Source organism: Perca flavescens, chromosome 17 (genome assembly GCF_004354835.1).
Source record: "Perca flavescens isolate YP-PL-M2 chromosome 17, PFLA_1.0, whole genome shotgun sequence".
Lineage (NCBI taxonomy): Eukaryota > Metazoa > Chordata > Actinopteri > Perciformes > Percidae > Perca > Perca flavescens.
In genome coordinates this window covers 1,290,680-1,362,768 of record NC_041347.1, presented here as the reverse complement: position 1 = coordinate 1,362,768, position 72,089 = coordinate 1,290,680, and the positions used below count along the sequence as shown (strand labels likewise).

The window sequence follows — 72,089 nt, the reverse complement described above, 5'->3', positions numbered from 1 at the left end:
TAAAGGCAGAAATGCCCAAATAATTTAAAAAGAGTACCAGATCCTACAAATCAATCATCATGTGAAAACGACATTCATAGTGTTGTTTTGTACAGCTGGGCTACATCTGTTTCTGACTTATGGTAATGTCATAATTTGCACACAGAGATTCCCATGCCTTCTTTATGTTTCACATATCTTCTTTTTTAAGGCACTCACCCTGAATTAGCTCAAATAAACTTCAAATATTAAAGTGCCCATATTGTGCTCATTTTCCGGTTCAGTATTTAGAGGTTGTACCAGAATAGTTTTATGTGGTTTAATTAAAAAAAAAAAACATATTTTTGTTGTACTGCACATTGCTGCAGCTCCTCTTTTCACCCTGTGTGTTGAGCTCTCTGTTTTAGCTTCAGAGTGAGGCATCACACTTCTGTTCCATCTTTGTTGGGAGTCGCCCATGCGCAGTAAGTACTGCTAGCTTGTCACTTGCAGAGTATGAGGGCGTGCCATGCTAGCAGCTAGGCGAGCATTATAACGTGTGTTACAAAGTGACTCACGTTTGTCTCTGAAGTAAAGGCTGGACTACAATTGAGCTGTTTGGAGCAGTTTGTGAACAGTGTTTTCTGTTGGAGATGGTAAGTCCCTTTGGGGTGGACTTTGGGGGGTGGCTTTTTTTACATTGTAAACCTATAATGTACACAAAAAAGATATATAACACAATAAAGGAAAGGGGGAATGCCAAAAAGCATAATATGAGCACTTTAAATCATCCAAAAAGAGAACTTTGACATTAAATGCTGTGTCTCTCCACCTTGTTGCAATACCCCCAGGTGGCCAAACATAAGTTAATGCACGATTAACAGTTCTGCTGTTAACATAAAAAAGCAGGCACAACAGTTAAATGTTACTGCATCTCCATAGGCATGATGAAGGCAGCTAATCAACAAGGGAAGAGATTCAAGAGTATACATCGCATAAGGAAATAGATAATTTAGTCTGTGTTACTATGAGTTATGTAAGTTATTCATTTGGTTCTGTTTATAGTGGGGTTTTTTGTCTTTAAAACTCTTATTAGAGCTCTGAAGATCCATTTTACACCCACTGCAGCTGTGTTAAAAAGGCTGACATGGAACTGTGCCAGCCAATTTGATGGGTGTTATGTTCATTGTGCTGTGTTGACAGGGTTTCAGCTGATACATTAAGCCAGCATTTTAATTGGGTGAACTCTTAACTAAAATGGAAGGAGTATCTTTCTGTATGTCTGTAAAACGGTTGTTTTCTTGACAACCGTTCATGCGGTCGACTTCACACTTTGCGGGTGTAGAGCTCTTGTGATGTGCGGGACATATTTATTAATAGTGCGTTATGTACTGTGGAAAAATGTAAATTACCATTACAGTACATAATGTGTAGTGTACTGAAAAGGATCCCCTTCTAACTGTTACACCGCCGAGCGACATCCTGGGTATAGCTCGCTCTCCATCGCTCGCTACAGTACATTTAAGAAGAGATGAGTAAAGTGAGACGCAAACATTTCAATTAAAAGAGACTTAATTTAAGAGTAAAATAAGTTTAATGAACATGGTGCAAGATAGGTTTATATGTTAGAGTCTTTGGCGACTAGACTCCATCGCAATGTTAAATTATAAGGGGTATAGAGGCCGTGGATGTATAGGAATTACCCCACCAATGGAGTCTAGACACTGGTGGTGGTGCTGTGGAGTGGGGGCTTCTGATGGAGGAACCCTGGGCGCTTGGAAACGATGAGAACTGGAGGTGAATGGGGTGGAGGAGGGTTGCATCGATTTGCCTGAAATGACAACTGACAGCAGCAAAGAGTCGAACAGATTTAAAGTTTGAATGCAACAACAGGATAGTTCACAGAGATTGTGGCAAATCTGGATGGTTTAACTGAAAGAGTAAAGGCCCACATTCAGCTGATGAGGATGCAGCAGATTAGTGTGGGAGAGAGAGAAGTGTGAAGCATAGAAGTCTTCCTGAATGAACTTCATTTTGAGCATCAGGTATCATTTTGGAAGGAACGCTTTTGTTCCTGAGAATAGCATGGTCCCAAATAGCTAGCTGTTAACAAATGACGTAGCTAGCATTGCTAAAGGACGCAACTATGTCACTGCAGTTGTATTGCTCAAGACCCAATGAAGCACAGTATCAAGTGTGAAGTTCTTGAGAAAACTGCAAGCAGCAATACCACAGGCCAAGCCATTGGCCGGTTCTGAACAGGAACTGCATCAGTTCCTTTAAAACCACTAGTCCTTTCCAATTATACCTCAAACTGTACATACAGAGTTTAAGGATCAAAATGAATGCATCACTAGCTAAAATTGCACTGATCAGTCTAGTGACGGGCGGCCCATTACATAGTCGTATTTGTGATACTTCCGTTTTTGAACTACACTAACAGACAGAATTATATAGAGTTGACCCCATACATCCCCCTTTTACAGTAACTGTAGTGCTCTATGTATGCATATCATTTTAGGGGACAGTGATCCATAACATTAGACATAATCTACAAGTGCTTGACAGAATAAATGCAACACCTGTTCAATAGAATGCAACGTGCGGTACCCCTGGAATAAATACTATATTTGTGAAGCTCATAATTTTCAAGTTTGTGTCAGGGAGGTGCTGATTAAATATTTGAAGCTATAGTTTGTGATGTTTGTTGGATTGTTCTATACTGTACTGTACGTAATACCTGACAGAGGGATGGAGTTGTGTGCACGACAGAAAAGAGTCTATTGTCATGTACAATGCTTGAATAAACATTGAAGTTACCAGTAAAGATAATATCAGTGTGTGTCTCCCTAAAACGGAAGTTGAAATATATCCCCTCAAAAGTAGCTCTTTTTTCCGACTCAGTAGTTGTGTGTTTATTCAACTGAGGAAGGATTTCAGGTCTTCATGCAGCTGATAGCCAGATGTACAAAAGTGTAGCTTTTGAGGAGGAATTTTTGGCTGTCTGTAAATACCCAATAGATGATGATCAAAGTAAAGACTGACTGAATGTTCGACCTGAGCCATCCATACTAAGCGTGATGCTTCTATTTCAGTAGCTTTTCCTCTGCACTCCTAAGTACTATCCTGTCAAATATTCATGGTGCTAAAGACCAAATTAAAGGGATACTTCACCGATTTAGCATTAAGCTCAGTGGCGTAACGAGCCAACACCGGGCCCCTATGCAGGATTATCAAGGCGGGCCCCCCTACTAGCATGTGATGATAATGCAATGTCCACGAGTAGGCTACCATGAATAAGACAGGTTAGGATCATAGAGACACAGCATATAAGAGATGAGATGACTGATAAAATCAGGAGTAGCCTACACGCACCACAACAACAACAAAAAAACACTGGTGAAGGCACACCATAACACATGAAAAAACACACACGGGCAGCCCTTCCAGGATTTTGCGGCCTTTTTTTGAGATTGTTGTGGCCCAAAATGCTTGATTTAAAGTGAGCTTTTTTAGGTTTGCTGCAATGAAGTTGCAGAAGACAGTGAAAGTTGCAATTTTTGGATGACATTTTTTTTGTATAGTTATTTAAAAATAAAAAGGAAACTTGTTTTGGGGAGAATAATAATTATTACTATTAATTAATTACTCTGGCTGAGGTTTCCTAGGAACCTTACCTAAAAGGCTCAGGATGCTGCAAATGTTGGTATAATATGAAAATGGCTGGTGGATTTAAGACAAAAAATAGTAATTTATTGAATGAATCAAATATGAATATATATGTCACTGTCAGTTGATCTTTACATTTTAGTTAATTTCCTATCCTGGCCACACACACATTCATACGGCTTGATAAAGTACGTATTGGACTTTAACTTACAATAACGAGCGTAGCTGTCCTCAATTTAGGCCATTGTGTCGTCAGTTGCGGGGGAAATGAAGCAGCAGCCCCGCCCGCTGCAGAGAGCCGACAGGATTGAAACAGCAGCCGCTTCACTGACTATATAGTGAAAAAACATTACAGCGTACATTGATGTTAAATTGTATACAGGTTGGCAGGACGGTCTGAAATGTTTTGCACGGTCTTTCGCTGCACGTTTTGTTGGTAAATGTGAGATGTTCGAGTCACACACAGCTCGTCTTCATTACAGAAACAAGGAAATTAATTTGACCCGTTCTCACTCCCGCTTGGTCAGTGGCTGCATGTGGGACTGCTGGGATTGTTGCAAGTAATGATAATGTGATATGGGGCCCCCGGCTGTCAATCAATATCTTCCAGTGATGCGGGCCCCTGATTGGTCCGGGCCCGTAAGCACCGCTTACCCTGCTTTCCGATAGTTACGCGTCTGATTAAGCTTTGTATCAGCAGAAACGCGGTAGTATTTTTGAATGACTGTGCTTCCCTCCCTCATGTCCCCCTGAGACGAGAGATCTCTGTATTGTGGGTCTGGAAAAAAATCTTCCAATGATGTAAAACAACGATTTTTGCGTCATCGGAAGATTTTTTGCCCAGAGGCAATGGTCTACAGCCAGTAGTAGGAGCTACTTCTGCATTTTTGCAAACCGCCCATAGGGGGCTGGACTGTCGTCTTTCTCCGAAGATTGCCGAAGCAAAACGAGCGTCAGCCATCTTGAATCCTCACTACTGGCTTCTCAGCAGAAAAATTTTAGATAGATAGATAGATAGATAGATAGATAGATAGATAGATAGATAGATTTATTCATCCCGAAGGAAATTTTAGAACAATAATTATGTGCATTCGCACACATGTACCACCGGGATACAGTGGTACAGATCGGAGAATATGCAGGAAACTTTATTACAGACGGAATACTCAACACACTACGCAAGTTTTGCCTGCTAAAGAGATCAGCACCAATTTAATGTATAAATCATAGCGTAAATCATAACGTTTGACTTTGTATGACTCTTTAAGAAATACTTGTAATGCCGGCTGACATTTAATTTCTACAGCTCTTTTGCAAAATTTACAGTTACATAACGTTAGACAAGGTGGGCTTTTGATTTTGGGATAACGGGCCGTTGGACTACGGGCATTTCGGTCCAGTGGGAAGTTTTTTGTATGTATATTAGCAGAGATAGGTTGAGTCATCGCTGATATTATTAGACATTAACTCATGTTATGCTAGCTAGACGTTCTTTAACGTTGGCTGCAGAGTTCCAAGTTACACAACCTTATCGGTAACCGAATGGGACACTAATCTAACATTACATGTGTTGTGCAATTTTGCATCATCTAGCTACAGGTGCAGAGGGAAGCACGACCAGCGAGCTCCACAGCTGAAATTTGTTACAGCGCCCTTTTAGTGGACCAAATTGACGATGCACATTGCAGCCCGGTCTGTGGCTGCCCGTTAAAGCTTACAGGCTTAATACTGAACCGATTTCAAAGATTGCTGTTCCTATCAGTCACTTACACACAAAAAACATTGGAAAATAGGGTCCAGGTTGAAAAAAATCTTTGGGCTCCCGCTGAGAGCATTATGACAGACAAAGGCCTTAATAGAGCTATCAGTCCATTGTTAAAGGAGAGCCCTGTAACGAGTGAGATATTTTCCTTCTTTTTGGGCTATCAATGTAAAGCTGTCTCTTCTGCCTAAAATCAACATCCCGCTTTTACTGTTTGATTTCATTGATTAGTGCCCAGGTTTTGCTGCACCATCTTCTCACCATGGCTGGATTTTGTCTAATTATACTGTTTTTCTCTCTGACTTCTCCATGCTGTCCAATTGTCCTCATGGTGGATGATCAATCACAAAGTAGTTAGTGGCTTGTGTGCAGGGAGAGTCCCATTGGTTAATGATGAGGTATTTAATGTTGTGTCTTGACAGATCCAAGGGTGCATTCAAGTCAGGCAGTGATTAAAGATGGGATGTTCAGGGGCGCAACCTTTGGCTGCTACATTCCCAATGTTAGCAAACGCTAGCTGGTCTGTTAACATGAATATTTGCAAGCCTCCAAGCACAGATGTCACACTTTAAATCCTACCTGTTGCCTTTCACCATCCACTTATTTAACTGCTGTCCCTGTCCATCCCTTGACATGCTACCTCCTTTTCCCTCTTTCTTTTTCTATTTTTAGCCCCAGATAGCTTTTTTGCTTTATCCATCTTTTTCCACAACAACAGCTACATATAGAAAAAAAACAAAAAAGAATTGCTAATTTTTATTTCCATTTTTTACCATTGCTTTGGCGCCCCCATTGTGCACCCTATGTGCAGCATATAGGGCTACCCACTTTTTGCGCCACTCGGGATGGTCACCTATGTGCAAGAAATGAGAGAATACTTGCGTATCAAAAGTTTTGACCTGTAAAAAAAGGCCATGCCCCTGCTCATGTTTTTTCCCCATATCTCCTGTACACAGCAGTGAGTGAGCCGTGCAATGTTTTTTGGCGACTTTGACGCAAGATTTAGTGACTTTTCAGACCCTGTTAGCAACTTTATTTTTAAAAAGTGACTAGCGACAAATTTAGCAACTTCAGACTATCAAGGGAAAAGTAAGATGTATTGTAATTTATTCCCATACCTTTGGTATTTCATGACTTTTGGGGAATTACGGCATTTCCACTCAGATTGTTTCATGCCCAAATTGACAATGCGTATAAAACAGGTGATCGAAATGCACCTTTTTGACTAAATAAGAGCATAAGCAGTTATAATGATTCATCAGAGGGTTAAAAAGCTCCCTGTAGATAAATTATTTAGAGTTTAGTGGAGAAGAGGTTCACTCCTACAGTTAACTATCGTCATGAAACAAAATAGGTATGGATGGCATTTCTTTTTTTTTTAACCTGTCCATGTGGATGACATGCCTGTCATATAGTAGTGTCATTCGTTTTATGTACCTTGTCTCCACTGTCCCCTCTTACAAACTTTCCAAGCCAAAGCACACACTGTTTTAAGCGGCTTTTAAAAACCCATCTTCATAGGCAAGCCTTTTTATAGATCTTCATTTCTGTTTGTTTTAGCTTTGTCTGTCAATCATTGTGCTGTGTTTTTACTGTATTATATTTTTAAAATATGAAACGCATTACTTACCTCATATAAAAACTGCATTAAAGCTTCACACCAGCATGTCTGTACTTTTAGTTTCAGTGGGGTTATACTTGTAAAAAAACACAAAATTCACAAGTCAAAGAAAGATAATTTGAGATTTTGTAATTCCGCTTGTGCTTTTCAGTGTAGGATTATGTTTAAATATTTAATTTATTTTCATATGAGAGTCAAGTGGTAACCTATGTAAATCACCAGCTAACATTTGGAAAGCCCTGTGATGTTGGTCCTGCTAGACCTCTCAGTTTTTAGGCTACATCCGCCTTTACCTCTGGGACTGTAACCTCTGCTACTATGTTGTGTGTCATCCTCTTCTTTCTTCTGCTCTGTCTTTGCCTGCACCAACACTTTCATCTCAGCTGTCATCCATGGCTTGTGGTTTGACAATCTTTGTAAATATTATATATATCATCTGCATGATGAATATGGAGTCACTGGTGTCACTATGGCTTCAAAGGAGAGATTGCAATCTTCCAGTGGGTAAGTGAGGGAGAAAAGACCACTTGAGAGCAACAGAGTTGCTCATCAATAAAGCCCCTTGAGCAAGGCACTAAATCTCAACTACTTCCATGGAACAGCTCAGTCAGTCCAAAAAAGAGCAGCCCTTTTATCTGTGCGCCAGTCTAGAAACATAAAACGGACTTAATCCATAAAACAGACTTAATCCCAATACACAATTACTTGAAAGGAGAAAAGAACAATAACCCGGGGACTAAAAAATAGAAAGCAGAGAATTCTTGAAAATTTTACCATTTAAAAAAAACTAAACAATTACTTGATTCCGCAAAAATCACTTGGCATATATGGCTCTTATACGCTAATGGACAAGATTCCTACTGCCTTAGGAAAAAAAGAGTTTACATGTGGTATTTTCCTGAATCTTTGTTTAAGCGTTTGAAGCTGTTGATCATGTTACTTGCAAAATTGCATAAATTTGGATTCCATGACCATGTCTTGAAGTGGCTTAATATTTATATATTTTTTAGTGCATTTCCCGTTTATAATGTGTCTGTTTAGAACAGACCAATTGCTTGGCCTGTGGTATTACTGCTTGCAGCTTTCTCCAGAAACATTGTACGCCAGAAGGCCACCAAAGCACTTAATGTAACCCCACTGTATACTACTGACTTATTGTTTACTTCTATCTCAGAGGAAAACATTGTGCTCCTACATTTTTACCTTACAGAGAAATGTTACTGGTTACATTGCAGATTCAGATTTTATAGGAAAGTCTGAGATTTGATGGTCAATGCACAGAAAAAAATAAATATCCCAGAGTTCATTCTGATTGAGTATATATTCAGCAGATCCAAATATTGCTCTAGACCATGGACTGTATAAAAGAAGTGGACGTAACCACTGTGACGTAAACCATTGGTTTTAAAGCCTCAAGTTTGGCATTTTGGCCGTCGGCATCTTGTTTTTTTGACCATATTTGGACGAGAGGGAGGAGCTAGGGAGGAGTGAGGGGTGGATCTGACTGAGAACACAAGGACACCGTTGTGGTAGTGACTTGTCATTCACAAGGTAGCCGGGCCCAATGTAGCCAGGCCCAAGTAAAAAGAGTAAAATAAATGATAAAGCATACCTTGCTTTATCATTTATTTTATTTTTTATTTTTTTAAGTACAATGTTAAAGTTAAAAGCACATAAATAAAGCTACGAGGACAGCACTCCAATTTGATAGAATTTATTGCCACACAATACACATTGTACAATTGACAAAAGGATAAGTTCTACCAGCAGCAAAAACCACACTATCAGTATATTTCACATGCCAATGTCGCATTTTGAATTTTACCGGGCGGACGGGGTTTGTTGTAACGCTAGGTAGCTACTCAGCGAGGCTGAGAGATAGGTGTGGGTGAGGATTGCAGGGGGAATCTCCAGGACGGCGAGGATGTTTTATTGCTGTTGTCAGCAGCAGGAAAACATCTCCCAGCTGCCCGATCTCCCCCTTCACTTTTCTGTAATCTTAACTATTCGTTTTGGTGCTTAACCCACCTTTTGTCGGGTTAATTTAGCTAACTAACTGTAAAGACAGCTAAATGCGAAGGGGGGAGAAATTCGGCAGGGAGGAGATTTTCCGTACAAACACCGGTAGTGCTAACGAAGACGTAGCTAGCTACATTATGGATGGCTGATGTTGTGACTAAGATGCCTGGGTCTGATATTCTTTGTTTCCCGACGCTTCATTAAACTGCCGTAAGCACCCAGCACCGGCTGGGGCGGTAACTAGTGATTGCTACATGTCCTGGCTGTGTTGTCAGCTATCATCCCAAATTAAGTCTCTTTGTGCCGGGGGAGTGAGTCAGGCAGACTGGAGTGCGCTAGCTGGCTAAATTAGCATTAGATTAATCGTCTATCTATACAGCTAACGTTAACGTTATTAGTGAACTTATTCGTGGGTTAGCGCAGTGCTGCTTTTATCCATGGTCAAAACAATCATACTACTAATAACTTTATGAGCGTGTTGAACAATGTTGTAACCCTATAATGTTATAATCCACCAAGCATTAGCTAGCATTAATGTTAGCTACTTGTCAACCAGTACATTGTAGTAACACTAAGATGGATTAATATTGATATGTATCAATAAATAACATTTCTGCTGTATTACTGTGTTGCAAAGTAGCATGTAATTAATCACAAAATGATGCCTTTTGACAGAAAAACCAGTATTCTTTTCTGTGACATTGTATGATTTACAATTACTCTTGAATGTAGCATCTGGGTGCCCATGTTTTGATGGAAGTTACAAGTAACCAGCTAGATGGTGAAAGGTTATATGACGCCACTGACGGGCGATTAAAAATAAAATAACAGATTTCTCTGGGTTTGCCATTTGATGGAAACGTTTGGGATAGTGTAACTACACAACTTAAAAAAATATATAACATAGGTATGGTCATTTTTAGACATTTGAATGCAGAAAAGTTACATATTGTACCTTTAAAAGGTGCTTAACAGCAAAAAGGGAATGCACACAGGTCGACAAAAATTAACCTGGACTTCAAGGGTAAAATTCAGATAGATTAAGTCAAAAATGAGTGTCAGTCAAAAACTTATCATGAGTAATTTAAATAATATCTTGTATAAAACAATTCTAAAAAGAAAAGCTATGCCTATATATCCTTAAAAAAACACGAGGCACTTTGCTCTTTCTAGTTTAGAGAAATTTTATATATATATATATATAAACACGCGAGAAGGTCACATGTTGGTTGTTGCTGTATGGATTTGCGTTGACTGTGCTATTGTAGCCTAAGTCTAAATTCACAGATCTGGTTCTTTAGAGTTGGAGAATGTGTGAACAGTGCTGCTTTACTGTGAGGACAGGATCACTGTTGTGCTGCATGCACTCAGCCAGACTTAAAAGGTCCCATGCTCATTTTAGGTTCATGCGTGTATTTTGGGTTTCTACTAGAACATGGTGATATGCTCTAATGTTTAAAAAAACCTTATTTTTCTCATACTGTTTTTTTTTTTAAATATACCTGTATTCACCTAACTTAAAGGTGCTCTAAGCAATGGGGGATGTCACTTCTTGTTGACGTTCGAAGTATTGTCAAACAAGCTTGCCCCTCCCTCCTCCTCATCCCATCCCGTCCCCCTCCCTCCCATTAACCCCCAACCCCAACCTCCACCCCCAAATCCTTCTTATCGGTTATTGTCTGGAACACTATTTATGTTTCGTTGTGCAGGTTGGCCCAGTTTGTTTTTGTTGCCGTTTGTGGAGCCTGGTCTGTCTATAGCAGGGGTCACCAACACGGTACCCGCGGGCACCAGGTAGCCCCCAAGGACCACATGAGTAGCCCTCAGGCCTGTTCTAAAAATGAAAATTGAATATTAATATTATCTGTTTCCCACCTTGTTAATTCATTGTTGAAATTGAAATTATTGTGAGAAATCATTAACGTGATCAGTGTCTTCACATAGATGAGTATCATTAATCATTTAATAATCATATATAATTAAAGGCAAACTGAGCACATTTATTATTTCAGAAGAGTGTATAAAACTGGTAGCCCTTCATATGACTCAATACCCATGAAGTAGCTCTCAGTTTCAAAAAGGTTGGTGACCCGTGGTCTACAGAGACCACGTTTTTTTGTACAGCGTGTTCAATGGACAGGCATCTCACGGATAGTGAGGAGATGTTTGCTGTATGTGACAAAAAAAGTTGTAGCCTAAAAAACGCGTCGCATCGCTTAGAGCACCTTTAAAGCCCCATCCCGAAAAGGTTTTATAGCATTTTTTTAGCATTATCTGGTCTTCAGTGCATCAGTGCTCTTGAAATCTCTGCACCGTCATTGCAGACGGGGAATGGCTGTAATAGCACTGTAGTGGCGCTTTCTACAATATATAGTATAGCTGTGACATCACAACCATACAGAAGTCATGATGGCTCGTTTGATGGTAAGGTTTCAGATTAAATGTCTGTGGATTGAATATTTTGATACTTTCATATTATTTATATATGACCTCGACCTGCTTAATTATCAAAAAAGACATGTAAATCTCACTTTTTAAGATATTGGACCTTTAAGCTAGCTTGTGATGCTTGATAAACCATAATGTTTCGTTTTCTATCTCTAAATGTGTTAAATGTTTGTGAAAGCAAGGGTGTATAGGTTTGGTTTTAATTTAGGTAGGAATACTTTTTGTCAGATGGCCGATATGCATAGTTATGTTTGTGTGTATTTGCACCACTCCTTTCATATGCACACATGCTTACACACAAAAATGGCTTGACTCTGCAAAATGTACTTCATTTATGTATTTACTTATAGAAGTTTCCTAAAACAGGACATGTATAAATTATTCTGATTTAATCACACATTTTAAATGTGATATTAAAGGGATAAGTCACCAATTTAGCATTAAGCTTTGTATCAGCAGAAATACGGTAGTATTTTCGATTGACCGTGCTTCCCTCCCTCATGTCCCCCTGAGACGAGAGATCTCCGTATTGTGGGTCTGGAAAAAATCTTCCGATGACGTAAAACGAAGATTTTTGCTAAACAAGCTTCTCAGCAGAAAACTTTTACAACAATTATGTGCATTCAAACTACCGCACATGTGTACCACTGGGATACATTTGTACAGATCGGAGAATATGCAGGAAACTTTATTACAGACGGAACACTAGACACACTACCCAAGCTTCGCCTGCTACCGGACCAGCATCTCAGCCTGCGGTGTCGCCCGATGAAAATAGCCGGGGAAAGGGACAGCGGTGAAACGCCGAACAAGGGCTGGACGGGGCTGGACTATGAGCTAGCTAGGTGGAAAGCTAACGCTAGCCGGGCCACCTGTTCCATCAATCCTGCTTGCAAGTGTCCGCTCATTGGTCAACAAACTGGACTACATCCAACTTCAACGAAACTCAGAACGCAAGTTCAGAGACTGCTGTGTTTTTGTTGTGGAAACATGGCCGAATAACTGTACCGGACTATCTAGCTACCAGGCCTGCTGCTCTGTCGCCGGGTAAGACTAGTGGAGGTGGGCTGTGTTAACACGGAGTGGGGTGATTTGTATCCAACTAACTACTGGTATAGTTTGTGACTGTTAAATGCCGATCATCCTACATTACGCGCACAATTACGGCTGTGTTTATACACCAAACGCTAATGCTAGTATGTGTTAGCTGAACTTTACAGTGCTTATAATGTGTGTGCACTAAATGTAGCCTGTTTCGAATGTTGTTTTCCTCTCCCATGACTTAGCAACGGTTGAGAGGGGCTTTTCTGTAAACAAGGAGATAGAGGCTGATAACATGAAGGAGGACACAGTGGTTGCTCAGAGGATGATATGTGACTATGGGAGGGTTCTCAAAGTACCTCTGACAAAGGAGCTTTTGGCAGCTGCAGCTTCAGCGAGGTCTCCGTATCGGCTACACCTGGACCAGGAAAAGAGCAAGCAAGCGAGCAATGCACAAAGAGAAAAGAGAAAAGTTGCAAAAGACCACCTTGAGCAGCTCAAAAAGAAGAAGATGATACTGATTGAGGTAGCAAACAGCATAGAAAAAGACGCAGACAAACTGGCAGAGCAAGCTGAGGGTAAATCAGGCACACTCATGGCCCAGCTAATCACAAAGTCAAACATACTCAGAAAAAAGATACAAAGAAAAAATCACAGAACTCAAAGAGGTTTAGAAAGAGCTGGAAGATAAATCAGCAGAACTCAGGCATATGCCATAATGTCTCATCAGGCATTTTATGCGTTTTTATGTGTGATGAACAGTTTAGAGACAGGAACCGTCCCAGCACATTGTCATCATCGCTGTCGAAAAGCTCTTGTACAAGCGGCGCTACATTTTGTATCATACATATCGATAGGAAAGTTTTCTCTCTTCCATTTTAACTTAACACTGCTATTTAGGGGAGGTTCCTGGGTAGCTCACCTGGTAGAGCACACGCCCATATACAGAGGCTAGAAGTCTAAGCTGTCCTGTCAATAAAAAATGCCTACAAATGTCAAAAAAATTATCTTTAAAAAAAACAACACTGCTTATGGGGATAACAATGTGTGCATGTGTGATTTAGAGAAGCACTCCACAACAGTGTTGGGCAGTAATGCATTACTTAGTAATATATTACTGTAATTGTATTACTTTTTTTACAGTAACGAGTAGTGTAACAATTTCCAAAACAGTAATTATATTACAGTTACTAATCAAAGTAACGCTGCGTTACTGCATTCCCCGAATGTGATTTTTTTTTTGTCCAAGGTAGGCTTTCTTATATGCCTTATACAGGCATGCCTCTGTTTCAAGTGTTCATATGTTCAGTTGTGCACATGCACATTGTTATAAATTGGTAAGTACACTCTTTTGGGAAGGTTTTCTCAAGTGCCAAAATGTTTTGTTTATTATTATATAAAAAGGATTGTTTTCCGAGTATATTTACAAAAGCTCAGGAGTAGACATGAACTTGTGCACAAAAATTTGTCACATATACATAAGAACACACACACACACACTTATTCCCACACACCTCCGCAAAACACTCTTACACACTGCTGTCTACTCTCTGTCCATGATGAGTCCTCCACAAACTGTAATCCATCCATCTGAGTTTCTCTCTCTTTCTCTGTCTCTCTGTCACACACACATTCTAATATGTAAATGTATTTGCATTGTAAAAGCAGCTGGAATTCTCATTTATTTATTCATGTTATTTTATTTATTTTGTTCAAATGGAACTTTTTTATATTTACTTGTTTTTATAAGTATTTGTTCATTGGACCTAAATGTTCAGAAAATATTGTAATAATGAATATAATTTAGCAATGACATTTTTGTGTTATCCTTTCACATTACACACTGTCCGAGGTTCTTCCTAAAAGGGAGTTTTTCCTCACCACTGCTTGCTCTTGGGGGAATTACTAGAATTGTTGGGACTTTATAAATTATAGAGTGTGGTCTAGACCTACTCTATCTATAAAGTGTCTCGAGATAACTCTTGTTATGATTTGATACCACAAATAAAATTGAATTGAATTGAATTGAATTCATTTTGGTTTTACTAAGAAATTGTGTAGCAATGACATCAATAGCACAACCGATTCACCTGCTGCAAGCCCTGTTAGCACACCTCCCGCCAGGGTGACAACGCAAGAAGAAGCTGAAGAAATAATATCCTCTCTGGCTGAAGATGGTGGTGGTAACAGTTCGTCAGAGGCCGGTCACCATCCTAACCCCACTTGCTCCTCTCTCCCGTTAAATTGGAACAGCCAGCAGTGGAGAGACTGGAAGAGCCGATATACATGGCTGTTTGTTAAGGATGGAAGCTTGGGGGTGCGTCGCTTAGGCCTAATTGAACGGAGGTTCATTATGGTATTCTTCGGTAGCCTGAGTAACTTTAACCATTGTTCATGTGAAATCTCAAAGACAGCCTGATGCTTGGTTTATAGACTATTTGTGGCTGGCTGTTTGCTGTTTGACCTATCCATTCCTGTCGATAAAGTATAATAGGGTAAATCCTGTATAGTGCATGCACTTGTAGCTGTTATGTATCTTTGTAAGTCATTGTAAGTCGCAGTTCCACCCCCCCTCCACCCCCTCCCCCCTCACAGTGGGCTCCCCAAAAGGCCACGGTATAGTTTGAACACTGGATCTCATTACACTGGTATTGATCAATAGCAATAGCAACATTGGTATCGATATTAGTATCGATCCGCCCACCACTACTACCAAGTCTGTATGGATTGAGGACCCATGACAAGTGTGCACAGATCTGGAGAATCCACAAGCACTTAATTGCCAATTATACAGTGGGAAAACCCTGATCCTCCAGAGATTTAGTGGGAATGCATAATCAGTGAGGGCCTGTGAATTTGAATTTTACCTCAAGCCGTGCTCAATGGAGCACAGGAAGAGGTGGAGTGAGTCCTATCCAGAACTTCTAATCACACCATCAATGAAAAAGTACTTCCCCTTTTCAATATTATTTTTGTACCAACAGCACAGTAGGTTACATCATTGCTTTTCAAAAAATATACTTTAATACAGACATTTTTATTAACAAGAGTGCATTTACTGTAGACCTGTAAACCCATGTAAATCAAGACAAAAGTACCAACGACACAAAACAACATACAACAGAACAAGTCTTGACATGCCTTTCTAAGTACATCACAACATACAAGTGGAGTGGTTGATATTCAGGGTTGGGAGGTGAAAAATAGAACTTTAACCCATGTATGTTGGAAGTGTTCCCTCCCCTTATCAGCATGCAGTGCAGTCTGTAATCCTTGCACCAAAATGTAACACTGGCAGGTTTGTTTGATTTATATCCTGTCAGATATTCAAGGTGAAGTCCCTTCTACGAAAACCCCCCACACACCTACTGTATCTACGCCTATATGTATGTTTTTTTGTGTGTGTGTGTGTGTGTGAGTGTATGTGTGTCGGTAGTGGGGAGGCTTGGGATAGGTTAAATTAATTGGTATTGGCTGGCGAAGACATAGTGTGTAGATAGTATGAGTTGCTGAGGAGTTGTGATATTGATGCACGGAGGCTAGCTTAGGTAGGCAGTGCTGTGGTTGGAGATTTTCAATTGAGACGTGGCCTTGTCATCCAGAAATGAGCAACTTTCAGGACACAAAAACACAACAAAAACATGAAGCATCTTCTGTTTTGTCTGCTGGATTCTTCTCTTAGACTTCACAGTAACCTTGAAACTGTTTTATTTGTTAAACCAATGTATTACTGAAAGCTGGACCTTGATGTGAGGGACATGGTGCTTGGAGCATATACATCTTCTTGTTAGCTGTGTGTGTGACTCTGCTTGTTTTATTGGATGAAGCCCCTGGCTCACTGGGAGATTGGCAACCACATGACTGCTAGCCTCTGCTCATGTCCATGCATTCATATGTACCTTCAAAAATCAAAACTATTCCTGTGATATCGAATTTGGAGGACATTTAGGACATTACACTGGTTATTACACTGCAGAGGTCAGAGTGAAAACAATTTAAGGCATAGTTCATTGTCACTTTTAAGTAGCCTTTTCTTGTCCTTCATTTTCCCACATTGTTGTGGTTGTAAACTGTAGGCTACCTATATACCATATACACATATATATATATATATACTGCACTATTATCTAAAAATGTTTGAACAGATTATACAACAATCCCTTGAGGTGGCTGGTATAGACCCATTTGCAAGACAACTTGGAATTGTTTGAATGTAATGGTGATAATGCCAACAATTCTAAAATATAATTAAAAAGGGAAAACATTGCCAAACAACATGCCTATGCTGGAATTTAGCATTTAGTGTTTTTTTAGTATTTTTTTTTTGTTTACTTTTGCAAACAGTAACAGCAAATTGTGACAGACCTAGGATATGGCTTGAACATTGTAACATCAATAAATTAAGTATTCAATGTTGACATTGGTGTAATTTCCACAAAAAGAGGCCATCTATGAGAATATTGGCATATAATCTACTGGCAAGTAAACCACATTTCACATTTGCAAGACATTTGGATTGACGCCATAAAATAGGATGTTTCTGGTAATGGCAGAATAAAGCTTAGTATGGTGTGAAATAGAATGGTCTCACGTTGTTATGCTAATTATATCAAGACATCAGAATTCATTTGGCACAGATGATTCTTAAAGAAGCAAGATTTTACACCTAACAGCCAAACATGATTGGAACACACAGTACATTGCAAACAGATACCATACTGTTGCTATTTTTAACATGGTGTATCACTGTGCAGCATAGAGAATACAACAGTGTTTTGACAAATATCCAAATATATAACAAACATGCACCACAAAGTCAAGTAGAAGACATTTTAACACTCACTGCAACAGCAACTGTATAGTAATGCTGAAGTGTTCAACTGTGTGACAGTATTTAGCTTTGATATTGCTGTTGACCTGTGCTTATGATGGCAATACTCATTGCTTTTGTACATGGCTGCTTAGCTAAACCACTATTTATTGGTGCATTGTATCATCACAGTGCCTATAGAGAGCGTATTACATATAATACAGGCAGTGAACTGCAATCTCTGTGTGTGTGTGTGTGTGTGTGTGTGTGTGTGTGTGTGTGTGTGTGTGTGTGTGTGTGTGTGTGCGTGGTTTTGTGTGCATAAAAGTGTATGTGCATGCCTGTGTGATGTATCTATATGTAGTTGTAGTTGTGTGTATTTGTGTGTGTTTGTTGATCCCCTGCTGGCACTTCATATATATGTTGTCCTACATCTGCAGAAGAGGCAACAGGAGACTGGCATCTCCAAGTCCCATTGGCCATCTTCTATAAAGATAAAAGCTTTGACCTGAACTATGAACTAAAGTAAAAAGTATCCAAATTCAGAAGACGGCTCCGTCCTCTTGACGAGCGAAGACGAATGAAGATGCACTGCCAAAGCAAAGTACTGAAACAGCATAGAAAAAACAACGCTTTCTCAACAGGCACCATCACAGGGCTTCGAAGGAGAAGGCGAGGACGAGATAAAAGGCTGAAAAAAACTGGCTAGCCCTCAACTCACTGATGTCAAGGTTTGGTCTCTTTTTTTCATTGGGACATGAAGGCAAACGCTATTAAGTCTAATCAAGTGCCCTGACACACTAGCAGATATATATAAACATATATATAATATTTAAAGATCTGTCCAAAATGTTTTTTGAAACACAGTACATCTAGATTGTAGAAGGTTATTATGGACTATGGGTGTCAGAGGATAGTGAGAGAACACCTATTGGGATTAGTTTACCGTTACATTGGACACACTTTGTTTTCTGGGATCGGCAGGTGGACAAACGAGCCACATTCAGTTGGAGAACCACCAGACTTGGGTGACATAGAGCCACTCTCGTGTATGCGGGCCGCAATGGCTGACATTTCTCCTATTTGACTCTCTGCAGTAATTCCAGGTCGCTCTGAGGTCTGATTGAGGTTGCTGTCTGGGATGGTCACCTTGCCGCCGAAGAGCTGGATTAGGCACTTCCTGAACTGGAAAGAAAACGTGAGAATTAAAAGCAATTCGCTTGATAAAATTTATTTGCAATTACATTGATTTAGGGGACCATGGTTATACAACACATTCTCACTCCCAACTCCTCAAATACTGATGCTTGGTCAGGACCCCTTGGCGTCACTTTTTAATGCTGTTGGTACCCACTTCTGCAACATTTTTCAATGTGCTTGGTCAGGACCCACTGGTATCACTTTTCGACACTCTGGGTATGCCTTTGGCATAATTTTTCAACGTGCCTGGTCAGGACTCCTTGTCGTCATTTTTTAACGCGCAGGTTAAGGTTTTGAAAAGATTGTGGGTGGGGTTAAAAGATGTACGTTTAAGTGACAAACGGTACACCAACAGGACATAAACCCCCGTCTCCTGGGTGAAAAGCCTGTGTTGTCATCTTACAGCGCCGCCATCGAGCAGTTGCTCTGCCCAGTGCCCACGTGGAAGTGAGAACAGCTTGCTGAAATAGTGCGACATCTTGGGAAATGTGCTAATGAGAAGATCGAGACGATTTGCAATTTAGCGCAGCTCAGCTTGGAAGCAGTGGGGAACAGCTAGCCTGACTCTCTCTAAAGTTAAAATATACAACTACCAAAACCCTTTAAGGCTCACTAATGAACACTGTGTATCACGGTCAGGTAATCTGAAACAGAAATGTAAAACCTGCAAATTAGATTTAGAGGGAGTTACATAGTGTAACATTATCTACAGTAGCTTGTAGACATTGGAGATGTCAATGGGTTTTATTCACAAAGAAAAAGTTACAGCACGTATCTCATAAAACCACAAATTTCCGTTTACTGTTTTTTATTTGGAACAAAACACACGTTGGTAGGTATTTGTTTTTTTACTTTAGACGGAGCCAGGCTTCTCCCGCTGCTTCCATTCTTTATGCTAAGCTAAACTAATTATCTCCTGGCTTGCATTCTCATTTTCACTTGCTCAAAGTTAGCTTCCATGCCCCTTATGGCTATTGGGTGGCATGGCAGTGTCTACGGATGCACATTGACCCACTGAATCAGTATCATTTGTCCCTGTATATAATACCTGTCTCTGCATGGAGCGATAAAATCAGTTATTCCAGAATAACATTTTTTAGTCGTCAAAGACATTTGACCATGCGAGACAGTGCGAGACTTTTGCATTTGTGACCTCAGCACTCTGTATGCTACTCTGTGATTTGGTCACACAGCTTACCCTAAGCACAACTTGTTTACCTCTAACCCAGCAGCTCTTTTTTTTTTAACTCTGCCTAAAGCATGAAAGCAAAACATGTTTGCCTGGGGCAAAACTATTTTCACTGACTGCACTGGCCTGCCATGGTTAGCACAGCAGGGAAATAGAGAGAGAGAGAGAGAGAGAGAGAGAGAGAGAGAGAGCGAGAGAGAGAGAGAGAGAGAGAGAGAGAGAGAGAGAGGGGCACATTCAAAATATTTGATTTTAAACATTGGTTTACTGTCGGGCAGACACTAGAAATTTGTGGTATTATAAAAATACCATTTATGCTGCAACCTGCTGCTGGATAACAGTACAAACATTTTGCTTTGACCCTTTTCCTAAGGTTTGTAAAGAGAACACTATGTGACCAAATCATGGACTAAGGTACAGAGTGTTCTGGTCACACACTGGGACGGGTGCTGCGTCTGGAGATGAGGCTGATGAGAGTGAATCTAAACAGTAAAGAGCTGAGGGAACTGTAACATTACGTAATTTTTTCTGTTATTGATATAAATATATATATATATATATACGAATTAGTGCAGCTTTAAGATTGTTTTTGGAATGCACTTGATACTGTACTTCTGTACGTCTTTATCAACAACAGTTCATTTACATGATAGTTCAGGTGCTGTCTGAGGTTATGCCGGATTTTTCCCTTTCTTTGAGTTAAATTTAAACTCCGGTCGCATCAAGCAACATTAACCGAAACTTCTGAGCAACGTTACAGGCTTAAAATGGCAAGTTTTAAGGAAAATTTGGATTGTGCAACAAGGCATGCCTGTTTGGTTCGTTCGGGGAATGATTGTAAAGATTTACAAAGAATATGGTTACGGCATTTACTCTCTGACTGGGACGTTTTGGGACCGATTGGCGGGGATTTGCTATGGACAAAATACACATGACAATACACTGGTAAGAGCAAATGAAGTTTAACCATCTATCCTGCTCATTTAAATAGCTCACGTTACTGTATTGTGTGATATGTTCACTTCAGTTAATATTGTATAAGGGATTTTTTTCTGCGGATGCACAAATGTTCCACCAAACCAAGTTCCTTCCCGAGACTATCTTGCAGAGCCACCACTGCTGCCCAAGAATTTTGTGATTGGTTTAAAGAAATGCAAACAACCCCTGAGCGTTTATTCTCCTATGCAGGAATGTTGTGTGGACTAGACAGTATCTTTTGTCAAACAGGCCAGACTTCATTATCTTACATGCATATTTTAAGATCTTTCCTACTGATCAAACCTCATGTGAAACCGATTTGAAATAATACTGGTAGAAGTGATAAATGGATATTCCTAGAATGTTTTTTCACCTTACACCTTTTAACCTAAACAATCCAGGAGGCTGTCTCATGAATGTATAAAGAGACATACAGAACTCCAGGCAGAACCTCCTTTATTTCCTATGAGAATTGCTAAGTGACGCATGAAGCCAAAAAAGTTCAACTTTAAAATAAAACCCAGATGATAGGTGCTGCCTCCGCACTATGGGGTCCATAGAGCAGGCGCACTAGAGACCTCTGGCTACCAGTTTAGCGCTCCGCTAACTTGAATGGGGATTATATGATTTAATCGTGCGCCCCTTCTAGACTTTCCGAATGTTATTGGACCGAAAGGATGAAATTTGAATCGTGAAATTAATCTTTTCGCTGGGGTTGTGGCGCTCAAAAAAAAATTGATCCACTGATTTACAGACATCTCTGTAAAAAAAAAAAACAGTTGTTTTGGAAGTTGTATTTCCACTGTTTGGCCGCTATATCAAATTGGCTTCAAAGCCAAGCGACTTCCTGGGGGCCCCTCTGAAATAGCTACTCTAAGAAGCAGTTGCCATGCATCATGGGAATCCCCTGCTAGTCTGGTTCACCTCATCCTTGTTAAGAAAAAGAGAGCGATATCACAATCAGCACTACCGTAGAGGTCAGCTGACTTCTACAGTATAAGTACTTGTAGTTTGGCTGAAGCTGCTAGCTGTCCAGTGGATGTCTTAGCAGAGACACTGGCTGACTTGTGTGAACAGCCAGTGCAGCTCCAGAGGGGGGCAATCAGATGAACATGCACACTGCATTCAGCTCCCTGGCAATGGAGGTCTAATCTAGGTGTCGTGCCAAGCACATATACGTGTTGTAGGACTTCTACATGCCTATCTGAATATAGAGCACTTTAAATTGTACTGTCGGAATATTAGGTCATTTTTGTCATAACTGGCCTTGACAGTTTTAATGTTAGAAGAAGAACTCTACTGGCGGGACTGTAAAGAATCTATTAAAAAATAAAAAACCTGTCATGTACAATAAAACACAGACAAAATGTGGTGAAATACATGTTAACATGAAAAGGTAATTAAAGGAGTTTAGGAGACTTCAGTTTTATATGAAGTGTACAAAGGAGCTTCACAAGACAACTTGGTAACTTTGCACCAAACTTTGCTTGATTTCCTAATGAAAATCATAAAAAGAAGTGTGCCTTTACTTACAGTAGCATCACAATTTCCCAGCACAGTTTATTCGCCAACGGAAAAAAATCTGTTTTATGTATTGTAGGTGCAGTTACAGCAAGTCATCAGCTTGTGTGCCAGCTGATGGAAATGACAGTTGCCAGTGCAATCATCAAGAAATCTAATCTGTAGCCTATTTCTGCAGCAGCATTTTAAATCCACATGATTTACATTCAGCACACCACAATCAAAGTAGTGGAGAAGGGGAGACACAGTTTACTGTAGCACTCAATTGATTGACATTCAAGCAATATTAGAGACCATAAGATACACCCATCTTGTTTTTTCTACTCAGTCTCAATAGGATGTAGTCTAGGTGGGACATCAAGTCTCTACTATCAGACTATGCTGAACTTGAACATGCATTTATCTCATCTCACACTGACTATTGTAACACTCTTTTCCCCTTACTTAGCATGTATCCTCTTAGGGCCTGTTTACAGGAATACCCTCATGGGTGAAAATGACAAAATATTTTATCAGATATTCCTTTCGTTTAGATGGCGATGGCGTTTTGGGGCTTAAAAACGCAAAAAAGTGAAACCACCCTTCAGAGTGGAAATCTTAAAAACGCTCCACTATCGTATTCCCATCTAAAGGGTAAAAATGCACTGTGCGAGAGTGTGTGTGTGTGTGTGTGTGTCTGTGCGCCGCGTGTGTGTGTGTGTGCAGTGTGTGTGTCTGTGTGTGTGCATTGTTTAGGGCTATAACTCCACCTCCTCGTCTGTCCAGACAAAATTGTCAGCTTTTGTTGTGCATCGAATTTCACACGCTTTTGCGTCACCATATGCAAGCAGACTCCCCCCCCCCACAACGCTCGTCCAGACGCGGAATAAAAAGTGAGAGCGCAACGCCACTTTTGCGTTTTCTCTTCAGATCGTTTCCGTCTAAACATAGCCTTAATCACCTTCACTGCCGCAAGACTACTCACTAGGTCAAAACTACAGTCTCACATTACCCCTGATCTGAAGTCTCTTCACTGGCTCTCTGTTGCATATAGGTTTCAGTTTAAAAATTCCCCCTTTTACATACAGAGAATTGCACGGTCAGGCTCCTGCATATGTGGCCGAGCTTCTTCAACGATATTCCTCAGCTCGCTCCTTTAGATCTAATATGTTAAGTTTACTGTCTGTGCCCAGCCTAAGACCCGTGATGATCGATCTTTTGAGTCTGTAGCATCAAGACTTTGAACGCTTTGCCTCCTCACTGCAGACAGTCTGCAATTTCTGTCCGACTGACTTAATAAAGACTTACCTTTTTAGACCAGCGTTTGGTTGACCTGTCTGAAATTTATTTTTGATGTATTACTTTGTAATTTTAATTGTGTATTGTGTTATTAATATGTATCCTATTGTGTGCTTTTATGTAAAGCACTTAAACTATTACTCAAAAAAAAAAAGAAACTACTAACTTACTTAGTCTTACTTCACAAAATGTGGACTCACTGTGAATACCCTAAAATTAGGAAGTGCTATATACGATGAGTTAAATTAGTTTGTATTTGATTAAAAGTGGCCTTCATATCATTGGACATTGCCTAGATTGAAACACTACTCAAGCTCTAGTAGCAGATTTGTCTTCTAATGTTACCACTGCCTGAGCGTTTTAGCACACCTGCCTTGAATAAAGCACTAACTAAGTCCCCCACAGGGCTGTCACATTTGCAAATTAATAAGTTGTTAAATCCAGTTATTTTGATATTCGGTGGAACACTATAAATCACCCAGTAGTGATCATAGGAGGAAAGTGTCAGCACAGCAAAAATGCAAACTTGCTTTGAATAAAGATGTCTTGTTTTACAGAGAAACTGCCCAAAACGGCAATATAGCTTAAACTTACAATGAAAGAAATTCAAATGGAATTTATAAACGTGTTTCACGTGTGTAAGAACTGCACATAATCACTCTTTTGTGTGGGCTGCTGTCATATATGCTGTAGTCGATCTTTATACAGTCAATGATGATTAGCCACAAAAAGTGTGTCTCAGTTAACCTGAGAAAAAGACCTGGACAGCACAATGTAAATGGCCTGAAACATGGCAAGCCTCACAAGCATACCATAGGTGGCTAATGTATTTTTTAACATAGCCACGCACGGAAAATTGTACTCTCTGGATTCCATGTATCATTTATTCATACACCATGCATTATTGAGAGACAGGCTAACACCCAACAACAACAGAAAAAAAAAGAAAAAACATCTCAGTATTCTGCAGCAGCTTTCATCTACTGCATACAGCGAGCTGTCTCAACGCTGGCGTGGGAAGGAATATGGCTACTTTCCCTCTACGCTGCTAGTTTGGTACTGGACAATGCTAATAAATACTGGAATAAACCAAGCAAACAGGATCAATATGGCTGAATCACGTTGTATTCCTTCCTAACATGAAAACTCTCAGTTACCTGTTTATTCATGAAGACATAGATGACTGGGTTGTAGGCAGCAGTGGTCTTGGAAAAGAAGGCGGGGATGGAAGCCAGCCCGGGGTCAAGTTTGATGGTTGGATGAATTGTGACCAGTATGGAGAAGGCTGCGTACGGCGTCCATCCCACCATGTAGGCCACAATCATCACAACCACCATACGGGTCACCTGCCTCTCCGGCTTCTTGGCGCCAGCCACACGGCCATGAGATACCTGGAGGAAACAGAGAACAATGACTAGCTTGCCAGTACTTTGTAATTTAACAGACTATTAGGATGTAGTCTATATCCACGACGTTCCACTTCCGGCATTGCGTTGTGTCCGGATGTCCTTCTTTTCTTTTCACCTTCCCCTTTCTTTGTGTTGTAATTTTAAACTCCGTAAGAATTATGAGGACTATGGTTAACTGCTCCTCAGATCTCTGCAGGGTAAATCCAGACAGCTAGCTAGACTATCTGTCCAATCTAAGTTTTCTGTTGCACGACTATAACAACTTTTGAACGTACACGTCTCACCAAAACAAGTTCTTTCCTTAGGCTATTTTGCAGCGGCACAATGGCTCCGTTCGGCGCATAGTGCTATCCAAGACGATTTTGTTTGTTTTAAAGAAATGCCAATAAATCAGAGCATGTTTTTCTACCCTTTTGTTCCCACTGTCTTTCTCTTTATACACCTACGCCTTTGCCCTGTCCTGTGCACATTCATGAATGGAATAGATGTGTGTCGCTCAGTCCAGGCTACATAGTTTGTTTTCCATTTAAAGGTGCCCTGTCACACCTATTTCATTACTTTGTGGTGATGTCTGAAGTTCTACCATGGAGTCTGTAACATGTTTTGTGGAAAAAATGCCTTGGTTACCTTGTTTCAAGCCATTCTAGCGTGGTATAGAAAGCCTGCAGGAAGACTCCGCTCAATTTGTGCCAGTTCTCATTAATATTCAATGAGCTAAACTGCTTGACTCTGATTGGCTAACAGCTAGCCAATGAGAGCCTGAGAGCCTGGCTCAGCATCCTTTACCCAGCGCAACTGGGCGAGCTCATGAATAGTAATGAGCTCAGGCAACACCACGTCAGACTGACCAGCTTTTGTAACTGGCCTGATTTCTCCGCTTATTTCTTTTCAGTGACTACAGCTGACAGAGGAGCAGTTCATTTTCACATTCACCACATAACACAAACACATATGGACCTAACATATTTTAAAAAAATGCAAGTAAAACGGTTTTGTGTGGCAGGGCACCTTTAAAGAGTTACAGGACATTCAGACCAAGAAAACTGATCTAGCGATTTTCCGCAGGGTGGTGGGGGGAGTATCAACGAAACGGCCCATTTGTGTGACGTCCTGTTGTGTTCTTAAACCCCCACAACAAAGTACAAGTACACTTTATATTTCACAATTACTGTTCAGCTATTACAAAACTCCCGGGCAGTTCAGTGCTTGTGTTTCGTGTTTTACCCTCCATAGTGTTTTAAAACTTTCTTGTGGTAGCGATAGAGGCAGTGATGTTTCCTGTTTGCAGACCGGGACTCTCACACCACCTCAAACCATAGCTCAAAACACACCGACAAGTCTGATCTCCGGTTACATGATTGGCCACCGCAGCGTGACGTTTTCCAAAAGTTGAGTCGGTTTCAACTTCTTGCCGCAGGCCCGCTGCGTTTTTTGGAGTGTCCCACCGGCGGCACCCCCCGCCGCAGCCTAAACCCACTACCCCCATTCAAAATTAATGGAAAGACCTTCGTTTTTGCCGGACCATTGGACGGCCGACGCAGGCTGTCTGAACACGGCCAACAGATTATTTTACCGCACGCACACAGAACGAACAGTTAGTGGGCAGCAGCTACAGAGTGACCAATACCTGATATTTCCCAATGGTGTAGTCTACGTGATACACAGGTATACCCAGTATACCCACTAAGAAAGCTCCAAGATTTCCATATACCCACTTAAAAATGCCCAATGACACGTAACAACATACTTTGCATTGTAATTTTGATATATTTTGAATTGTCATCTGTTTTTTCTTCTTCACATAAATAAATAAAGGTTTTTCCACCGTAAATTGGTGCATAAAAGTGTGTCAGAATGCAGGAAATGAAGTCGTCGATGCTCAAAACATCCCTAGGGGAGGACACCCAGACCCTCCAAAAGGCTCATTCTGGCCCATACATATACAGTACAGTATATCCACTACAATACATTGGACTACACCACTGATATTTCCTGTAATAAAATCCCCAAATCAGTGTACTATTTTCAGTAAACTGCTGTAATAATCCTCCCATCAGCACACTACTGATGGCCGATTTCTTACACTTTCCCTTCCTGGTCTCTGCTGCTGACTTCAAAGTTTCTGTCTCTCTAAACAGATGTATGTATGTACTGTACATACCCATCATTTAGCACTCATACTGGTAATCTTTAAACATCTTTTAAAAAATTACGCAACTACTTATTCATATCACCAGCTAGAGCTCGGCAATATGGAAAAAATCTAATATCAAGACATTTTTGACCAAATACATCAATGGCGATATTGCGGCGATATTGTAGGGTTGACAATTGATACTTTTACAAAATATTTTCACAATGAGAGTATAGATAAATAATCATCAGTAATGTGAAAACAATGACTAAGTGGGTAAAGGCAAATAATAGAACAGCTACTAAGTCTAGTAAGTTCAGAAAATGACATCACTTTACTATATTGCAGCCTTTAAAACCAGGAAAAGACAACACTTATACGTGTTATATCATGATATTACGATATCTAGCCTCATATATCAATGTCGATATAATATCAATATATTGCCCAGCCCTACAACCAGCCCCCTTGATGTTTCTGATTTATTTAAAGAAATATTTGACATTTAGGTTAACAATTTTTTTTCTTAACATGACTGAAAGTCTGATCTGCATTTATAAATGAATGATTTCCATGTGTGTTATGTCAAAACTCATACTGACCTTCCTGAGCTTCTGCAGGAGCTTTCCATAGCAGTAAAATATTACTCCGAGGGGCAGAATGAAACAGGTGATGAAGAAAACGATGATGTAGCTGTGATCAATCGCGCTGGTTGAATACCTGTTCAGAGGTGGAGAACAAAGATGTTTAAATTCACTTTAAACTGGGTAAAAAGCATATATGTTAACCTGACCATAATACAGTTTTTAACCGATAATTGTTTGCTTCCAATAAATGTAGTGACACGTAGTGACCGATCATTAACATTAGATATACAGTAGATCAATCAATAGATTGATGCAAACAGTGTGTCCCTTTAAGAACAAAATGGTTAACAATCCAACAGTTTCCCAGCAAGGAGGTAAATGTCATTTTGACATTCAGAGGCTTTTATCTGGCTAAAGAGAAAGATGACAGTTTTGCATCTCATTTGAGCTTTAGTTAAAAGGGAAATTTCACAGCTGAGACAAATCTGTGACACAATTCGGGTCCCGGAGGCCACCAATTCATTCTAATTATGTAATTTCCATGAGAATACCTACTGCCATCGGATGAAACAAGCTCCAGATTAAAGGAAGACAGTGGCGTGTGTGTACACAAGTGTGTGTACCTATATAGTCACGCACCCCAGTCCTTGTTGAACCAAGTGTGGCCTGCGCACACCGATTCACATTGATTCACACCTCATTCCTCATGGTTTTATTGCCATTTGGTGACACACATGCAAAATAGTACTTAATATAATAATGCATTAAGATTTGCTCGGTTCGTTCAAATTGCTTTTTTGAAAAACAAATCACTGAGGCCAGTGGGCAGTGCCATGCTGTGTTTAAAAGACAGCATAGTTGTGAGGGATTTGTTATGTATGTGTATGTGCACAAAATAACTCTGAACACACAGGGTTGCTGCTAGAAATTCTGGGTCTGTGATAGAAGCTCACACGAGGCTCTGATATTGGAATTATCTGTAATCCGTAATATGTTCTAGGACCCATGTGCACCTCTGGGCTCATGGAATCATTCAGCTTTTCTCCCTTCATTCAGTGCCCCTGAAGGCAGAACATGAAAATACAGTGCTTTTTGGTTTTCTAATTGCACCCCTACAGACAGCCATGCAGCATTTGGTTGTGCTCAAGTGGCTCCACCTGGACTCAACACGTCTTCCCTCTGTTTTATTAAAAGATACTCTATTCCTGTGGCTACCTCATGCCATTAGGTTTGTGTCTATGGCCCCTTCTGTGTGCAGAAAACACCATAACAGGTCTTTGATCTGTAGATGTACAGTACATAGTTGCATTTGTTCATCTAAGGTGACATTTCAGGTGTATGACTGAATAGGTCAAAAAATGACCTACATTTGGTTCCCCCAGCAGCTCAGTCCCAGCGTCAGGATGAAGGGACTCGGGGGCAGGGACATCACTAGGATTGAAAGACAGGGGGCCTTAGCCCCCAGAGTATTTGTAACTTGCGTTTGCAAAATCTTTTGTTACTGTATTAGAGCTACACTTATGTCAACAACCGTTCACGAAACCAAGATGTTAACAAGTAAAAAGTGACAGACATATCCTCTTCTTCCATTTCTACTCTGTTCCTTCTGTCTTATCCTTTAAGATAATAAAAAACCCTGATGCTAATTTCATGACTTCGAAATGCAAATTGGTCACATGAAACAACATCCAAAATGTCCAAAAACTGACAAACATTGGCCAGACAGCTAATCAGTTGGTAAGTTAAACAAATATGACAAATGGCAGTACAAGAAAAAGAAAAAAATAGGCATAATAGGCATCATTGCATACGTTATCATGTAAGATATTAATACGGATCCTATTTAAAGTGGCTACTGTCTAAATACAATAACCTGATGGCAGAAGGAATACAAGATTTGGAGTAATGATTACTGTATATACTGTATGTAGGATTGCTTTCATTTTATTTTCACATGTGTCTGTGGGTATGTGCTCATCTTTAGCCTAGTCTACATTTAGGCAACATCTACATATTTATTTAATTTATCACAGCCAATGAATGAAGAAAGTTAAATTGGTTAGAATATAGCTAGCATATATAACAAATATAAGGAAATGATTTAGTTTAGGCTATGCATAGTGCCTAGGCCTGCCAACAAATGCTTACTGTTACAAAACAATCCTTAGACCTATAGACCACTACTGACCTCAAATATACCGGCTCCCTCAAAATCAACTGCTCTGCCAATCTTCTGCTTCTCTCTCTCTCTGCTGAAATATTTTTCAATATAATAAATAATCTCCTTATATATGCTTCCTCTAGGCAATATTATTAGGAAACACTCAATTAACTTTCACTGTTATGCGGATGACACCCAATTATACTTGTCAATCAAACCAGACGAAACCAGTCAGCTAGCTAAGTTTCAAGCGTGCATTAAAGATATAAAATCCTGGATGACCTATAATTTTCTGATGTTAAACCCTAACAAAACTGAAGTTATTGTACTGGGACCTAAACACCTCAGAACCTCATTATCTAAAGACATAGCTACTCTGGATGGTATTGCCATGGCCTCCAGCACTACTGTCAGAAATTTAGGAGTTATTTTTGATCAGGATATAGCCTTTAATGCCAATCTAAAACAAACCTCAAGAACAGCCTTTTTTCATCTTCGTAACATTGCCAAAATTAGGAATATCCTGTCTCAAAACGACGCTGAAAAACTAGTCCATGCATTTGTTACGTCCAGGCTGGACTATTGTAATTCCCTACTGTCAGGTTGCTCAAATAAGTCCCTTAAGACTCTCCAGCTGATCCAGAATGCTGCAGGGCGTGTTCTCACAAGAACTAAGAAAAGAGATCATATTTCTCCTGTATTAGCTTCTCTGCACTGGCTCCCTGTTGAATCCAGGATTGAGTTTAAAATCCTTCTCCTGACCTACAAAGCTCTAAATGGTCTAGCACCATCATATCTAGAAGAGCTCCTAATACCCTATTGTCCCACTAGAGCACTGCGCTCCCAGAAGGCAGAGTTACTGGTGGTACCTAGAGTCTCTAAAAGTAGAATGGGAGCAAGAGCCTTCAGTTATCAGGCTCCTCTCCTATGGAACCAGCTCACGATCTGGGTTCGGGGGGCAGAAACTGTAATCGCTTTAAAGAATGAACTTAAAACTCTTCTATTTGATAAAGCTTATATTTAGGGAGTGAGGAGTTGCAGTGTTCACATAACTGGCCCACCTGCTTCTCTTCATAATTGTTAGATTAATAATACATAACAAAGTAGAGGGAGGCAGGCCAGCCAAGCCCGATCCGGCAGGGGGAGAGTTCTAAGCCCGAAAAAGCTACCTCTCCTTATGACCTGTCTCTCTCTTAGTTACGCTGTTATAGTTACGCTGTTATAGTTCTAGACTGCCGGGGGACTTCCTTCCTTTGACACACTGACCTGCTCTCTCCTCTCCCTTTATATTACAATTATTATTACTATTTGTGTGTATCCCGTCCCAGAAATGCTTGTTACTAATCCTAGCTTCTGGGGAGTTTACTCCCCGGAGTCCTTATGTTTTTTCCCCCAGCGTATTTCCTTGGAGAACGTTGGCACCAAGATCCTGGTTCCTGCTGTTGCCGTGGTCCTGCTGTGCTCCCTGCTGAGCTCAGCGGTGCCCTGCAATGTCATGCAGCTTCCTGTTGAACCCTGCTGCTTCCTGCTGAACCCTGCAGCTTCCCGCTACATCCAGTCACTGTTCCATTATTAATGTGACTACTATTGCCACTGTTCATCACACCCCCAACCGGCCCGTCAGACACCGCCTACCAAGAGCCTGGGTCTGTCCGAGGTTTCTTCCCAAGAGGGAGTTTTTCCTTGCCACTGTCGCACTGCTTGCTCTTGAGGGAATTACTGTAATTGTTGGAATTGTTGGGGCTTTGTAAATTATAGAGTGTGGTCTAGACTCTATCTGTAAAGTGTCTCGAGATAACCTATGTTATGATTTGATACTATAAATAAAATTGAATTGAATTGAATTGAAATATCCATCTCATCTGCTCAATCAATTGAAGGATATAACGGTGCAATAGCATTAACAGGGACCCTATGACATTTAGTTTTCAGTGACAACATTCAAATGGGGATTGATATTGTTTTAGAATAGGCCTACTATAGAGATAGGTTATATTATTGGCAATGAATAAAGAGTTGTGATTAGCTTGCTAAGTTAACCATTTCTTGTATTTCCCTCGTTCACTCTAGCTAGACTGTAGTTTTCCCATAGCAATATTTTGGGGTAGCTTCAGCTAAGTAGTTGCTTCTACTTTTTTTTTTCATCCAGCGGTTGGCAGTATAGTGCGTTTTGACTAGATGGGAACAGTTCCCAGCCCTATGCTGTCCATGTGTTTTGAGCATCATGGCCATAATATGAAATAGAAATAGGAATATTTGGGGCAGATTGCCAGGTCAGTGTAGCCTAGAAATCTAGGCGCACCCTAGCGGCAGCAAATTTAATTTGCAGCCAGGGGGATTATGGCTGCTGCTGCTGGGAACAGCGGTCTTCTGGAAGACTTGGCGTTAAGCTTTTCTTTGAGAAAAGAACAAAGAACGGCACTGAAATCATTCTTAAAAAAGGAAGATGTGTTCGGAGTTTTTACGGCAAAAATGTAATCTATCAACTAGCTTCGCTACCTTTTTCGTTGCTCTGCCTGGTTGTAGCGCTATCCTATTGCATGCAGAGAGAATTTGAAAGACAACCGTTTGGCCCTGTCAATGGTGAGCTCCCAGACTCAACATCTTGATGTGGGTCTGGCTTGTCAGGCTAAGAGGTCACCACCTGAAATTTGTCTGGCGGTAGGTTCAATGAAATTGATTGATTGAAACGTACACCATGTCATTTTCTGCTGCTAGGGGTCTATCAATCAAAACAATAACAAAAGACGTCATTGCAGTCAGGTTCTCCTGGTTAGAACTCCTTCAGTGTTTATCGTTCAGGAGGTTTTTACAGGGAGACAAATTATGCGCAGAGGTCTCCTCCTTTTCAAAACAGTCCGAGTGATATAAATCAGTAAATCAGATTCACGTTTAACAATGAGTGTTTCTCCAACACTGTTCAGCTGCTGCTAGCTAAGCGTGTTTCTCTGATAACTAAAACTAAAAACTTCCAATAACTAAAATCCTTCATATGGTTAAAATATATAGGCAAATACAACCAAGACCAAAAAAGTGTAGCATAAAAATAAAAGTCAATCATGGCAGCTTCTGGCAGACCCTAACGCTGACACCTGCTCAAAGGGGATATGACGCCAATGACGGGCAACGACTACTAAATGACACGGACTTGAATAAAATTACAGATTTCTCTAGGTTTTCAACAAAATATAAAACATGGGTGTAGTCATTTTTAGATATTGTTAATGTGAAAAAAGTTACATATTATATATTTAACCATGCAAAAGACTCTATAGGCTAAATAACAACAACACAAGAATACTCCTTCAAAATCAAATAATACATGTATTTCACAGCAGCGATGAAGCCAGTATTAAACCTAAGTGTCCTCACACACTTTTGGGTATTGGATCATTAGGAACGTAGGTCTACAAGACGCAAAATAAGTGAATTCATGAACGAAGAGATGACTGCTAAAATCATCAAAATAATAGCCAACAGCGGCATTAGGTACTTAAAAAAAGATAGTTCAGATAATTTTGTCTTTTTTTTCTGCTTATCCCATGCAGCTCTCTCGCTTTCCCCCAGAACTGCGCTGTGTGGCAGTAATCAAATAGCCTAAATGTATCTGTGTCCATCATGCCAAACCAAATAACAAGCTTCAAATATTCAATGGGAGAAAACATTAAAGAAGGTGTATCATGACACTGGTATCTCTGACAATATTTCTGTTGTTTTTGCTATTTTTCTAAATGGCATGCCTGCAGCAGCTCCACCATTTGGTCAGAAGGCCAAAGTAATTTGACATTCAGTGACTTAATGAGCCATTTTGGCATTTAAATCATCTCCAAGAGTGCTGTCGAAAGCCAAACTGTCATTTTTGATGAGGTGTATCACATGAACCAGTCCAGCCGATTTATTACGAACAGCCTGTCAAAGTAAAATCTCCTCATTTAAACTGGGAAGCAAACCTGACTTTTTTTTTTTTAACACTACTACTGGGCAACACCGAAATATAAAATGTTAAAATCCTTTCTGTGGGTTCCCAGATAGCTCAGTTGGTAGAGCAGGAGCCAATATATAGAGGTTTACTCCTCAACACAGCGGCTGAGGGTTCGACTCCAAGCTGCAGTCCTTTGCTGTATGTCATTCCCCCTCTCTCTCCCCTTTCATGTCTTCAGCTATCCTGTCAAAAATAAAATGTTAAATTGTTCATTTTTTAATATATATATTTTACAACCTTGTATTCGATCAATGCTGTTAAGCTGGTTACATCAGCCACCACTCTTACTTCTTACAAAACAGTGAAAGTACTAAATAGGAGTAATATTTAACTAATGCATGGCTCATGATGATTTAATGCGTGAATCACTGCTGACTGTGTCATTAATTCCTGTTGCTTACTGTTATGATATGATAGGTTTAGTTGTAGGGTTGCAACTAACGATTATTTTCATAGTTGATTAATCTGTTGATTATTTTCTTGATTATTCGATTAGTTGTTTGGTCTATAAAATGTCAGAAAACGGTGAAAAATGTGGATCAGTGTTTCCCAAACGACCAAGATGACATTCTCAAATGTCTTGTTTTGTCCACAACTCAAAGATATTCAGTTTACTGTCATAGAGGAGAGAAGAAACTAGAAAATATTCACATTTAAGAAGTTGGAATCAAAGAATTTTTACTTTTGTCTTAAACAATTACTCAAACCGACTAATTTAAGAGTTGACAACTAACCGATTAATCGATTAATCTTTGCAGCTCTATTTAGTTATGTTATTAATTTGAATATGCCAACCCAAATTGTTAACTGTAATAATACGTATAGCCATAACACCAGATATGCTAGTAATGGTCATATTGTTGTACCTAGCCTAAAAAAACTGTTATGTATCGAACCATAACAAACTGGAATAAGTTACCCCTGAATATTTGGTTAATTAAATATAAATCATCTTTCAAAAAGTATATTATGCAGAGGCATCTATCTGGCATTCAGATGAACAAAGTGTGTTTTCAACCCTTTGTTGAACAGAGAGCGCCATCTAGTGAGCTCAGAAAATAAAGACAGTGGTTCGCGAAGCTTCATTCGACCATCAATACCATTTACTATTTGTAAAACAATTAGGGGGGGTGTTGTTGGTGACTCTAATTAAGCCCGGAGGCAGCAGGTGTGTGAGATGCAATCGGAAGGAGAAGCTGATAGCTTGAAGCAGCAAGACGAGAGACAAGACACTATTTAAAAAAAAAAAATTGTCTATCCGACAACACGACTATTTGTAAATGCAACTTTTAAAACCTGAACTTCGAGGAGTGGGCTGGTGCGGAGCCCCGACGACTACGGAGAAGATGCTATAAGGTGGAACAGCTGTCGTTTCCGAGGAGGAAGCCACCAATAACCGAGTCAAAACAACACAACCCCTCATAATCATAGGGAGGTGTACGCTCATCCAGGCAAACTAAGGTCTCATTCTCACGTTAAATGCAACATGCAAGGGTGTCGGACTGGGGTTAGAAATGGGAATGAGTGCCCAGGGCTCTCATGTGAGGAGGGCCCAAATAGATGCTAGAATGAATAGGTGTGGATGCGGGGAGGCGCCCATAGAAAACACCTGTCTACACAGTAACAATAACTAACCACACCTACTCCCATAAAAGACCTATCATATCATAACACTCACCATTAACAAATGATTAAGTCACCATGACTGATTATTTTACACACTTTACAGATCATCAATTAAGGAATGTTAATTCACCATTACTTTAGGCAGCCAAATTAGCTGGATTCCACTAACATAAAAGTGTATTTCAGACCGATGCATTTGCTAGGCCTCCCTGAAAGCAGGCTAACTATTCTTATAGAAATATGACAATATTAAATTTTTTCTCAATTTCAGTCCATTCTCCTCTAATTTGTCAATTGGCACCTGTACATGACCATTTCAGTAAAAAAAAGCTTCATATTTCTGTATGTTACTTTGATTGTGTATCAATTAATGTATGAAGTAACTGTGAATTTTAATTGATGATCTGTTAAGTGTGAACTAATCACATCAACTCATAGTGACTTGATCATTTGTTAATGGTAAGCAACAGGAATGCATGATACATCCTGCATTAATTCATGAGTCATGCATTAGTTAAACACAGTGGTGTAGTCTAATGTATTGTAGTGGGTATACTGTACTGTATATTGGCCAGAATCTGCCTCTGGGGGAGGAGGGGCCATATCATAGAAGGGGGTCTGGGTGTCCTCCCGCAGGGAAGTTTTGAGCATTGAGCATGCTCATGCATGATTGTTTGATGCACATTGAGCAATGACTTCATTTCCTCCATTCGGATACACTTTTATGCACCAATTTACGGTGGAAATACCTTTATTTAGCCTATGTGAAGAAAAAAAACACAGATGACAATTCAAAATATATCAAAAATATAATGGAAAGTATGTTGTAGCGTGTCATTGGGCATTTTTAAGTGGGTATATGGAAATCCTGGAGCTTTCTTAGTGGGTGTACTGGGTATACCTGCGTATAACGTAGACTACACCACTTGTTAAACATTACTTACCTATATGAATTGTACCTTACTATCGAGTGTTACTTATTTTACAGACTTCCTACACACGACTGCAATGTTAAACCTTTATCTCTGTGTGTATCTTTGTAATAAATGTCTGACAACCTGAGCACGGGAAGGGATTTGGAGGAAAGTCAGCAGCATAGTAGGTGCGGTAGATTTCATCTACACCCCTCACCGAGGATACAGCCACCTACTGCCAATTCTCCTGCACAATCCTTCAAAACCTTGCAAGTATGCTTTTAAAATTCTGAAGCCATCCAGTGCTGAATATTTGCATGTATCCAGAGATAAAAAGACACACATAAATGAGGTTTTTAAAAATGCATCAGGATGGGCATGTGGCAACATTCTGGGCCTGGAACACCTGTGCTGGTAATGCTCCTGCTGTTAACCAAATGTTTTCTGACAGAACTCATGCTGAGGTGGAGTGGGTCATCTATGCGCTGGTTATCTCCATAAGGTGATCTCTTAATTGTATTATATGAACCCTTCACTCCCACGTGCTTCATTTGAGCAATGGTTCCCTTACAGGGCTTGAGGCAAACACTCAGCCCTCAATCTGCACACCTTTGATCAAAGCAGCTAAATAGCATTACCCAGATGGCACCCTGAGGGCCAAGGTCAGAGCCCAACTGTTTCTTGACTTTTTCCGTAAGACATTTTCACACAGTGTGAGCTAATCATGGATGTATTAAGAGAACTGGATACAGTGATCGGCAGGAAGCCCCGTACGTTCCAATGAGAGTGCTCAAAAGCGCATTAAGACAACATGGAGCTCGGCTCTTCCGCATTCTTGGCCCATGACGTCACGATGGACACGCGCACTAGCAACAATTTGTTTGTGTTGTCTTAGCAACCGGTAGCAACATGCTCGTTCATGAGCGTCTCTCTCGTCTCTCTTACAAGTGGCGAACTCAGGAACTCGCCGTTTCGATTGTATAAAATATTCACTAACGTTAAACACTGTGTGTTCGTTGTTCCCGGTCGTTTACATGCTTAGCTAAATAAACGATAGATGTATTTACACAACCAAGGACATTTAATACTTATGTCGTGCTACTAGCTAGCTAGCAGTTAGCCTGCAGTTTTGTGAACAGAGCTCATCCATGGCTTCATCTCTCATCCACGTTACAAGCTTTACAGCATACAGCCCTCGGATGTATCATAAGAGAGAACCAGGGCGATGTAATCACTATGTCTGTAGTAACATTATGTAGGCATGATCTTAATACAGCCATGCTAGCTAAACCTGATGTTAGCAACTAGCTAGCTAGCTGATAGCCCCGCCAGTTTGGGAAACGCTAATGACGTTACATCCACGTAACAGGCTTTACAACATACATACATCCCTCGGATGTATCATAACTTTATAAGATAATACCATGGACGTATTAATAGAACACATGATGAATTACAACCACTAGCTATATCCATTATTACAGCTAGCAACATGAGCCATGTCATGTGAGCGGCCGTGCGCAGTCCCGTGGGTCTGCTCGCGTCCATTATGCGCGTTCATCATTTCAAATTTAATAATTCTGGATTCGCTTCTAGTGAATGTTAAAAATGTTAAAAACGTAACGTTTTAAACAAGGACCCTTTCATTGTTCAAGCTGGTAAGTTATATACCCCGAAACAAATGATCCGCTGAAATATAGACGTTTCTTTCGCCATGCATTGTCTATGTGAAAAGTCTTTCTGGGCCATGGGGCGCAGTACCACCGTTATCCGCTAAACCCATGTTGGCATATAGACATAGCGCTCCTCCTGGGGGCTTGGAGCTAATACAGCTTAAGCAGCAATGTAGATCAGAGCCACAGGGCTGAGTGTGGAATGTCTAAAAACCTTATCTGTTTGTGTGCAAGGTGTGTGTTAAAGGTGCCGTAGGTAGGATTGTGAAGATCCAGGACTTAGCCAAAAAATGTGAACATCGACAACATCTCAGCCCCTCCCCCCTTTCGGCTAAAGCTCAAAACTGTCTTCTAAGCCCCTCCCCCCACAGGGGAGAATGAATGCATGTGCATGAACAGTGATTGACACACAGTTAGACACTCCCTCCTGATTGGTGCATCTGAACAGGGAGCTGTGGAGTTTTGCAAATCGCACTACAGGCTGTAGATGGTACCAGAGGAGCCAGATTCTTTTTTTTTTTAATGACTTTAAAAAAATGATTTCGTTGCAGCTCTACAGGGGTATTTATAAAGGTAAGGTTGAATCACCAGGGTTAGCACAAGGTTAAAGTCTGGTATTAAGATTAGTGTTACGAGTTAGTTTAAAGCTGCCGCATTCAATATTTTTATAGTTACAATGGGTCAAATGACTTTAATGTAAAGTTGTCGCTCATAGTGACGAACCCACAGAGAATTACCACCCAACTCTGCAGTTATGATCTGCTTTACAGCTAACAACTTCACTGTTTTGGTTCAATAACAACAGACAAAGTTAGTGACTAGCCGATGGACAAAGTGGAGCATTCAGCAGCTAAAGAGCCCAATATTTCCCTTATGAGTTGGTGGAGACCAAATGAATGCTAATGATGCTCCGTATCTACTGGATGTGCAAGTAGACTTAAACCGTTTGCTACCATATTAGCCGTATCAACTAGCGGTGGCCAGTAGATTCCTCAAACTTTGCCACAGGTTTGTTGTTGTTAGTTCTTCTTGTGGAACTTAATACGATCACTGTCCACAATAGTGATGTTTGAGGCCTCGTAGCTCGACACCTTCTATGCTCACTTTGTTCTCCTCAACAAAGGGTTAGCTGCTTGGCCTTAGTAAACAGTACAAACATGCACAACAATAAAATTAAGGATGACGTCATTTTGGGATATGTGTTATTGTACTTATTTTTCTTTTTAAAAGGTTGCATCTACCTCAAATAATCACTGATTTAATGCTCCACCTGCATGCTAAGTGCTAAGTGCTAACGCGTTCGCCCAATCAGCTGCCAGTTTTCATTTTTTGGGCAACAATACAGATTAGCGCCGCCTGCTGTTATGGAGACGTATTACGTCTCGTCTCTTCGGTGTGTTCTGAAGCATTTTTTTGACCAACTCGGGGAGACTGATCAGTCCGACTGGCTTTTCTGCCGACGGTTGGCCGTCTGGTTGGTGTGTAAGCAGCTTTAGAATGACTAAGCAGAGAAGTTTAACCTAGAGCAAATTGCATGTATGCATGGTTCAGGCAGGTGAACACAACCATGTGTGTGTGTGTGTGTGTGTGTGTGTTTTTGCGCTATGCAGTGTGTAAAAACTGTGAAGTGTCTCTTTTAGCTTTCATGTGTGTGTTGGTCGCGGCAGTCACTGTGGAGTTACTATTGTGTATCCATCTCATATTTTACATTTATTTTTCCCTGAGTATTCTCATTTAGATTCAGAATCTCTTTTACTCCTGGCCAAGACAGCAACATAAATAAATTCACACCAAAGAAAAAAAGCAACTGACTTTAAACAAACAGCAGATTACCTCAAACTATAAATTAGCAGTGTTGAGAAACATGACATGTAGTAGACAAATAGTCCTTCATACTGTTTTTATAGTCTTCCATGCTTATAAAGCACTCTAGTTCAAGGTGACTCTGTTGCACTCACCAAGGTGAGGCTGCAAAAACTTTAAAAGCGCTTTCACCATAAACGGTGCAAGTTTGAAGAATGATGTTGTGTTGTCTGCCTTGGTGATACTTTATTCTGCTGTTGATTCAATAAGAAGTGTCAGGCTATTTAACTTATATAGCTTAATAATGCTTGCTGCACCTGCCGCAGAGTCCATTTTGAGTTTTGTCTTCTATTCTGGTAGCCTAGAAATCTAGACTCCCCCTAGTGGCAGCAAATTTATTTGGCAGCCAAGGGGGGTCTAGGCACTCTCCGTTGACTTTCAAGCTGCAAAAACCAAATTTTGGTCAGGCCAATCACATTGTGTATAGAGTCGGTGGGCGGGCTTATGGCTGCTGCTGCTGGGAACAGCGGACTTCTGGAAGACTTGGAGTTAAACTTTTCTTTGATAAAAGAACAAAGAACAGCACAGAAATTCTTAAAAAAGGAAGATGGGTTCGGAGTTTTGCCAACCGGATATGGCAAAAGTTTAATCTATCAACTAGCTTCGCTACCTTCTTTGTTGCTCTGCCTGGTTGTAGCGCTATCCTATTACGTGCAGAGGGAATTTGAAAGACAACCGTTTATCCCGCCCCTCGGATCGAGCTCCGTCAATGGTGAGTTCCCAGACCCTACATCTGGATGTGGGTCTGGCTTGTCAGGCTACTATTCTGGTTAATTTTCATAAGAATACCTCAATTTATCTCTGTTATCTAATGGTTGAAACAGTCATAGCTCTTTGTGGGTTACAGACAGAGATAAATAAAATGTTCATTTCTCACCAGTTAGGCTCACAGGTGGTTCCGATCTTGCTTGTAGTGTAACTGTTCCAGCCCAGCACTGGAGGGATGGTGCAGATGAAGGAGAAGGTCCAGACGAACACCAGACCCAGGACCGCATGCTTCGTTTGCAGTCGGATGTTTCCCATAGGCCGGCAGACCACGAAGAATCGTTCGAAGGACAGAACAGAGAGGGACCACATGGCCACAATCCCTGAAACAAACAGCAGGATGCCAGTTTGTAGGAGCGCAGTTCGACAACAGTTGTCACAAACACACACCACTAAGTCCTGGAATTAGTTTTTTGTAACTATGAAAATCACAGCTCTGTGCTTTTCATTTGCTATGACAGTAATACACCTGAAAAAAAACAAATTCTGGAATGTCTCCACATTTGAGCACATAGCGTGTGCATTTGCATGCCTTTTACATTGCTTTCCTCTTTCAAAGTGTAAAATTCCATTTGTTTATTTAGTATTTTGGAACTTATCCAGCTCGGACCTCCTAGTTAAGAGGTCCCCTGTAGTGTAACCACATTTATCAATTGTTGACATATGTCACTTGGGTACTGTGCAGAGGTAAAAGTGGCAGTATGTTGCTAAAAATGTTTTATGATTGGGTAGAGAGTGGGTACAGAGTGGGTACATTAGGCTACCTCTTAATTGGCCCAAAAAAGCTGACTGTAATTATGGTAATAAGTCTCTCTCGCAGATTACCTATCTTTTCACAGCCAGGTACTTCTAGTACTTCAACTGGAGAGGACAAAATAAGAGCGGTGGAAACCAGGGTGTTTAATTATGCCACACACATTTAAAAAGAGCCTCTGCAAAGGTTCACTAATACAATTAACACCAGTACTCCAATGCTGTATATGTAGCATTTTAAAGTGGACTAAAACTGACCATCAAAGGGTGTATTTTTCTAGTTGTTTTTACCCAATACGCGTTAATGTACTTATCTGTAAAGCACAGCTGCAAGTAGATAAAACTAAAAAACTAAAAATAAGCAGTAACTGAAAATACTTTCACCCTGAGCAGAATAATAAGTGGAGCATCCATCCTACTCAGCTTTATCACTTGGTGACTTCCTCACATATACGCACGTGCACGTGCACAGGTGATACCAATGCAACACAGCTGTCAATCACTGAAACTGCTGTCAAGACTTTAAATTGAAGTGGCTTTCCACCACAAACCCCTTGAAGATGTAAGCCTCACTTCAGCGGACTATTGATTGGCGTCCTCAACCATAATTTATCACGTCAGATGGTTTCTTTTAGCGTCGCGTCGGCTTCTCATCCTACTAATAAAATGAGGTTTTGAGTTGCCATGTGCTACAGCACTCTTTGACCTGCAATATTGGTTTTCATACAGTCCTTAATCATGAATAATAGTACTTTTTTCTGTGATGATTCAATGCATCACAACACCCAACACACCAGGATCCACCAGGGAATATACCCAATATGCCCATTGACATTCAGATCCATACACCAAGTTTCTAGTGCACTTAGAGAAATGTAGAGAAATTCATTGTCTTGAGGATTTCAGTATCAGTATCAGCATGTTAAGTGTAATATCCCAGGCTATATGACAACTGACAAGCAATGTAATGCAGGTCTGGCAAAGATCCATATGGGATATTGTAACTCATAATAAGGAGCTGTCTGATTAATGCTCCACAGTCATTTTAATGGACACGTTTTCAATATTTTCTCCTGAGCATTTATTTTAAATTAATGTTTTCTGTTGTTGATAAATATGGCAGTTTGACAGTCCGTAATAAGGACATCCTGTGACTTCCTCTGTCACTCCTCTGTAAGATGTCTGAGTTGCCAATATGAGATCGCACAAACCTTGTTACTAAATCCAATAAGGAGCCTTTGCCTGAATTAATCAGGGGTTGTTATTTCTCTTGATCCAATGTACTGCAGGCCACTCACCAGACACCCAGGATCCCACTTTGGGAACCTGATCCGTCTTAAACAGAGCTTCAGCAGAGACCACAAAAACAATCCACTGACTTATGCCAAACGACTTTTCAAGCGATTCCACTGTTACAAACAATCTTTTTTAAATATCTGAATGAAATCATGAGTATGATGCTAGAGGCGCCTTCCCATCGCCTCTTGTTTAGTATAAAGTGATCATAAAACTCAGTCCAAGCTGTCTTAAGTCAGTCTTTTTCCCCACCCTTAACATTCCGACAAAGTTTGATTTTGTCGTACGTCTTTGTAGTTAAGTTCAATACTGGAATGTAACTGTGTACATTTACTCAAGTACTGTACTTAAGTACAAATTTTAAGTACTTGTACTTTACTCAAGTCTTTTCTTTTCATGCTAATTTCTACTTCTACTCCACTACATTTCAGAGAGATATCGTACTTCTTACTCCACTACATTCATCTGACACCTTTAGTTACTTGATACTTTACAAATTAAGATTTTTGCGCACAAAACACATGCAGTTTATAAAATACAAGGTTTTATTATAGATAAAACTACGTAGTAATATATAGGCACAGCTGATATGATTAGCTGATTAAACACAATTCAATTCAATTTCCTGATGATACTTAACATACTTTTTACTTCAGTAACATTCTCAATGCAGGACTTGTATCTTGTAACAGAGTATTTTTACAGTGTGGTATTAGTACTTTGACTTAAGTAAAGGATCTGAATACTTCTTCCACTACTGTTGAAGGTAAATAGTAGTCTTGCATATTGTGACCCAACAACATCCCCAGTCTGCAAAAAAGGGTCTGTGACTAAAAAGTGACAGATTGGCTTACCTTTTCAGAGCCTTCTATTCTATGGTAGGGATCAGTTAATTGAAGCTAGAGCATAAATTCAGTGAGTGCCTTTTTTTATTTCTCACGCATCTGCATTCCATCTTCACACACATGCTCATGCATTATTCCTTGCTGTCATGTCCGGGGCTGTCAATTATCTTATCAGCTGCTCTCATCAGCTGATCTCATCTATTCAATAGCTCAGCGAAACGCCTACATTGTAAGCCTATCATCCTGCTGCTGCCTCTGTTTAAATAGGAGTCTCTCTCTCTGACTTCAGTGCAGTCATGCTGCTGTCATGTGCACGTTGCGTTCACAGCTGTTTAAAATCTGTTCTCCTCTCTGCTGCTGTCAGCTGTCATTTCAGTACAAAGCGTCGCAAATGGCAAAGCCCCCCTCCACCTCCCCATCACCGCCAGTCATCGCGGATCACCAGTGTCTGGACTCCATGTGGGGGGGGGATTTATTAAGCTGCTGGCCCTCAGTTACAAAACTCCCTTTAGATTCTAAGCGCCGAAGACTTTCTACCAAGACTTAAATAGCATGTTATAATAAGCATCCATCTTTACTTCATTCACTCGTCTCTCCTGATTGAAATGTTATTGGCGGTCACGGTGCTGGTAACCTACTTATGGCAAGTCATGCACTGCAGTTTGTGAGAAGGCTCCAGAGCATGCTTTGAATTCCGCTTTGAAGACTCACACTGGGCTTTTGTTACTGATCCTACAGTCTTTTTTTATACAGGTACAATTTTCAAAAATCTACACCATGGGCTCCTAAAAATACAGGTGAGTTACCCCTGAGTCGGACACTGTAGTGACTTTTTCGACTGCTGCCTGAACTCAAGGAACTTTCCTGTCTTTTATCTTCACAATTTATACTCAGAATTGACTTTGCGCACACTAACGTCCATCATCTCAATCCTTTAGTTCTAGCTTTAGTTTGCATGGCCATTATGTAATGCAGATTACACTCGCAGAGCTCCATTATGGGTGATGAGCTTGAAAGAGTGCCTCATACAAGCTGAAATAGATTTACAAAATTAATTTCTACAGCTGATTAAACAAGAAGATTTTCACTTTTAAAAACATTTTGTATAATCATTCATATGTTGTTAATGTTTATGCTGCACTCTATGTATACTGTATAGGGCTGCACAATATATTGTTTGGTTTATCGTCACCACGATATCAACTGGCGCAATAAACACATCGCAAAATATCGCGAATGACACTCTGATTTTTGGTGTTAGTTGAAAGACAAAAATCAGTAGAAAATTGCACATTATTATGTAACTTTTTTAGTGGTGTCTCTTTATATTCAACTCAATGTGTTCAAAGTTGTTCAATAAAATAATATGGAAATGTTGTATTTTAGCAGAATACTGAAAGCAGCAGTAATGCAGAACTGATTTAATATCAGTTTGTTTAATCACAAGTTATCAGATGTTCAACATTATACAGCCCTGAATTTTAGTATGTTTCTCTGACATAGTAAGGATTGCTTATTTTACATAAACAATCATTTCATATATGAATGCTCAAAGAAACTAAGCAAAGTTATTGACACCCTGATCCTCAGTCCACTTTTTTCATTTTGGCAACAGTTGTAGTTGAAGTGATTTGTCACTTTTATTTTACCTCCCTCCCAGATGCTCTAACTTATGAACAGTCAGCGCTGACGGAAGTCTGAGAATGTGCCATGTGTGCCAATATGTGAATTAAAATGCTCCGAGACTGACACCTAGACACCCAATTATGGAAGTTGTCTTAAGCATGCCCTGCAATTACAGCACCAGGAAGACAATTAAAAAAACAAACAGGTAAACCTACCGAAAAAAGTGACAGCAAACCCCTCCAAGACGCAAGCCCACCTCCCAAGAAAGAAATAACCTCTGGAGTTTGTCAGGAAACTTATTACTCCACCGATGAGGGAGAGCAAAAAATCAGCGATTGCCAAATTAAGTATGATATAGTTCAGAGGCTGTCGGAGTTGTTTGTACTTGAAAGTGACAAACATGACGAGGAAGTTTTCGCTCAGAGACACGGAGGTGACAAAGAACATGAACACAGCCAGGAAAGTGAAGTTCCACGGCGCGATGGTCTTGATGGGTCCTTTAAACGGGTCATCAGGAGTGAAGAGTTCAGCCGCTGGAGTGTAGGACACAGCGTTCACTGACAGACTTAAAGCATCCATTGTCTATACCCAGCGTGTAGGCCACACTAACTAAAAATCCTGTTTATGTTCTGTTTCTCACACTCCCAACTTCACGTGGAGTCCCTCCTGAACAGTGCGAGCTCACTAGTTTGCGTTAAACTCGCTGCCTGCGCTGCGGAGCATCCTATGCGCCCTGGGACTCTTCTTTCACAAAGTTTTTGTGGTGAAATCCGCATTGGGTGCACGGGGAGAGAGGGAAATAAATCCGGGATTGGAAAGCGTGGGTAGAGCTACGTGTGAGAGCGGAGTAGCGGCGGTGCGCACGTTGCAAGGTGCGGGCAGAGGCAATGTCTTGGAAAGCGCTGGCAACAAACGCGTGAATGACCGATATGTGGCATCATGGAAGCTCTTATATAGACGGCTCCGGCATCGCTGCTCTGCCGCCCTCAAGGAGAGGCGTCAGGACGCCACACGCCCTCTTCATGTGCGCTTCTTTGCTTTGCGCGCTGTGGAAACGATCAATTCCACTTTGTCCTTAATCACACTCAGCCATGAGTCATACACAAAATGAGAGTTTTTTTGACGCTCAGAAATTACACTTTGAGAACGGATGGCTTTGCCTTTTCCACTGCGCAATTCAATAATCCTGCCTAATTAGGCACTTCAGCAGGTTGCTTGGTCACAGTGGGCATTGTTGTATTATGCAAATGAAGTAGGCTACACTGTTCAGCTTTCACACATTTTATGTACTGTGCAGCAACAAAAAAAAACGCGCTGCATAAAGGCAGCTTTGAGTCTTTTGAGTCATTAGGTCGAACACCTGCGTGGTCAATTGGATTGCATCGATCAAATCGAGCCATCTAATCAACTTTGCGCGTTGTGCAGAGGTCTTTTCAGTGCAATTATGACATAAAAGTATAAAAATAAAAGCCTGCTATATAAGGTAATTAAGAGGTCAACTCACGAAACAGGCTGGGCTTTGATTCTTCTAGATGACCCCCCCCACACACACACACACACACACACACACACACACCACTACCACCATAATACTCACTAATCATCTTATGAGCTAAAAGTGCAATTTTTGTCCTTTCTTTCAAAAATCTAAACAGACCAATGTTAATGTGATTGAAGGCAAACCCCAGAGTCGTCACTAAGAACACATGAACAGTGAAAATCATGAATTATAATCAAGTGCAGAACAGATGACCCATTGCACTTGTTTGGTTACAGGATGGTTAACGGAGCGTACTGCTTCGCTCTGCAGCTCAGACATTGCAGCTGCACAAGGAAGCTATAATAATAATAATAATAATAATAATAATGCAAAAAGGTTACAGGAAACACTTTAAATGTATTGTGAAGTGTCAATCCACCACTTTGCCCTCACACCTTATTCAATGTTTGATTGCTGTATATTCATAGCCCTCAATCCACGTAATCATTTTCCTCAAGAGCAACTACAGTGTATTTTAGTTGTTTCGGAGAATGAAGATTTAGACGCTTGTCTTAACTACTCAGGTACAAACTGTCCATACAGCTTCTCTAAGACAGAAAGGAAAATATCTGCTACTGTGAGGTTTGATCATACTGAGGAAACATGTCTGGTCAATAACTCCAGTGGCCTGTAAAGGAGGTTATGATCCTAAGACAGTCAATGGTGAGCTGCAACTGACATTAAAGGCCTCATGAAGTGAAAAATGCATTTTCCAAGTGTTAAGTGTGTCCCTGTGTTAATTGTTCATTCTTCTGTCATTATATGCCAAATAAATGTAAAAAGTATTTTGAGTATTTTTACATTATAATCACTGTCTGTTCTCTTCCTGTGAAACGGTTTCCGATGTTTGATGACTTATCCTGCACTCGGGGGCGTTTACTAATATATGTCCAAAAAAGAAAGTTTTATCAAGTTTTTATGTCCCTCCCCATGACTATAAATCCTACCTGTTTACCGATCGGGACTGGCTACATCCATAGGGACCGACAACTAGCTAGCTAGCAGTCCTCAGTACTGAACTAAACCCTACACACTTTTTTGCGGTCCAATCAAATGCAATATATTTGATGTACCGCTCAAAAAATTTCTTTCACTAGGAAATACGTCACCATACAGAAGCTAAAGGTGCTCCATGTCTGTTTCATGGTTTGGACCAGATGGGTCTCCATAAGCATACATTTTGCACTAGAAGGCACAACATGAAGATTCAAAAAGGATCGGGAGTTTCAAAAAGATAATAGGAATTAAAGAGTTGATTCAATTTTTTTTCAGATCTCATCTTACAAACACGTTATTTATGTTTTAGAGTCCACTTTCATGTTAACTTTGCCAGAACTTGAAGGTGAAGTCCAAGTCCGAAGAGCACTTTTCCACAGAGGTTAATCACCTTCCAGCTGTCTCCATCTCTGCCCAGGCTTTGATCTAGTTCCGTCTTGTAGAAGCCAGCTTGTCACACCTCAGTGACCATCACGTAAATGAGGATTTATGGCCGGTGCTGCCTTACCAGACCCCTGTATGACTGCTGTTTGTTTGGCAGGTGTTTTAAAAGTGCCATTGCCAAGTCCAACCTTGTGCTTTGCTCGAGAAGAGTGAAAAGGGCATATCCAATTAGTTAAGCTGCAAACTTAAATTGTTTTCCATGGTTTGCTTTACACATGGCAGCATTCACTCTGCAGCAGCATTGCATTGTATAGCACTTGACAAAATAGTTTCACCTACAAGCTGACATTCTGAGTCGGTGCAATGACTTAACCCCAAAACAATGCTAACAATATTGAAGAAATGGCCATAGGTTACAAAGTTACATCACTGTGGTTTTGCAGTAGTGATGTTTTCAACCTTGTTCTGTTGACAGACAACTCAATTCTCATCCCACTCATCCCAAAATCTCATCCCACATCTCTGTTACATGTTTACTAGGCTTCCAGCAGGGCAGTGACCTGTGGAATTAGCTGGTCTAACGGTTTCACCGAAGGCTCAGGATGGAATGGAAATACAAGCCCATGGGGGAAATCTTGAGAAGTGCATGCACCTGCAGGATGGTCCTACAAAGACAACTTAGTGGTCGTTCCACAATCACTCTATTACAGTGTGGAAGTAGTGAAAAAATGGGAGAAACCCATACGTTTTTCAGATTAGCTGGTGGTGCATTGATGCAAGGAAAAACTGTATCAGTAGTAGTAAGTAGAAGAGACACACGGTTATTTTGCAGATACAAATGTATTAATGTCACTCAGAATTGTAGCAAACTTAAGTTATATTTCAATTTTCCTAAATGTAATCCTACTGATATTCATCCACCCCAACAGTCTCTTTAATAGAATCTTTTTTTTAGGTGCCCTTAAATGTTCTTCATTCTCTAAATATAAAGAGTTTGAAGGGTGGTGTCTTCTTTTTAGCCTTTCCTAAACTTAAAATACCAGTGTGTGTGTCTGTGTGTGTGTGTGTAAGTGTGTGCGTGCTTGCGTGCGTGCGTGCATGCGTGCGTGCGTGTGTGTACTCTATACTAGCTTATGATATTATTATTATTATGATAGCTGTGTAGTGTCTCCTAACTGTGTGGATGCTACTATATCAGAGTAAGATTAGCAGCTCTGGTTTGGTCCATATAATATTCAGATTTACACTCCAGCAACCCAAAGTCAAACTCCTTATCTGAGATAGTGGAATTACTCATCATACTAAAAGCCTTTTCTTTTGTTACGTTAAAAGGGAAACATACAGTTTGAAAATAGAAACAGTAATCTCTGTTCTCGCTGCTTGTCCAAGTATTTAAGCTAAGAAGCCCAACATGGTTATGTTACAATGATATATGAGTCTGATCTTACATTTTACCTTATCATACTTAATAAAATAATTCTAGGACTTACTAGCTCCTCACTGCAATGCAAGAAAATGTCTTCTACATGGATCATCTGGAAGCTTACTTTCTGCCAGCAGCTTTAGACTCAGTCTTTTAGCACCATAGAAAGAGCCAGGGTTCTCAAACAAGCAAGCTTGAAAAAGTAAAAGATCAACTGGACCAAACAGTCAATTCCAAGCTGCCGTGGCTCAAACTAATCTTCATATAATAACTAGAAGGCCACTCAGAGAGCGCTAGACCGCAATCCTGCTGACAAACAAACAAACAGGGCCCAAAACATAACCTCCTTGGCGGAGCAAATACAAATATTTTTTTTTAATTTCAAGACGCTCAGCAACATCTCCTGTCATGCTCTCCTTTGTCCTCAGGTTTCGAGTCAGTACATTTCCACTCACCACATTCGTTCAAAAACATACACATTGCATTTGAGAATTGTGGATTAAAGTTCTCTCACAAACCTGTCTGGTTCATCAGAAGTTGAATGAAAAATAAATAAAATATTTTGTGTCCTGAGATTTCAAATACAGTAACTACCGAACAAACAAACATTTCAGCCTTCACACTGAATTCCAATATCATCCACATCAAACATTTGAGATCACATACTCAGTCTGAACATCAACCTTAACAGACTGTAGCAAGGAGTGTGTTTTACATCTACACCACCTCTAAATGTCAGGGATCATGCCAGTAATAACAACCACTGGAAAAATAAATGTTCTACAATGATCTCACTGTATCTAAACAAGATTTATATCTGCACCACATTAATCACCATATGTGTCACATTTATGTAGTTTATTTTGGATTTAGCAATTCACTAAATGAGCTAAAGGCTAATTAGCAAGGATCTGACGATACACTCAACTCACTTTTCGATACGATTCACGATTTCAAGTTCACGATAGGATTTTTTTTAACAGAATGAGTTGCAGACAAGTGACTGAAACATATTCAATTATTTATATAAACAGATGTGTCCTCTTATCAAAATGGCAACTGAAATTGTATTTTATCTTAATTAACAAAGATTCTATAAAAAAACAAATTCCTCATCAAAATAACTAAATAAATAGAAAAAAAATCTCTTCAAATAAATAAACTAAGAAGATGTAGTGAGTTCTAAAGTATAACAAATGAAATCTTGAATTTTCTTTGTTTATCTCAACTGGTTGTAATCTTTATGCATTTATATAGATTTTTAACCGATTCACGATGCATCCCTGCTAATAAGTGAACTCATCTGCACCATAAGGCTAATTCGCACATCTTTCCCAAATCATGCTTGCAATCTGGGCTTTTTATGGAAGCCCATTCCATGAGGATGCTGGATCTGATTTATGTGTTAACATAATTTCAATCAGGGGAGACTTCGTTGCAGATATGCAAAGATGTATTGTACAGATGCATGACATGTCATGTACAGTCTTTGGAGATTAGACTCCATCATTATGAAATTATATATATATATATATATATTTAGGGGATTAGAAAGCCAGAAGCTGATCCCCGATGGAATCTAGACACTGATGGTTTGAGGAATCCAAATACCGAACCGAGGAGCCGATGCGGTCCTGACGGAGGAGGAACTAGGAACCGTGCACGAGGAAGACCGGAGGAGCAAGGGAAGGAGGAGGGTTGTGCTCTTAGCCTGAAATGACAACTGAGCAGCAGAGAGAGACAGGTTTAAAACAGAGATGTCATGCTGTGATTGGCTCGTGAAATTCAAGGCCGCTTCTGATTGGTTAGATAAAAGTGAACGCCTCTTCAGCTGTTCAGTTTAGAAGAGAGAGAAATGTGATTGAGTATAGAAGTCTTCCTGTCAGAATTTACGCTGAGCTCCATTTCAATCAGGGGAGACTTCGTTGCAGATATGCAAAGATTTATTGTACAGATGCATGATATGACATGTACAGTCTTTGGAGATTAGACTCCATCATTACGAAATTATATATATATTTAGGGGATTAGAAAGCCAGAAGCTGATCCCCCAAAATGTGACGAGAACTGGTGAAAGGAACATACTTATCTAAATGCCCGCAATGAACTGTGAATTGATATGCTTGTAATTATCATGCTTGTAGTGAAACTGTGATTGAATCAGCTTATAGTGTAAATTAGCTTGTAGTGAACTGAATTGATTCAGCTTGTATGTAATAGGCTTGTAAATACGCAGCCCCCAAAATAAAATAAATAAAATTATTATTGTATATGGTCCTTGGCCCGATGGCCAGGAAAGCTAATCTTACCACGGAACTGTGACCGGGTTTGGCTACACTTGATCTCGGCCCAACGCCAGGTTAGCTACTCTTACCACGGCACAGCGTCCGGGTTTGGCTATGAAAATGAAAAGATGAAAATGCATGTAGATGAGATGTCAACATGGAACAGTGCCAAATCAACTCGGTGATTGCGAGATGTAATGTATATGAGATGCCACATGCAATGTGCAAAATCGACTCAATTGATATGACGTTGAGGATGTCACTAAGCTCTGCAATAAAATAAAGAGTTATCAATAGAGGTAATTTAACCATGCTGCAAGCAAAGGCTGCATGAAGTGACAAGTTGAACGTGCTGAATAATGAGGTCTAGTTGCCGTAATGCAATGAAGTCATGAAAAATGTGCTCATGATGAGGACTTTGATATGATGATATCCGTAGAATGCAGCGAATATGAGAATCCCTGTGCAAAGATGAAGTGCTGTAAAACGTAATGCAGAGAAAACCTGTTCACCTTTTGCAAAAAGAGTTTGCATTACATTTTATTATAAGAACAATAACAACACCCGTTTGCCCGTTAAAATGGAACAACTGCCACCATACTTAGGATAGGGATTCCCCCAAAAAACTAAAATTAAGCAGGAGAAAACGAGAGCACGCATGCATTATGAAATATAGCGTCTTAGTACTCAGATACCCAACTGACGCTACGACAGAGAAGCAATCCTGCACGTGACAAGCATGCGAGCAAGTGAATGCCAACCATGAACGGAAACGAAATGCCGATATGGCCGAAGGTAATCCTTAATAGTGATTAAATGTGTCCGGGCAAATACAGTGAAATACTCACCTTCAGCAGTAACGCAGAATCTAGGAAAAAAGTAAACCAAAATCAGGGTTAGGGCCTACCACCGTTACCATGCGTCTCTACCGGTTAATAGGCCAACCAGAATGCAAAACACGCACTACCAAATGCAACGTAGAAAGCTTAGCGGAAAATGAAAAACGTGCAGTGTTGCATGACATGTAAAATGCCTGATCCAGCAGCAGCAGCACTACCCGATCTGATATGCTGAAGAAGGATTCCCGTATTTTCCGGACTATAAGTCGCTCCGGAGTATAAGTCGCATCAGTCAAAAGATGCGTCATGAAGAGGAAAAACACATATATAAGTCGCACCGGACAATAAGTCGCATTTATTTAGAATTTTTTTTTTTTTCATCTGTCAACTACACAATAGCACACAGAACAACAGGCTGAATACGGTAGGTGTCCGATTTGTTAACGTAACACATTAACAGTTATTCAACTATACAATAGCACACAGAACAGCTAGCTACCAGGGCGTGGAGCATGGATGTATTAAAAGGCGTGGAGACGTAACTGCACCGTTGACAAGCCCCTCCCGACTCGTTCCTCCAGCTCTGGCCATCTCGCTTTCAGCCCGCGATTAGCCGATTAGCTTTCTTTGTTTTATTTATTGCAGTAAGAGTAACCTTTTTGCCAGTCCCTCACAAGTTTCTCCCTCATTTCAAACTTTCTTTCTACTTTTTTTTTTGTTTGTTATCTCTTTTCTTTCTCAGTTGTCTTTAGGAGCAGCATTCTAGCTGTCACAAGCCTAGAGCGCCCTCTCGCGGGTGTAGACGGTAATGTTTTCAGTATGAATTAACATTTAAAATAAGTCGCAGGACCAGCCAAAGTAGGAAAAAAAGTGTGACTTAAGAAACACAATGAAGACCCACGGATAATACATGAAAATGAAGTAGATAGCTGATGCGAAGTGACTGCTGTTGTATAAACCAATCGTGCAGAGAATACTTAGCACTGACAGCTCATTTAAATGCGATGAATATGCACTACCTGCCAATAAAGGAGCATAATGCACGAAACAATAGGATGCAGGCAGCAGATGACTAGTAATATCTATCTATCTATCTATCTATCTATCTATCAATGTTTTAATCATTGTCCACCATGTATGTCTTTGTTATTGTGCCCTGTTAGTTATCTGGTCTGACAGTTCAGCTGTGTGTGTATTTGTGTTGATCTCACCTGACTGTTCCTGTTTTCATGTGATTGTCTTTTAGCATTAGTGTAACAAACTTTTATTGTATAGGGCCAAATCTGTATGTATTATTAATAGTTTAATCGTTTTATCTCATTTGATCTCATTTTAGGGTGACCTCTTACCACCAGTCCAGGGACAGTGGATGTAACATAGCCTCCAAGCTAATTCTGGCACATTTTTACTTTTATGTATTAGTAGTGTGCATTGTCCCAGAGAAAAAAACGTGACATAAATAAATACAGGTACAAAAAAAGAATCAATGTCACAATAGTACTACATTTTACATAATGTACAACTCAATGAAGAACTGTTGAGTGCATTGTGAAATGAATTTTGCAAAAGCAGCAAGAGACCTTTGTTTATCTTTAATGCAAGACATCCACCTCCTTGTAATCCTTAACAAAACCAACGTCTGACAAGGCATCATCCCTGGGAACAACGGAGATAGGTTGCCATATTACTTTTGGAGATAGAGTGCACGTGCATGGTCATGTATCGCTCCTTTACAGGTTGAACAACTCTGTTGCCAAAGGTGTTTCTTAGCCAGTGTTGGGCAGTAACTAGTTGTATGTAACGGTGTTACGTCATTTAATTGCAAAATAAAGGCAACTGTGTAACTGGGTACCACTTTATAACAAGGGTAGATCACATGAATTATCATGAATTCATGCATGACTTCTATTCTCCTCCTTAATCCTAGTACTTCATGAATGTTTGATGTCCAACCTCAGGAAACATCTGCAGGTACTGTATGTGAGTTAAGTTAGCTTTTCATTTGACAACATATTAGAGTCTCAACACACAACCACCTTTTTTTCCTCCAGAGGCAGATGAATTCTATGTGACAGATATGATGTCCCTATCTTTGGCATATAGCTGTCAAACGGAGGTCACGCTATTCAATCTTTGTGAAATACAAATCAGGCTGATCAATAGTTGCCACCAGCGACTGTGGCCTCGGTGCGATGACCTCTTCCATTTGCCCCACAGCTCTGCACTTTTCTAAGAATGCAGCTCTAAATTGAGTTTTGAGTAATGACTAAGTGAAAGATCTTAAGTTCATTATTATTGAGGCTAGACACTTCGCTCTGTAGACTAAAAGCAGCAGACCATCTGCAGGGCTCAGCAAGTAACTGAATTTCCCCCAGGACAGGAGAACACACAATTACACACAAATCCTGTTGATTACACACGGCAATCCTTCGAGCGTTACCGGTTTGATTTAGACACAAATGTAATCAAGTGCCACTATTTGGAAGAGAGATGAGGCACACTACAGACATCTTATCACCATGTTTGCGCATGACTGTTCACGCATCTAACCTTACTAAATATGTATTGCAAAGATGTTTAATGCAACAGTAACTAGAATTACCACCTTGTGATTGCCTCCGCCAACCAGTCAAGTTGCAATCTGTCCAGTCTCCTATAAATATATATTATATATATACTTGAAAATGCATTTCCTGTAGAAAATGCTTGTGATTGCTGAAAAGATAAATTGCTTAAGCTAAACTTGATTGCTACCATAATTGCATAATAAGAAGGTGAAGTAGTAAGAATAGTTGGAAAAGTGGGAATGGTTTTAATTAGTATGAAATTCATTGAAATATTGAATAATACCAATGGTGTATTAAACAAAAGTGGATTATTTTAAGGTTTTTAAAAAAAAGTCATAGTATAGCATGTTGAAAAGTCATAGTATAGGTATGTCAAAAAAAAAGTAATAAAAGTAATAGTATAGTATATCGAAAAAAGTAATAATAAAGTCATAGTATAGTATGTCGAAAAAGTGATGAAAAAGTCGTGGTATAGTATGTCAGAAAAAAGTGATAAAAAAGTCAGTATAGTTTGTCAAAAAAATCATGAAAAAGATATATATATGTATATAGTATGTCGAAAAATGTCATACTATAGTATGTTAAAAAGTGATCAAAACAGTCTTGAAACAGTAATTAAGAAAAAACTATCACTATATTGAAAATTGTCATAGTATGTCGAAAAAAGTTTAAAAAAGTCATAGTACAGTGTGCCAGAGAAAGTCTGGAAGAATATAAAAAGTCCACACAAAAAGGCCCAGCCCAGACTGGGGATTGAACCAAGGGTGAGAGTCTGCAGTGCCTACTTGCTGCTGCTAGTGCCACCAAAAAGCTTACATTGAAAACAGTCACAGCATAGTATGTCGAAAAAAGTCATAGTATAGTATGTTGAAAAAAGCAATAAAAAAGTCATGGTATAGCATGTCACTAGCCACACTGGCTGCGTGGCGTGAGCGTGTTAGCTGCGTGGCGTGTCCGTTTTTATTTCGGCTCCCATGTTAACAGGTTAGAGCTTACACACTGCCTGTGTGACACGCACGTCTCAGGCACGGCTCGAGCCGCGCTGAAAACGCCTGCCTGCTAGAAATAGAACCGACGCCTAGTTTTCACGCGACACGGAAGCGTGTTGGAAGCGTTTCCAGGCAAAAGAAATGTTGGCCCATGTTGAGAGGATAGCATCTTGCAGTTGATGGAGATTTGTGGGATGCACATCCAGGGCACGAAGCTCCCGTTCCACCACATCCCAAAGATGTTCTATTGGGTTGAGATCTGGTGACTGTGGACGCCATTTTAGTACAGTGAACTCATTGTCATGTTCAAGAAACCAATTAGAAATGATTCAAGATTTGTAACATGGTGCATTATCCTGCTGGAAGTAGCCATCAGAGGATGGGTACATGGTGGTCATTAAAGGATGGACATGGTCAGAAACAATGCTCAGGTAGGCTGTGGCATTTAAACAATGCCCAATTGGTACTAAGGGGCCTAAAGTGTGCCAAGAAAACATCCCCCACACCATTACACCACCACCACCAGCCAAGGCATGACGGATCCATGTTCTCATTCTGTTAACGCCAAATTCTGACTCTACCATCTGAATGTCTCAACATAAATCGAGACTCATCGGACCAGGCAACATTTTTACAGTCTTCAACTGTCCAATTTTGGTGAGCTTGTGTAAATTGTAGCCTCATTTTCAGATGAATGGTACCCAGTGGGGTCTTCTGCTGGTGTAGTCCATCCGCCTCAAGGTTGTGCATGTTGTGGTTTCAAAAATGCTTTGCTGCATACCTCGGTTGTAACGAGTGGTTATTTGGGTCAAAGTTGATCTTCTATCAGCTGGAATCACTCGGCCCATTCTCCTCTGACACCTAGCATCAACAAGGCATTTTCACCCACAGGACTACAGCATAGTGAATGTTTTTCTTTTTTCAGACCATTCTTTGTAAATCCTAGAAATGGTTGTGCGTGAAAATCCCAGTAACTGAGCAGATTGTGAAATACTCAGACCAGCTCGTCTGGCACCAACAACCATGCCACGCTAAAAAATGCTTACATCAACTTTCTTTCCCATTCTGACATTCAGTTTGGAGTTGAGGAGATTGTCTAGAGCTGGACAACACCCCTAAATGCATTGAAGCAACTGCCATTGATTGGTTGATTAGATAATTGCATTAACGATAAATCTTACAGGTGTTCCTAATAATCCTTTAGGTGAGTGTAAATGTAATAAAAAAAAATTATTTTCAAATATTGCACCTGTCAATACAGAACAAAATATTCTGTAGCCTATTTTGCCGTCAGTACTTGCTGTAATCAAATCAGTATATATTTAGTTTAACATAAAGTATACTACTGCTTGAGTGCAGTAAATCAATGGGAAACATACATGTGTCCAGACAAGGCTAGCAGCAGCAGCACGGCGTCAGACACGTTTCTGGTGTGTAAAGTCATAGAAAAATCCACGCAGTCCCCACGCAGCTGACACGCAACAGAAACGCCACGCTCACGCCACGCAGGCAGTGTGTAGCCGGCCTAAAGCATGTCGAAAAAAGTGATAAAAAAGTCAAGGTGTATAGTAATGTCGAAAAAATTGATAGTATAGTATGTCAAAGAAAGTCTGGAAGAACATGAAAACTCTAAACAAAAACTCTTAACCCAGACATGGGAATCAAACCTGGGTCAGAGTGTGCAGTTTCTACATGCTGGTGCTGTGTTAACCACTAAGCCACTGTGCCACCAGTGCAGTATGTTATATACTGTAATATGCTACAGTAGTGTAAAAGACAGGTTACAGTTTTGACATTTAGGTAATACACTTACATTACCCAACATTTACAGAATCTATCATTTCCATAACATCTATCCTAAGTGTAATCAAGTTGTGATCAAAGAAGATATCCTCTACAATCATTTGTTTTTACAGTATTTACAGTAACTGGTATACATGGTATCCCTGTAATGTAACCCTAACCCTAACCTTCTTCGTAGAGCGGGTCTTGGCGTGGCCATAGTGGAATTTGGGACACTAAAACCTCTCTAGCCTCTCTGTTGGTACCCATGCCCACCTCTCTAGCTGACCAACCAATTTAAAATCTATAGGTTTACCAAGTGGTTCAGTGATTAACCATTTAGAGCAGTTGGATTAAATGTTGGTGAAATGTATTAATGCAAATCAGAGGAGAAGCATATCAAAAGTATTGTGAACATTGCATTGTTAAACCCAACTACTTCAAATGAAAGGCATTGTGTTTGATGATACACTGATTAGGTGTGGTGGAAAAGTAACTGTGTAATTCTGTGTTGTACACTAAGTACAACACAGAATTACACAGTTACTAACAATTGGACATTACATGTTTGTAAAAACAGCCATTTTGTTGACCTGCTTTGAGTTTTGTACTAAGAGTTGTGAGGTTTTACCACCTACTTGCGATAATAGTACAAAAGTGATCAAAATAACTCTCACAGAAATTTGTTGAAAGAGTGTACTGTATTTCAAACTAGGGCCTTTTTGGCCAGCTAGAAAAAATGCATTGAAGCCTCACTGTAGAAGATTTATTTATCTCCACTTTGCCCTTCTGTTAAAAAAGTGAACACTTTTACCGAAGAAAAGCATATCTGACAGGCTCCAGCAATACATTAAAAAATCAGTTACAGCAAGATGAACGAGGTGCGATAAAAAGGCACAAAAGATGGTGAAATGCTTAAAGAATGAATAGTAACACGAGCAATGTTTGGTTTATTTTGACCTTATACATCATGGTACTTGAAAGACTCTGAATCCACGCTGTCATCACCTGAGACTGTGTGTGTGTGTGTGTGTGTGTGTGTGTGTGTGCGTGTGCGTGCGTGCATGTGTGTGTGTGTGTGTGTGTGTGTGTGTGTGTGTGTGTGTGTGTGTGAAGGTTGTCTTCTTTTTAGCCTCTCCAAAAATAAAATACCAGAACAAATGTGTTATAAATAGATTAAACAGTGTGTGTGTGTGTGTGTGTGTGTGTGTGTGTGTGTGTGTGTGTGTGTGTGTGTGTAGTGGTGTATAGGTTGTTGACAGATGACGTAAGGCGCTATAATCGAAATGCATTTTGGGTCTAACTGCCATTTTGGAGGTATTCTGTGGTCAAATCATTTTCTTTGTGTTCGCTTCCTTTTATTTGTGCATGTGCTGTGTATAAAGCTGCAATAATAAGTCTCACAATGAAAAAAGGCCGAAAGCTTGACCACAAGCTACCTGGGGAAAAAAAACATTGATAAAAAGTATCTATTTTGATGCTCTTTTATGCACCACCTAATATATGCAAAAAAAAAAAAAACATGTACACTGACTTTTTGTTGTTGTTGTTGTTGTTGTTCTCAATTTCATTTTTTTTTCATTTTTACTAAAAAAGCAAAAAATAAATAAATAAACCGAATGTTCTCAGGCCATGTGTAAAATTAAATTTAAAATAGATTAAAGATTAATTTAAAAAAATTAGGCGTGGTGATTTTAAACATCCATAGTGAAAAAAATTCTATTCAATTCAATTCAATTTATTTATAGTATCAAATCATAACAAAAGTTATCTCGAGACACTTTACAGATAGAGTAGGTCTAGACCACACTCTATAAATTCCAAAACCCCAACAATTACAGTAATTCCCTCAAGAGCAAGCATTAGCAGTGGCTATTGCGACAGTGGCAAGAAAAAACTCCCTTTTAAGAAGAAACCTCGGCAGACCCAGACTCTTGGTAGGCGGTGTCTGAAGGGCCAAAGATTAATTAAATAAGATTAATTTAAAAAAATTAGGCATGGTGATTTTATAAATCCATAGTGAAAAAAATGAATGCATTATAATCGTGAAATCAGGATAATTCCTCAGACTATAATAGCACCATCAAAAATCTATAATCGTTGCATCCCTAGATGCATTAAGGGTTATTTTAATGTTGCTAGGCTAGGAAATCACTTCCAGTCCATTTGAAGTGTGTCTTTTAGAGTTAGTCGGCACTAAAAGTTTAATTAACCTAGTTCAACATGCAAGAGTTCTGATGCTCCTGTAGTTAAGATAATGGGTAGATGCTCAGTCTAGGTGCTAGTTCTGGGTTTATCACCAGGTTCACTCAGGTGTGTCGGCCAGAACACCACTTAAAGCAAAATATTCATAGTAGTATCAGTGGCCAATCAACCAATCAAGTGGGATTCTTAATTTTGCCAACAGGTAGGTCTATCATTAGGTGGAAGTGTAGGGGGAGCCACTCGATATCAACAGGTTAATTTCTTAATATTATTAATATGGAAAAACTAATATGGAAAATATATTACATAATGTTTGTTTGACAATATGTCTTAGTGGAGAAGAACACAGGCCAAGGAGTGAATGAGACAGACATGAGGTCGGCGATGGCATCATGTAGAGATGAGACCAGTGATGACATCAGGTAGGAGCTCTATTAGTTAGACCACACAAAACTAAATGTCCACTATGGTTTGAAGTTCTGTTGACCAACCTATTCACTGTGTCCTTTTTGAGGAAAAAATAGTGCAGACAGAGATGGAAAGCCACTGACCACTCAAATCACATCAATCAGGGGTGATGATTAGGTTGCCACTTGTCACAATTTGGTTGCCAAGGGCAACCGGGAAACCGTTAATGTCGAGCCCTGATATATAATATATATATATATATATATATATATATATATATATATATATATATCATATCATTCGCCAAAATTGTTGCTGCATACCCCTCTGACGCTGGGTAGTTGTGCCCCAGCAAAATATGAAATGAAGAGTTGAAAGATGGTTCTTATCCTGTTTATTTCTTTCCTCTTTCTTGTGTGTGTGTGTGTGTGTGTGTGTGTGTGTGTGTGTGTGTGTGTGTGTGTGTGTGGAAGGGAGATGGTGTGTGTGTGTGTGTGTGTGTGTGTGTGTGTGTGAGTGAGTGAGTGTGAGTGTGGTTTCTCTAAAGGTGGAAACAAAATACAAATGAATAAAGGAAACATGTATACACTCATTCCTCCTCAAGCAGTATTATACATTACCAAACGTAATATAAACAATAGTCAGAATATGGCTATATATCTATAATGTATATATTGTATGTAGCTATAATGTAAGCAGAGAAAAGGGATTCAAACACTTATTATATGGGATTCTCAGACATTTTCTCCCATCCATTAAGTTACTGCTAACACTTCCTGTTATCTATGATATACTATAAAGCCTCCAACTAACTAAACGGCTGGATGCTTTTATTGTGAAAACCCCGGAACAGATGCTATGTTCCGTTTGAGCTAGAAAAGCCTTGATAGAGAAGTCTCGATAGCAGTCATAGACGTTAATATTAATCAGTCCCTCCAGAAAAACGTGATTATGCGATCACATAATTCAATTCAATTCAATTCAATTTTATTTATAGTATCAAATCATAACAGAGTTATCTCGAGACATTTTACAGATAGAATAGGTCTAGACCACACTCTATGAATTCCAAAACCCCAACAATTACAGTAATTCCCTCAAGAGCAAGCATTAGCAGTGGCTATTGCGACAGTGGCAAGGAAAAACTCCCTTTTAGGAAGAAACCTTGGACCTACCCAGACTCTTGGTAGGCGGTGTCTGACAGGGCCGGTTGGGGGTGTGATGAACAGTGGCAAATAATAGTCACATTAGAGATAATGGAACAGTGACTTCTAAGGTCATCGTGGAAGTTCATGTCATAGCAGGGTACATCGTGTCATACTGAGTAGTGCAGTCTCCAATACCGGATCCTGACTACTCTGTGCGTATGAACATCACAGCAGGGCGTTGCGGGATGTAACGTGGCGCTGCAGAGCACGGGTGGATGCGGCGGATGCAGCAGAACGCAGCAGGATGCAGCAGGACGCAGCAGGACGCAGCTGGATGCAGCAGGACGCGGCCGGGAATGCAGAGAAGAAGAAACATATGGACTCCGGGGAGTAAACTCCCCAGAGCTAGGTTAGCAACAAGCATTTCTGGGACAGGATACATACAAAAGTAACAAGTAGAGATGAGAGAGCAGCTCAGTGTGTCATAGGAAGGAAGGAACTTCCCCGGCAGTCTAGAATTATAATAGCATAACTAAGAGAGGCAGGTTAAAGAGAGGTGCCTGGTCGGGCTAGAACTCTCCCCAACCGGATCGGGCTTTACTGGCCTGCCTCCCTCTACTCTTGCTATATTATTAATTATATAATAAATAAAAGTGATGGCTACGAAGAGAAGCAGGTGGTCCAGGTTAGGTGGACGCTGCAACTCCTCACTCCTTAACTATAAGCTTTATCAAAGAGGAGAGTTTTCAGTTTACTCTTAAAGGAACACGCCGACTTATTGGGAATTAAGCTTATTCACCGTAACCCCCAGAGTAAGACAAGTCGATACATACCCTTCTCATCTCCGTGCATGCTGTAACGCTGTCTGACGGCTCCAGCATTAGCTTAGCCTAGCACAGATCCTGCAGGTAAATGGTTCCAACTAGCCTACTGCTCCGAATTTTGACAAAAGTGACAAAATAACGCCAACGTGTTGAGCAGTAGGATTACTGGAACCATTCACCTGCATGTTCTGTGCTGGCCTGATGCCGCTGGAGCCGTCAGACAGCGTTACAGCACGCACGGAGATGAGAAGGGTACGTATGGACTTGTCTAACTCTGGGGGTTACGGTGAATAAGCTAAATTCCCAATAAGTCGCCGTGTTCCTTTAAATGTGGTGACGGTTTCTGCCCCTCGAACCCAAAGTGGGAGCTGGTTCCACAGGAGCGGAGCCTGATAGCTGAAGGCTCTGGCCCCCAGTCTACTTTTAGAGACTCTAGGAACCACAAGTAGCTCTGCATTCTGGGAGCGTAGTGCTCTATTAGGACAATAAGGTACTAAGAGCTCTTCTAGGTATGATGGTGCTTGACCATTTAGAGCTTTGTAGGTCAGGAGGAGGATTTTAAATTTGATCCTAGATTTCACAGGAAGCCAATGCAGAGAAGCCAATACAGGAGAAATATGATCTCTTCTCTTAGTTCTCGTCAGAACACGTGCTGCAGCATTGTGTATCAGCTGGAGAGTCTTAAGGGACTTATTTGAGCAACCTGATAATAAGGAATTGCAGTAGTCTAGTCTAGAAGTAACAAATGCATGGACTAGTTTTTCAGCATCGTTTTGAGACAGGATATTCCTAATTTTGGCAATATTACGAAGATGGAAAAAAGCTGTTCTTGAGGTTTTTTTTTAAGTGGGCGTTGAAGGATATATCCTGATCAAAAATAATTCCTAAATTTCTGACAGTAGTGCTGGAGGCCAGGGCTATACCATCCAGAGTAGCTATATCTTTAGATAATGAAGTTTGGAGGTGCGTTGGTCCCATCACAATAATTTCAGTTTTGTTTGAGTTTAACATCAGGAAATTGTGGGTCATACCGGATTTTATATCTTTAAGACAGGCTTGAAGTTTAGCTAACTGACCACTTTCGTCTGGCTTAATTGACAGATATAATTGGGTGTCATCTGCGTAACAGTGAAAGTTAATTGAGTGTTTCCTAATAATATTACCTAGAGATAATATTACCTAGAGATCTAATTCAATGCATATTCATACGGGGGCCGCATTTTTTTCAAATATGCCGCACTTTTGCCGCATAAATTGCCGATATCCGCGCAAAATATACACACGCAAAATATATGGGGCTTGCATGATTTCATAATGCCCGCATTTTCGTTGAAAAAATGTCCCTTAGCAGAAAGTTGAAAAATGTTGCGTTTACTTCACACAAGAACACCCATTTTCCCCTGTTGCCATGGGAACGTTATGAAGTGACGTAATTACGCGAAGTGAACATCATCAAAAAGCAGGGTGTTGGGGCAATCACTTTTTTTCTCTTTTTCATCAAACCGCAGTTTTTGCAAGTTCCCGCAATTTCATCGCATAAAATTGCATAAATATCCCGCATATTACATTGCATTTTTTAAGAAAACGTGTCGCATAATCAAGGATTTTTGCCCGCAACAATCAAAAAAAAAAAATTCTGGAAGGACTGATTAATTAATAACAACGCATCCGGTTCGGCGAAGTGCTGCAAATGCAGAAGTGCCTTAAACCTGCATTCTATCTGAATTCCAGCAGGGGCCGACACATGCGGTTGCAAAAGGAGATCTTGTTTCTGTAGAAGTCTATGAGAAAGTGACCCACTTCTCACTTGATTTATTACCTCAGTAAACATCTTCATAATGAGTTTATGGTCTCAATCGATATTTTTAAGTCTTCTGCAACACAGAATGATGTTCATTTTTTGAATTATGGTCTTGTTGATTTTAAAATCGGCGATAAAGCAGGGTGTGTTTTAGGGCATGGCTATGATGTGATTGCCAGGTGAAAGTGTGTAACGTAACGTAGAGTGTAAGCAGCTCCTCCCTCACTCCTCCCTCTCGTCTAAAATCGTCACATCCACAACCAGGATGGTTGCGCCCCTAACGGCAAACTCGACAACGGATAGCAGATCTCCACAAACCAACAGGTGATGTCACACGTGCTGTCCATTAATATACAGTCTATGATAGCGGTACAGATAACAATATTTAACACCATTTACTTCTTATTTTACTCAACCACAAAGTACTTAACAATCCTAACAAGTAGTAAAAGTATAAACATGTTTAAACACGATGTTACATATTTTGACCCAACGTACTGAGTCGGGTACGCCAAAGGTGATAAAATAGCGTGTATCAACGTGGATATAATAAGCACAATGGTCGAGTAGCGTAGCGACCCCTTAAACACCCCCCTTAACTCTCATCCACATTAAATAGCAGAAATAACAGCTACTTTATGTTGAGTTTAAACAAGTTAAAACAATGCTGATCTTTGATGTTTATGTACTTTTATGTTTTAATGTATTCACAATATACACTGCAGCTGGGTTAAGGCGTAAGGATTGTATCAATACTGTTAGACCCAATCAATATCTTTCTGTTTCATACTGATTCCAAAGTTTCTCAAGATAATTAGATCATGATGTCGGTCTTTGTTCCAAAGGTCAAAGGGGCAGCTCTGCTTTTGTTTTTTGTACCAATGACCGACTGTGAAATATGAATCCACAAGGGAGAAGCATCTTTTCAGTCCTTCGCAGCGTAAAATCCTGTTCTGTCATGTCATTTCTTATTAAATCTTTTTGTTAATCTTCATTGGACAAAGCCTCTCTTTCCTCAAAATTCAAGAAAATGCAACATTTAACAAAGAAAGGGGGGGCCTTTTCTATAGCTCCTCTTATTGTTTCAAAGGAAACAAATTCCAAACAAGTGAAAGTGACTCAAAGCTGTCTCCAGATGTCTTTACTACAGAAACAGACAGCACACTGACCAGGGACCAAGTCATCTGTCAAGCTGCCAAGAGTTGCCTGTATCTTAAAAAGAGAGACAACGATTTTGACCAACAACAAGCTACACGGAGGAGGGATTCTACATTTAGAGTAGCCTATCTTCTATTGTGTATTGTATTTTTATGTGTTTTATATAATGTCCTTTCTGGATGTTATATGATATGTTTTAATGTACCCTTTTAAATAGCAGATTTTGCACATGAAACCAAAGACAAATTTCTGCCTTTTTGCACGCAAAAAAGTAGACATTAAAGTTTTTTCTGTTTCACCAAGCTGAAACAATTTGATTTTATTACTTTTCCAAGATAAAAGGCTCTCTGTCTCTTCTTTCCAAAAGATATAATATATTTCCAATAATGTTTATAAGTCGAGGCTCGTTGCATTGAGGGAACGTAGACTCATGACCTGTAATTCTTGCGGCTCTGCTTATCATTTTACATGTGTGATACAGAATGAAGAGCAAGATAAGACGCATAACGCATGATAACAGCCTAATTTCAAGTCCATTGGGCTCATTGTCAGTCTGTGCGACAGCATGCTCACAGATCGGCTGACACTGACACTGAAAAGCGGGAAAACAACCAAATTTTTCTAATTTTGTAACAGCGTGCCTCAATATTTGTCTTGAGCCTGAAAGTTTCAGCAGACTTAGAGGGAACTTCAATTTCAGCCCCCGCAGATCAACCAGGGAGAGTCGTTCAAATAAAATTTGCTTTGTACTCCTCACTCTGATTTCTCTCCCTTTGAATGAACACCTATTGACTTTGCAGACCCCAAGTATGTGAAGCAGAGATGACCTATGACAATATGTCAATATCATTTCTGCACCTTCAGCCTCAGCTAATTTCTTCCCATACTGCGGACCTTTCAGAGATCAAACAGCCACGGCCCTGACTGTGTGTGCGTGTCTAGTCTGGGAAGGCAGGGAGGTGACGGAATAAGATTTTGGCGAATTGTTTTGATGACACTCATTCTGGGACCTTTCTTCATATGCCAGTCCGCCAAATGGCATTACACGTTTCTCTCTCCCAGTTTATATGCCGACGCTCTTATCTGCCACATGAGAGGCCCAGACAACCCCCCATCAGGAGGCAAATGATGATTGTCAGCGCTTTTCCAGGAAAAGGCAGGTAAGGGAAATGGATTGGCATTTATCCCCCCCATTAGTGTATTGGTAAAGCCGGAGAAGATGGAATCGAGGCTATGGGAAGCTGGAAACAATTTGATTGTGTCTCTCTAGCAGAGTGTATATGACAACCTCAGCAACTACATTTCTTTCATGAATAATAGGTTCAAATTCTTTCCTTCATGTCATTTTCATACTAAACTATTAAATGTCAGGTTCACCAACGTATGTTAATTAATCTGAGGGGGAAAGTAGCGTAATAGAAAAGTGGGACATAATTGAACGCTATCATAAAGTCACGCATGTCGTTGGTAATCAGACCTCAGCCTCCACCCTTCCTGTAGTTACTTAATCATGTTCCCCTGCCACACTTGGAACCTATATAAATGCTAATTGCTCTATTGTAATTGTACACAATGCCAGACGTTCCCTGCACATTCAAATAATATGCCCCATGAAGCTGCAGCAACCTTTGCGAACTACAGATACATGACTTTGGTGTTAAACAGTTTATTTGTTGTACCCTTTTAGCACCATGCTGAATCAGAGAGCATGGCATTATGCTGTTCATTTGGTGTAATGTGACATTCACACAAGCGGGCCTCCACTGGTGTTACAGTGGCTTGACCTTTCCGAACTACTCTCAGGGGGCATGTTTGTAAATGTCGGATCACTTCCTATTATAAGAAAAAAGTTACTCATGTCTAACTTCTTGTTATCCCACTCTTGCACAGAGCAGGTATATGCAACATGCTACGGTGCGGCAGAATTCTGTGCATAAAACAATAAATAAACCCTCCTATGGTCAATCTTTGACTGGACATACCTCTAATACAACCCACAACCCACAGGACCATTTCCTAAATTAGCTCCCCGACTGGTGAAATGGGTAATGCTGGGTATCGGTTGCAGTTTGGTTAGTTTTGGGCACCAAATCGACTTGGTTAAGTTTTGGAAAAGAAGAAGCAGAAGGGGTAGGGGTAGGGGTAGGGTTACGGCTAGGGCTTAAAATCAGTACTTTTGTTACGCTACGTCAGTTTACCGTACGTAAAGACATGATGTAGATCTGCGCATGACGTTGTTCCATTTGCTATGTCAAATTAAAATAACTACATAACGTTGACAGTTGACTTTTAGTTTCAAACAGGACGCGAAAACCAGTCAAAGTTTGTTTGTGTATGCAGTCTTTATGCTTAGCTAAGATAACTGGCTTTAGCTTCATATTTAATGTACAGATAGGAGAGTGGTGTTCCCTTTGCAAGATAGTGAATACGCGTACTACCCAAAATGTCAAACAGCTCCTTTAAGAAATTTGATGATTGGAAAAATGAACGTATTATACACTGTCTGGCAGTATCATGAATGGGTTACTGAATGGACATACCAGCACAGGCCAAGGGGAACCAAGAAGACCGGGGGCCCAAACCTGAGCCTCTGTCTGAAGTGATAAAGTGAATTCTTGTTGAATAATCTAAGAGGTTTGTCAATATATGGATGTCCAGATTTTTTCCCTGATCATCATCTAAATCCATATAAATCATACAATCTGACATTTTTTTATATTATGTTTGTCAATTGTTTCCAACATTATACAGCTGGACATTGCATACTAAGACTACTAAATTAGTAAAACATAATATATAATATGTTTAGGTGCAATTTACAACCAACAGCAGCCCTTTACAGTTGTGGTTAAGCCATTAAATACCACTGAAAGTGGAGCAAAATGATCCACTGCTTTATGTGTCAGTGTCCACGGGCCCATCATCTCACAGCTGTCCAAGTACAGTGTTACTTCAACTCTTCAGTGGAGCTAATATAATTGGAATTTTATACACATTTCCTCACAATCCAAACTGACACATTTGGCATCTTTAGAAATGTCCGGATCTCCGCTAGAATTTCAAATAAAGATTTATGGGTTTGAACAAAGTTTGGCTGCACAGCATGCGTTTGTAATGATTGGTCCACAGGTGGGTCAGTCAAGGTTAAGTTAAGTGAAGACTTAAGAGCTTCCAGCATTATCTGAGCTTTCTTTTCCAAATAATGACTTAAGGCTGTGGTCAGCATCCAAGGTGAAAACACTGATTAGAGGGATGTTACTGTAGCTCCCCATGTGGCTGTTTGGAATATCTCAGTGTTGCTAAATAATAAGTGTGGCCTAAGGTGAAGAGCGTTTTGGAGCAGCTGGCCTGCTGTTGGGACCGCCAGCGCCGCTGGAAATCCAGATTGGATGCCCCTAATGCATGTCTCAGGCCACAGATAATTCTAAAAAAGTCATGATTTATTATTAGTCACAGATTTATTCCCCTGTTGTGTGTGTGTGTGTGTGTGTGTGTGTAGGTGTGTGTGTGTGCTTGTTCATGCTTAAGTGCAAGTAAAAATACATGGATGTATTTTTCTTACATATACAACATATGCTTCTTGTGTAGGCATATGGTGTGCTTCCTCGTCTTCCATCAGAAAAAGTTTCATATTCTGGCCAGTATGAGCTAATGTAGCCTGTATATTGTACTTAAAACATACATATTATTATGTTTAAATAAAATAAAAACCAGTAGGTATTTTGGAAGCAGATGCAAATTACAGTTTTAGTATTAAATATGCTAATTGCACATTGTGTGCATGTGCATATATGCTTTGAAAGTATGCTTTCTTTCAAAACATATCAGAATTCTTATTGGGTTCAATCTGATAGAGCTGCAAAGATGAATTGATTAATTGATTAGTTGTGAGTTATTTCTAAGAAGAAAAAGATTCTCTAATTCCAACATCTTAAATGTGAATATTTTCTAGTTTTTTTACTCCTCTGTGACAGTAAATTTAATATATTTAACCTGTGTTCAAAACAAGACATTTCAGGATGTCATCTTGGGCTTTTGGGAAACACTGATTGTCATTTTCCACCATTTTCTGACATTTTATAGAGCAAACAACTTATCGATAATTTAGAAAATAATCTACAGACTAATAGACAAAAACATCTTTAAGGTTTATCAGCTTCGTAATACTCCCCAAAATGATTTCAGTTGTAACTTCGCAATTTCAAGGTCACAAGTTTATCCACTCCTTTAATGAGGCGTGTTAACACAAATCATGTCGAGAAGACAGCGGGAAGGGCGAGGCGGGCAAAGATGGAGTTCCAGAAATGAGGCCAGTCTCAGCTGTTCGCCTGGAGACTCGAGAAGGCCAGGGAGATGTTGATCTGTCTGCGCTGAGAAAAACCATGTGTCACCTCAAAAACACATCCCTCCTCCCCCTTCATCCCACTGCGGCCACATGGGGACCGGGCAGACGTGATATTCCTCCCTCTCCTTCCTCTGTATTACACAACGTGACCCACTTTGTTCTGCTTATCCAGATAAGATAAGGTCATACTGGTAATGGCTACGCGCTGGACAGAGTCTCTAAAGGCAAAACATCAAACAACAGATAACTTGAACTGACTTAGGAAATAACAAATTTCAAATATCTTGAAGTTAGTTTTGTTAGTTTTAGAACATCTGGTATTTTAGTGACTTTACCTCTCTGTCTCTTGCTATAACTGAATAACCATTATGTCTACTGGTGCTAATTTTAACATTTTTTTTTCAACTAACTACATAATTTCAACTATTTACGAGCCTCTACCAAACGGTCTAGATGTCCATCAAAGGCATATTCCGCTTGCTCTACTTTTATAAAGTTGGGGGACATTGAAACAGAATTGTCAAAATCTGTGCAACATTAGGACACCCTAATATGGGTCAAATTCCAGAAACACGTCTCATATTGCAACTTAATATATCCTCCTAAATGCCCACTTTAAAACTATGAATGTTTTAAAGAGAAAAACAGCATCCCATTCCTATAAAATAAAAAGCCTCCGCATCCTTCCGTTTTTGGTTTTATAGAGCATGCACTAACGTTCTAGCCTAGAAATCTAGACGCACCCCAGCTGCAGCAAATGTAATTTGCAGCCAGGGTCAGTCTAGCAACTCTCCGTTGGCTTGCGAGCTGGAAAAACCAAATTCTGGTCAGGCCAATCACATCGTGTATAGAGTCGGTGGGCGGGCTTAACATAAGGACAACAAAGTTGCGACGGTTCCACGTGAATGCCCTGCTACTTGAAAACAAAGAAGATGGCTGCTGCTGCTGCTGGCAAACAGCGGTCTTTCGAATCGGCTTTGAATAATGCACTGATGTCATTCTTAAAAAAGGAAGATGTGTTCGGAGTTTTGCCGACCGGATACAGCAAAAGTTGAATCTATCAACTAGCGTTGCTCTGGTTGGCTATGAGTGCAGAGGGAATTTGAAAGACAACATTTTATCCCGCCCCTCGGATTGAGCCCTGCCAATGGTGAGTTCCCAGACCCCAAATCTTGATGTGGGTCTGGCTTGTCAGGTTACTAAAGTTCTTCTCTAGCTGAGCGTTCCCCTCTGAGACTTCTGCTGAGATCCCACACACATGAATGGGATAAAAAAAAAAGAACATTGAATTCTTTTTTCATGCTAAACAAAGCATTTCATGCGCACAACAAATTCATTCACGGGAGGATAACCCGAAAATGCATTGTTTAATAATATATATAGTTTAAACAATAATGCTGCACAAGAATTTTTAGAAGGTTTTTCAGTTTTTCTATAACCTTTTTTGCTATCTTTCATTTAGCCTTAAAGTCTGTTTGCATTGACATGCTTTCATTTTTCAGGTGTTCCGTCCTCCTCAACGCCATTCGATCGAAACCTTTTTCTGGAACCATGCAGAGCCTAGAGAGGTGAGTACCATACAATTTATACTGTTCTTGAGTAAATTATTCCTTCAAATACACAAAATGTGCTCTACTAAACGGTTGCAAAGACACAAAAGGGTTTACATGTGATTCCCTTTGTTCCATACCTGTTTTTTATGTGCACATGACCACATTCAGTCTGCAGAACATTGCACATTATGTCCAACTGAACAAGTTCATTTTCAGAAAAAGATGTAATCTACTATCCACCAGGACACATCAGGTAGTTGTTTGTTTTTTAACAATGTTTTTATTAATTTGTCATTGCAAATACAATTTTCAACAACCCCCTGTCCCAACCCACAACAAAATTCTCTGAGACAATCAAACAACAAAAAGCTAATTATATTTATGACAGTATCCCAGTAGCAGCTCCCCTATGTCTTCTTCTTTCACAAACCGGTCAAATGGCCTCCAGATTTTCTCATAAACCCCCAATTTGCCTCTCAATACATATGTCAGTCTCTCCATGGACATACTTTGCGCCATATTCTTGATTTCTATGCATTCAAAACAAAATTCAGGTATATTAATGTTGTATTTATTCAATTTAACAGGAGTCGTGTATGTCTGTATCAGCCAATTATATTGGAGTAGCTTTAAACTAGAGTTTGCTGGTTTTTTTCTGTGATGCGTCACAACATCAGGTAGTTTGAAAAAAGTTGGCCTGTAGTCATTCTACTG

General features: G+C 40.0%; 1 protein-coding gene across 1 annotated transcript; it reads right to left on the bottom strand.

Moving 5' to 3' along the window:
• Nucleotides 1-18,219: 18,219 nt before the first annotated feature.
• valopa (vertebrate ancient long opsin a) lies at nucleotides 18,220-45,834 on the bottom strand. Its single transcript, XM_028603542.1, has 5 exons — nucleotides 45,344-45,834; nucleotides 40,721-40,931; nucleotides 27,640-27,757; nucleotides 24,652-24,885; nucleotides 18,220-18,513 (listed from the first exon to the last, which is right to left on the bottom strand). Exons 1-5 carry the CDS (start codon nucleotides 45,705-45,707, stop codon nucleotides 18,277-18,279), a joined length of 1,164 nt encoding a protein of 387 aa, XP_028459343.1. The 5' UTR covers nucleotides 45,708-45,834; the 3' UTR covers nucleotides 18,220-18,276.
• Between the last annotated feature and the right edge of the window lie 26,255 nt (nucleotides 45,835-72,089).

Excerpts from the sequence above, each read along its gene's own strand:
- valopa (XM_028603542.1), bottom strand. The coding sequence starts at position 45,707 with ATGGATGCTTTAAGTCTGTCAGTGAACGCTGTGTCCTACACTCCAGCG. Across the intron at positions 27,758-40,720 it reads ACCACCTGTGAGCCTAACTG|GTATTCAACCAGCGCGATTG; the intron begins GTGAGAAATGAA and ends ACCTCTGAACAG. Across the intron at positions 24,886-27,639 it reads TCCTGCAGAAGCTCAGGAAG|GTATCTCATGGCCGTGTGGC; the intron begins GTCAGTATGAGT and ends TGTTTCCTCCAG.